The sequence below is a fragment of the Dromaius novaehollandiae genome, chromosome W (genome assembly GCF_036370855.1).
Source record: "Dromaius novaehollandiae isolate bDroNov1 chromosome W, bDroNov1.hap1, whole genome shotgun sequence".
NCBI classification, from domain to species: Eukaryota; Metazoa; Chordata; class Aves; order Casuariiformes; family Dromaiidae; genus Dromaius; species Dromaius novaehollandiae.
In genome coordinates, this window is record NC_088130.1 from 26,592,949 (window position 1) to 26,665,037 (window position 72,089).

Consider the following 72,089-nt stretch of genomic DNA (forward strand, 5'->3'; position numbering starts at 1 on the left):
AAGGTGTGTTGTGATAGTAGTAAAGAGCAGAACTTGCAAGGAATCCCTATACCTAAATCTGGATTAGGAGTGGATTTTGTCTCTTGGCCTGTTAACATTGCACTCTAATAGACCTGACACACTTCAGTTTCGTGAATGTGAATTCTGATATTTCCTAAATAATTGTGTCTCAATGTAACTAATAAATAGTTTCTCTTGCTGATTCTAATGTGTCTCAAACAACATTTGGGCTCTCCCCTTTTGTCGTTAAATGCTGGGACTGCAACTAGAATTATAAGTAAATGCTCTGGATTAAGGTATTGCATAGAAATCTACTTATTCTTTTGGGAAATAATTCTGAATTTTTTTTATTGTTGTGAATTCGTATTTAAAACTTTTCTGTTAGGACTGTAAAAGCGTTTTTGTACCTTAGCTTCAGAGAACACAAAGAAGTTTATATTCACTACCCCCTGAAATAGGTGCTCTTCAAAGGAAGAGGGTTTTGAAGAGTTCAGGGAAGATTGATGTTAACACCTATAGAAAGAGGGATGTTGCTAATTCTAGTTTTGATAAAGTCAGGGAAGTAAAGGGGTAGGTATTGACCAGAAAATTCAAGATTGTTGGGATATAATTAATGGAGTCGTTGTTAATGCAGTATGTTTCTAAGCTGAGGCTAGGATACACCATATGATGGAGACTTGGTGTGTATCTGAGAGGCATATCTGCTATTCTGTCAGCTAAATGGAGGCAACCCTGAGGACTCATAAATCCACATGGTATCCCTTTCCAATTCAGTACTGATTCCCCTCTTGTGAAATTCAATGTATGCCTATGAGCATTTAGAAAACTAGTTTCAGAAGGACTCCGAATTTGAAGTGGAACTCAAGGGGAATAGCGATCAGTTAAATAAGATGAGCTATATCCATGAAGGACCTTGTAGGTTAAAAGCAAATTTTTAACATCATTTATGACTTTATGGGAAATCAGTTTAATGATTCACAAGAAATACATGAAATATGATGGTGTTTTGTGTTGGTGTCTAGCCTTGCCACACTGTTCTGAACCTTTATTTCCCTTTGATCCAGCACAGCTTCAGGAACATTATCTGGTATAGGTGATAATCAGTGTATGGGGGCACAAAGATATGAACAAGCAATGTCAAGAGGAGAAAGTGAGGATAATGGTCGGGTAATATTTCTCAGATGATAAAAGATAGTTTCCCTTTCTGGTTTTAATGTGTTTCAAACAATGCTGGGCTATCATAGTGACCCCCCTTCTAGCCTCTGTTACTAAACACTGAAGCTGCAACTAGAAAGTAAGTTGAGGAAGCTCATTGTTTCAGGCTAGGAGTATATGCTGCTTAAAATCAGCTTTCACTTACGTATTAGATTTTTGGATTTTTTCCACCTTACACAGAGGATCTGGAAGAATATTTCAAAGTGTCTTTCAAACAGCCTTTCAGGCGAGTTACTGCTTTCCCAGAGTTATATATCTTTTATCTTAAATATAAACTCTTCCAAAAATCCATCAAAACCTGCTGCATTTCAAAAAGGAAGTGAAGGGGAATGGTATTTACATAACACACAACTGCAGGACAAGCTGTGGTGATGGGTACCTGATAAAGTCTGAGTATATGGCTGGTAATAAATAATCTCATTTACAGATTATAGGAAAACTGAACTATAACAAACATTGGAAACACTAATGAAGGCATTCATAATGTTTTATTTTATTTTTTAAACGAATGTCTCTTGGTGGTTCGTGTTTTTCTCAGAGCAATGAGGAAAAAAGAGTAGGAAATATTCTTTTGGTGCTATGATACTCAGTGATTCAATGGGAATAGTGTGTTCTCAATAACTCCCAGGACTGGGCTTTTATTCATCTGCAAATTGATAAAGGTCCTTTTTGCTTCCTTTGTATGGCCTGGATTGAATTAAATTCTCATTACAAATGAGATCTTTAGTGTCTCTTTCTAATTCTCTCCAGATCTTCAGAAGTCATTCCTAGTCAACTAGGGTTTTGCATTGGTTTGTATCACTGGGTGGGCCAGTTCAAAATGAGGGAATCCTGCTCTGAAAAGAGACCCTAAAATCAGTGTAGTGTGAGTTCTGTGCTTCCTTCTGTGGAATTTTCATATTAATATGTTCAGCTTACAGCTGAAAGTGTATTCCTTCTGACTGCTAGCCCTCAAACAGGGAGATGAACCTCAGATTTATGTAACTATTTGGAAGTGGTAAATCAGCTTTAATGCAATAAAGCAAAGAAAAGAACCTCTCCCATAGCATAGTCAGCTCTATATAGGACTAGGCAGATGGAAAAGCCAAACAAGCTCCTTTGTTTCAGTGGGGTAAGTATGTGCAACTCTTGGCATATTCGGGAAACATTCTAGCATGCAAAAGGTGTATTTTTGTGTGGGACTTCTTGAAATGACCCCTGTGATAGGTCTACCCTTTGCACTGTGTATCAATCACATTGGTAGTGCTCAATAGATCAATGAGGTCAGATATGACTTAAATTCTTTGCAGGGGAAGAGGTAGTTTAGCATCTGAGGGTATCTGATGTGTCCCCTTTCCTTTAAAAACCAATCATACCTAGAAGGATGAGAACTGGTGAAAGCAGACAAAACCATGAAGTACCACAAGAAGCTATCTTTTATTCTAATCACTCTCAGCAGAGAAGTCTCTCATATGATGTGCTCTGGTGTGAGGTGTGAGCCCCCTTTTACAGAGGAGACAGAGCTGCAGAGTTCCCAGAAGGTTTGATGTGAAACATGCATAGCTACATTGTGTCTTGATCATTACTCAGATTTGGGGCAAACTTAAAGGCATGAAGCACTTGGGCAAAAGCCAGGACAGTTGTTTAATGCTCTTATGTCTTATTTGCCATTGCTGTTTGGCTCTTTTTTTGTTATCTGCTGTTAAATGTCTCATACAGGTGACAAGAACTGACAGCAATATGTGGATGGTCACTATGCAGAATGTGTTAACAGTAAAGATAGGTGAAAGTAGTTATGTTTTATTTCTAACTTGTAAATCTTGAGTGACCCTTCTGAGTGGCACAGTGTAGATGATTTTCCTTGCTGCTTGAGTCAGGAAAGCCAGTGTGCCATGGAAGTTACTGCAGAAGAGCTCCACAGCAGATGTGAAGTCAGATACTATTGATCAGGTCTCCTTTAAGCAGAGAAGATGCAGTAACCAGAGGGAGGGATGATTGTGGCTGCAAAATGAAACGGTGTGACCTAAGATCCCACTGAATTCATATCATGAAGATGGTATTCATTCTGAAAGACTTAAATTTAGGTGTCTATGCATAGATAGTGGTGTATAAGTGAGGAGAGAAAACCAATGCGAGCACCAGACACTGGTAGGCATCTACTCTAGGATGAGTTGAAATTGCTCTCTAGGCTGCACTGATTGTGTGGACTAGATATCGCTATTGACTATAATAGGAGCTTAAGCATCTGCTGGTAGACACATAAGTAGAAGTGTCTTAGTTTGGAGTCGTCTTATGGTGCCATCCATGGAATAGTATTTCACATCATTCAGTTACCTGCTAGCTGACTCCAGAGAAAATGGTTGTGCTCATTGTCTAATTGCAGGAGGAAGTATTCTAGAAAAGATTTAGAAGTTGGGAATAGACCAGCACATCCTAAATAACAGGTTATGCAAATAGATAAGTGTGAATTGGGTCATGTGTGAGTACATTACACAGTGAATCGCACTATGTGCAAAGGGGATTTCTGCAGTGGCATTGCTAGGTATGCAAAGACAAGGACCATGAAGTGCTTTTCTGTGTGTCGTTGTGCACATTTCCAGGTTGAGTTATGGAAGCCCAAAACAGAGAAATAAATGGACAGTTCCAGATGTCCCAGTTTCAATACAGCTATCTGATATGCACTTAAAGAGCATGGATCTTGAGCAGTTCCTGCAAGATGAAAAAATAGGAAGGGCTGCCAATTGCAAACTTCATCTTCTGTGTAAGAGGCTGTGGTTTTGGACCAGACTTTTGAGCTATACAATTTAATCCACCAGCTGCAGAGATAATGACAACCAAAAGTAAACATTATAAAAAAATAAGTAGAACCTTACATAAAAGAATGCTGTAGATCACTGAATTTTTGTAGGAGAAAAAAAAATACTTTTAATCCAGATGTGGTTGTGGAGCTTGTCTGGTGAGGTGAAGTAAATGTTATTTTATAAATGAACAATGCATGCAGTGAATTACAAATGAATTATTCTGTGTTAAGTTATGAAGAACTTATATAGAATAGTGTTACCAAAAAGAGACACCTTTATTTTTGAGAGCTTTGCTGTTTTCCCTGGTGTAATAAAGTGTGTAGAGCATGCACAGCATATACCACATTACCATTTTAAGCCATTACTATTTTTAGTGGTTTTAGTATTTTTAGGAGCTGTGACTTCTTTACCTAACAGTCTGTCTAACTTATTATGACTTACTGAACAAGCTTTATCACTGTATCTGTTGGGAGTACGCTTCAGTTTGTGTAGGCTCATGCTAGTGAGTACAACTAAGATGTATTGTTTACCACCCTGCCATATACGTAGGAATCTGGCCAGATGTTCTGCTAAAACCTCACCACTCCACATACACAGTAATTTGGGCAAAATACCCAGCTGGGCTTTTTCTTAGAGGTGATTTACAGATTCAGTACTACCATGGCTGTTCCTGAATTGCAGCCACATCATTTTTATTTTTTCTATAAGAAACTACCAACCCAGTTCTTCGGTCATCTCCTTGACTACTGCAAAATTGTTTCTGCAGCCTTCCTACTCTGCTTTGTGACTGTAGTATTTCAGATGCATTGTGCAGAACTGTGGACAAAGGCTCCAGGACTATGTAAGTACATATATGCCCCTGAGCTCTGTGCTGTGGGCTTAGGAGCTGAAGCACACTATATTGCCTTTCAACTAAAGGAAAGGAAGCTGAGACTGAAAGGACTAAAGGACGAAAAGAGATGTGGTTTAACTTTTTTCAAGAGGACAGATTTTTCTTTGATTGCAGACAACTTCAGTTCAATTAAATGAAGAAGAGAAGTGAAGCTGGTTCCTGACATAATCCCTTTATTGTCTTACAGACTATTACGTTTTAAACATAATGGCATTAGCAAGTCAATATTGAAATATCAGATTAAAAATTTTAGCTCAAATAACCGTATTATCAGAAAAGTTTGAAAGTTTGCCATTGTTTAAGACTCAATTGAAGACCAATCTTATGACAAAAAATTTACAGGTTTTCCACCACATTAGTTAGCACAAGGTGAAACCTGTATTTAAGAAAAGTAACCTTGAGAAATTCATTTCCAAATATGATGTTTTCATAGTGAACTATTTACACCTTTGGGCCTGAATGTCATCTTAAGAGTAAAGTGTTACTCTCAAAAATGTGTTCTAGAAGATAAAAATGAGAATGAAGAGCAGTTGTGTTTTGAAATTTGGATGTGGATTATAGAAAAATTTGACTTTTTAAAAGAAATGTGTGGAATAAACAAACCACAGGCTCAGAGGAGCTTTTATGTTTTAAGAATTATCAGGGATCTAGAACAGTGTCAGAAAGAAGACACCCAGACCAGAGTATCTACAGAGAAAACTGGACAGTGATCAAAAACTCTGAAACTGAATCTCTCCCTCTAATGTAACAAATAGTGCTGACAAATGAAATGTCCATGGGTTGTGTCATAATAAATACTCATTTAATTTTGTATCACTATATGACACTGCCATATGGAAAGCTTCAATAACAGCTGTTTTCCAGGCATTATTCTATGTGAAAATTTTCTCTGAACATTTATGGTCTGTCTCTTGATTGCACCAGTATTTAGGGGGTAGTTTTTATCCATTTAGGTGTTTTTATCTGCAATTAAGAGTAAGCAGTTCATATGCAGCTACTGCCCTGCTTATGATAACAACAATGTGAATGGCAGAAGAATTAATTTTTACCTTGGGGTTTGGTTATGCGAGGTGAGCTGGTAAAGGGGCAAAGGCTGGGATTATGCAAATCTTACTCTTCACACCCCATTTTCAGCTGTTTGTAATTTAGTCAAAATGCAGATATTTGATAGAAAATTTTACATTGCAGGAATTTGTTTCAAGTTTGTTTTTAAATTTTGACTTGAAATTTCATTGGGGAAATAAAAAGATTTGAGTATCAAAAAGATTGAAATGTTCTGTTTCAACTTGATGGACCAGCAAGTTCACAATTTTTGTTTCAAAGTCTTTCCTATATATAGAGAGAGAAGTATCTGGAAAGATTTATATACTTTAACTCCTTCTACTAAGGTAAGCTCTAAACCAATCTTAGCAGATGCTTGTTTAACCTAATCTGAAGTATCTCTAGTGATAGGGATGCCTCATGCTAACTACGTAGGCTGTGCCAGAGATCTCCTAAGCTTGTTACTTGTGCTGTCCACAGCGGAACTGGAAAACTGCTATCGGCAGCCATTTCTTTTGCAGCTATGTAAACTATTGTTGTGTCCTCCTTCAGTCTCTCCTTCCTTTTTGGTGAATGGGACATAAAATACAATCTAAAAAGTCGAAGTCGGAATAAAAGATGATATTACATATATGCCTTTTCAAATACACGTCAGTGCAATTACTTTGTAAAGATATGACAAGGCAAAATTGGTTGTCCAGAAAGGTAATCCATGTGTCTTTTTCTCTTTCTGTCAAGAAAGATCCTATGTATTTTTAAATAGTTGTCAGCTTTTCTTGCCAAAGAGAAAGAATGAACTTAAATGCTATAAATTGCTCTGGGTCTGTTTTTCTCTTCTCACTGTATCACTCCATCATCTCTGCCTTGCGAGTTGTCTTCATCTTGTCTCTGGAAGAGAAAAACTTAGATAAATTATCCATTTCTTTACTTCTTCCAAAATAGTTCACAGTTAGGTCATCCAGGCAGGGAAAAGAAATGCTTCTGTATGATTTAAATGACCAATCCAGCGGAAAATGGGAATAATGAATATCAAGCATGCAAATGCATATTAGTGACTAGTTTACAACAAATGCTTAGGTTAATACTTTTTTTGGTAACAAAGTCTCTCTTCTCAAACAGTTTCAAAGCACTAACATAACAATGAATGTGATCGGTTCCAATGACAAGTCTGCAGGGATAAATTTGATAAGTGGATTGAGGTTAATGATATGATCAGCACTGATTTCAGTGTTGATTTGTGTGACATTTAGCAGATAAGCTCACCATACTCTCTAAACTTGCTCTGTGGTGCCTTATGGGAGATTTTACATTCACATATATAGTGACTTTATGCTGTGGCTAATTATCATTTACAAGACACTTTCAAGTAGAAAGAAGCCATGGTGTGTTTTCAAATGTTTTGGAAACTGGCAGTTTTCAAGGGAACAGCAATACTGTCAGTAGTTATGTAACATTTTCCTTGCTAAAATCGAGGGTCCATTTTGTCCTCCTTTGTTGCCAATTTTTCTTTGTTATCATATTACTGAGGTATTTAAAGGAATATTGTTACAAACTGCAAAGTCTTTTTTATAGTATTGGCAGTAAAAATAAGAGTGTTTGTGATTCATTGGTGATGGTATTTACATTGCGTACAGTCTGCCAATATGTATTGTATGAATAGATAATAGACTTTAAGATTGTATAAAGCTGCTGTGATATTTTAATCTGCTCTCCTTATAGCAAAGCCATCTGTGACCCTAATTCCTGCAGCTAGCCCAGAATTTGACGGTTGAGCCAAAACACCCTTTCAGAACAAATGGGGGAGTTGTAACGCTTTAACGTACCCATCACTCCTCTGAGTACTTACCTGTCTTTCCGAGGCTGACTTTGGCTGGTTGCAGCTTCTGAATGTTAGATGTATTTATGCTCTAATCTGCTAAATCTAAATACTTGTAATCCTTTATGCCTTTTCTTCATAGAGATCTCACTAGTCTGTGGTTAAATTACATAGATAAATTACGTAGATTAAGCTCTTTAAGTTGCAAGGCTGTTTTCATTTGTCTATTCCATATCTCTGGATATAGTTACCAGATCTGAATATAAAATTTCTGGAATGAAAAAAGACTTCTGAGACATGTAGTCAGGAGGCAGATAAGCTGCTTCTCTGTTTATTCGGGTGTATATTTTTGAGAATAAATATGGTGAAAGTGGTACATTAATAGTGAAGTTTCTTGGTTTTCATGATTACGAGCTGATGACAAAAAGGAGTTTGGGACAGATTTTCAATGGGAGAATGAATCTAACTTGCACCAACTCATCAGTAAGCATATTGGAGTTTGAATTCTTATTACATAAATACAAAGTTGGAGAATGAGGGTGTGTAATAACACTAAAGCATATAGCCCTGTGACAGAGGCATAAGAGGTATAGGGAAAGAAGTCTAAATTTCAGTATAGGTTTTCTGATTTTGCAAGGTACGTATTCTACTCAGGATATTGGGTCAGCTCTGCTGAGTGTTAGGAAAGAAGGGGTCAGACCATAGACCCTTCTTCCAAATAATACACTTTCAGGCATTGAAAAGGGAATATTAACTTATGACCTTATAGCAAGCCTGCTGAACTCTTTCCATTGATTTTGGATCAGGTCAGAAGCACAATTCTGTGCTTGACAACTAAGCAAAAACTTATATGAGAGGAAAAAAACAGTTTCTGGTAAATTCAGATCCTAGAATTCTATTCTCTGTTGATTCCTTCAAATCAGCAATGGGTCTAATGTTTGCTTTTGCTAGTTTTCCCCACTTAGTTGATGAGTTGACCCTTCTGAGTTGGTCTCAAGAGCAAAAACAAACAAAATCAAAAACTCAGGACTTGGAGAAATGCAACTAAGTTAACATGGTACCTATTAGAGCTAACTGAGAACATTAGGAGTACTAGCAGAACTAAAGTCTCATAGCTAATGTAATGAGGAGCTTGAGGTCATTGCTTTTTGAATGCAGCCGACAACGTAGTTTGCTGGGATTTCAGAGTTGTACTGCTCTTGATAAGAACATGATTTTAACTTCCAGGTTTATTCAAAATATTATGGAATTGTTTTTGCAGTAGAGAAGGAAGCTACATAAATATTCTGTTAAATGATGCTTGGCCCATCACACAGTACATATTGAGAAGAGTGTGTAATTACAGTAATTACAGAACATAATAGATTACAAATATTACATATATACCCACCCTGTTGTACTTCCTTTTGCTTCCAGCTATAATGCTATCACTTATGCAGTGGTGCAGTACTTATAGTTAGGTGTTAAGACTTCATCATCAGACCAGTCATTTGCATTCTTTATTTGCATTTTATTTAGAAAGCATTTAATACTCTGGATCTCCTAGTAGAAAGCCTAGTGGCTGCTTTAGCTTCAGTAGAACTAGACATGTTTCCACCACCTGTGGGGCTGGCCCTCCATGTTACAGTTTGTAGCAGTTTGATACAGTCCAGGCATTGGTTATATTTTCTAATATAACTTTAAGGAATCTACTGTGAGTTGTGAGGCCAGTGAAGTATTTACCAAGCAGAGAGCGCTGGGCCCCAGTCTCTGTTGAAGAAAAATGGGATGTAGCTCCATTTCCTCGAAAGGAAGTGCAGCGTTTATGCTGTCTGAGAGTCATTTTCTCTATAGCTAATTAAATAAAGTGAATGTTCTGTTTTAGAATAAATGCTACAAGCATACTCAAATGCAGGGTCCACTCTGTAACCAACGTTGATGCTGCTGTACAAGCAGCTGGGACAGTTGGTGCACTTAAATTTACCCGTGATGGAGCCACTGTGTGCTGTTTCCCAAGGAGTCAGACATCTGTATCAGCTGCCACATTATGGAAGGCACAGTAAGTATCTGCCATCCAGATGGTCACCTGGAGTCTTTCATGACACAGACCTCTTCCTATGTGAGGCCTCGGCCCGTCCCTGTGGCAGTGCCTGGTACCCCGGGGGCTGGGGTTGCCCCAGCTGCCCCCCGGTGCCCTGTTCCCTTGGGGTGGTGGGACAGGCCCTGGTGGCCAGGCCCAGCCCTGCCCTGCTGGGAGCCACCGCTGCCCCTCATGGTTCCTTTCCTCCTTTTTGGTGACTTAATATGGGGAAAAGATGAGCAGAAATTTCCTCTAAAATGTGGTACCCCCCCCCCCCCCAAAAAAAAAAGAGGAGGTGAAATGCAGTTAGTACAGATATATTTACAATTCAGAAGTGATGGAGTGTAGCCATGTTTGAGATTCAAAAACACACAAAATGAAATTGTTGTTATAATGAGAAGCAGTGTACAGAATAGCACCGATCTGTGGCATTTTCTGCTTACAGCAGAAAGAATAGGCCAGTTTACAAAAAAAAAAAAAAAAAAAAAAAAAAAAAAAAAAAAAGAACCCCAAACCACCACATAATTAATGCAAAACTCATTGTAAATAACCAGATGGCAGACAAGTATATCCTATATATATTGTCTTCCAAGTATGTTGCTTGGGCTGCCAGGGAATGCCAGTCGTAGCATAAATATGTCATTGATAATTTGTCAGTTTGCCCTACTAATGACAGAAACTGTGACTATCAAAAATTATTTTAAAAGATTTCTTAAATAATATCTGTCAATTAGAAGCTCATTGAAGAGTCCTCTTTAATAAGCAACAGATGCAGCATTGTTTGCAGATAAGCGATGTAATATTATATTGGAAAGATCAGGGAATGTAGTTGAAAGAAACATCAATGAATATAGTCCAGGCAGATTAAACACACTGCACAGAAATTCAGTTTTTTCCAGCTTTTTTATTGCTTTTTTCCTTGTTTGTTCCTAGTTACCTCTTTTATTATCAGAATGAAACTCAGGCTTTAAAAAAAGATGTGAGACATCACTGTTTTCTGGTGTGGGAAAACGATGTAGAAATCTCAAGTATTTTAATTAGATTAAAGACGCTTTGTGACCTTTAGAAAGAACTTCCTAGAATTCCTAGTTTTTGAGGTTTGCTTTCATGTATGAAATGAAATCTCATAGGATGAAGGAAGAGTGAAACCTGTGGGACCAGAGTCACCCCTTGCTGCAGCTTGATTAGTCTCAGTTTGGTGTACACTCTGTGTATATTCACTCATGCTTGGAGATCGTAGAATAAGTAGCATAGGAATAAAGGAAAATAATCAATGTTCACAGTCCTCAAAATAACCTTGCTGTAATGAAGAAACTGAAAGCAGGACTTTATTTAGTCCATGACCATTTTTTGTAAACCATCTGTGAACCATCCGGTCTAACTCTGCAGAATTTTGTGCAAGAGAACTACAGTATAACATCATCTAGAATTAGAATAGCAAACAAATTTTATTTCTTGTTTATTTATGAGTTTGATTATAGGTTTAAACACAGCAAACATCACAAAACAAAATGATATACTAGAGTGGGGAGAACACACCAACACTACAAATAAATGTTTCTTAAACTTTCCTAAAATTTTAAATGTTTACTATTCTATTCTGAAGAGAAATAAACCTGTTATTTTACATCAATCTCTCCCTGAAATTTGGGGTGAGAGTCTTGTCTTTCTTACCTAAAATTTAGATGCTTTGTCTAGGATAGCTAGACTTACTCTGCAGTCAATGAATAGAAATCAATATTTGAAGAGGGCTGGTTAGTCCATCTGTCTTAGTCATTTATCTTAGGATGGGTGAAATTTCCCTCTAGAAATACATCAATTAGGGATGTTAGACAAATACCTTAGAATAGAAGGCAGGTTTTCAAAGACGAAGTGGATTGATTCCCATCCTAACTTCAACTCTTGGCTTGGATTTTAAGGAAAATACATCTGGATTTTCTTTTCATATTGATTTATGGAGTGCTGAGAATAGAAAAGTAGCTGAAGACTTCTGCAATAGACCAGTCTCATCAATATGCATTAATCGGGCAGAAATGAATCATTTCTCTCTTGTCTATAAGAAAAGCAAAATGGAGATGCTGATGGCTAAGAAGGGTAGTGAGCTGCTCCTGTGCAGGGCTGGCCCTATGAATTTGTTATACAGGGTCTCTCAATATGGAATAAGAAGAAATGTTTTGTTTTGTAAATTGATCATATATTAAGGTCAGAAATAGATTGAGAATGAGAAGTCACCAGGGAAAAAAATGGTATCTAGCAGTAGTCTTGTTTGAAATGAATGAAGTGAGTGTTAAAAAGCCTGCTGCCTTACACAGAGGACAAGTTTTTCTCTTCAGTTTGTAAGTAATGTAAAACACGTAGCCTATCTTTCTAATTGCAGGATGAATGATCTTTCATTCTTCACAATGAAAGCAAAGCCCTGGTATTCGTAGGACTTCTGGTCATTATGCAGTTCTGAAAACACTTTGTTCAACACTGTCTTTGAAGCTGAGAAATACAGAATTTCCATCCTTCACCCGCCTTCAAGTAGGTATCGTGGGAAGAATAGTGATGTGGCATATGCATCTAGGAGAATGTGTTCAGAAGTAAATAAACCCAAAGGAATGAGAAAAGGAATGACCTGTACATGCCAAAGGCTGAATGAAAGGGTAATGACCCATATTTCCTGAGTCACTTTTATGTGTAATTTGCCAGAGAAAACAGAAAATGAGATTTTTATGCCAAATGCATAGAAAAAATGTGTACATATGCTGTTCTGTGCAGTGGATTTTTTCCTTCCCATAAATCCAATTCATTAAATCCTGCTGATCCCAATAAAATGGAACAATCAGGAAATAAACCTGAAATATATCACACAGCTTATTATAAATTCTCTGGGTATTTGTTCCAAGGAAAAAGAGTTGCTCAACTTCCAAGGGTCCCTTACAGAGAAGAAGGACTTTTGCTATGGAGACTTCCTGTGAACAAGGGGACTGATAAAGGCCAAGGGAATGGTAATACAAGCTAAGAGCAAAAAAGAAAACCCTGAAAGCAAATGCAGTACTTTAATGAAAGATCACTGTGGCTAGTCATCATCCTCTCTAGGAATAATTAGAATAGGCTATTTCAGTTTGATTTAAACAATCCTCTTTTGAGGGAAGAGCATTCAACAAAGGTGAATAGTTTTTTTTGAGAAGGAAAATTAGAAATGGGAATTTTTAAATGGAAAGTCACTTACTGGCTGTTTGTATTTTCAAAATTAAGTTTCTCCTTTACCTAGACTTTTATCTGTAGCTCTCAATGCTTAAGTATGTCAAGTGAGCTCTGTTAAGAATTATATCTAACTAGGTTTAAAGTTTCTTTTGAACTATAATGATAATGATATATATGAGATACGTATGCTCTGTAATGAAGAGGTCTTAAAGCAACTAGTTCTAAGGAATCTCATCTTGTATATCACAGGAAATATACTGTTACTGGTGTTTAAGTAAAGTCAGTAGAGCTCTTTCCATTTGTTTTTCAGATCGGGGTTCATGAAATTTTAGTACTATATTAATATTCCTTGTTATATGATCAGCTGTATATATAAAAATGTCTGGTCCAGACCAATGTAGTTGCCTATATGATTTTTTTTTTTTGGCATTTAACATTACAGAAATTTAAAAAGCAACACTTAATTATTTGTATGATTAATGAATAAAAAGTATAGTTTAAGGTATATAAAGCTTCAAATATTCGTAACTATCAGGTTTAAATCTGAGGTAGTCGTCTTTTGACTACATTTGACGACATTTGGTGACAGATCGAAACTCAAATCCATTAAGTTATTTTGTGGCTATCCAGTTACAGACCTCGTTTAAAATCTTAGTGGGGTGCTGCAACTTACCTTAGCCCTGTATCTGCTCACTATTTAATGGCAATTTTGGAGCTGTCCCTTAGGCAGTGCAATTGTTGACCGAAGTAAAGCATAAAATAAACTGAGAGGAAATTAAACTCTTTTATATGAAGCTCCAGAATGGAGTGCAGAACTTAGAATTACTGTGGGGGATTTCCTAACAGGCAAATGTCTTTCCCAGTTGATGAAACTAGTTTTGACTACTGAAAGATGAAGAAAAAAGGGTTTACAAAGAAAAAAAATATTAAGTAAATAGCTCAGTAAAGATATCTGGTATAACATATCCACAAATATTTTAATGCTGGATGGAGCATTGTACTATAGCATTAAAAAAGTGGAGCACTTTTCTATAGTTCTTCTAGAATAGTCTTTGAAATTATTGATATTAAAATGCATTAAAAAGAGAAAGCTATTTATAGCTTCTGGATTCTCCCAGAAAATAGTCTCTGGAGAACTGAGAGATATTCTGGAGTATGATAAGGGTAGGCTGTCTGCCTAAAAATCAATGATAAGTTAGATTTAATAACTTTAATAAAAATAGGAGAAAATGCTATGTGCTTTTTGCAGACAGAAGTAAAACATTTCTGCTACCCAAACTATTTCACTCTTTTTCCATACTGTAGAAATCAATAAAACCCTTATTGTTCCCAATCTATCTCATCTAAAAAGCCCATCACCATCTTGCAGCTACTTCCTGCCAATCCACCCGTTCATACGCTTTTCTGGGCTTCGGCTGCGATTGCTCGGGGGTGTGCTAACACCACATTTTCCTCTCTAGCAGCCAGCGGCCACCACCAGCACGTGGGATGTAGTGCTGTGGGGCCTGGCGGCAGCATGCTGGCCAGGCAGGCAGTCGGTCTTGCAGATATTGTGCCTGACTGGAGACATCTGTGCCCTCTAGTCCTTGAACCTGTCTTCTCTGAGGCTTTTCGTGGATCTGCAGGATTAAGGAGAAGTATGCAGAAAAGAATGGCAGACTTGCTCTAGACATCCTGCATAAGCGCAGTGTTAAGGCTGGGTGGAAATAAGAACATGCAGGGCAAGAGACAAAGTGAAGTATTACCACCCAGTGCTGCAGCCCCCAGCTTCTCTTGGACAGCTCGTGGGGTGAGCAGAGGAACTGAGTCAACTGAGTCCTCTGTATGCACTTAGATGCATGTAGATGATGTACTTTGCAGCATCTGTAGCAGCACAAAAATTTGGAAGGGATTCAAACTATTGTCAGTTAGTGTTTTCATCCTCTTTTTCATGGGCCAAGCTGCATTTTTTTCTGCTTCTATCACACCTCATAGTTCCAGTCCGCACTGGAACGTGCATAGTGCTAACTCTTTAAGATATGCTCCAACAGGAAGATGCACGTTCCTGTGGAACTTTCCCAGTCTTCATGTACAGAAGTGGATGTAAGGTATATATTTCTTACGGTCTTAACATTGTCATGCATTTTCCAGGATGTCTTCTCCAAGAAGCCAAGGAACAGTACTCTCTGGAAAGCTGCTAATGGGACTGCCACAAGTCTTCTCTCAGCCTTCCAACTGTTATTTGCTTTGGGCCACTTGATACATTTCTCTTAAGGTGAAAAACTAGGACTACCTTTAGTTGTGGCTATAGAAGTAGATTTTATGGTATTTTCCTTTAAAAATATAGTGGTTTATAGTGATGATGGTTCCCTAAAAGAGGAAGGAAATACTGTAGCTTGATTATAGCTGATTTGTTCTTTTATACCCAAATTACACATCACAAACTGCTGAGGAATTTTGCAATTCTTTCCTATTTTATGTGGTGTATATCCAGCTGCACCCATAGTAATGTGGGACTATTGATAAATAAAGAGAAGTTGAAACTGGTCTGGTTGGGAGTAAAACAGCTCTCAATTTCTCAAAGTTAGAGAAAACATCATTGAGACTATAACAAATTGTTTTCCTTCTCCATATGTATATGATTGTACTGATAGTTTCACATCCAAAATAATGTGACAATAGGTTCTTTTGGTGAAGTTGCAATTTGAGTTTTGAGTTGATTTGTTAAAATAGGAGAAAGGGTTTTCATTTAAGCAAATAGTGAAAAATATGAATGCAGTCTTAATCCATTATGGCTCTACTAACATCTCTGCTGAATAGTGAAGATTTTGATCTTTGCAAATTAAAATACATAAAGACTCATGATATGTAAATGAAACACCTTGTCGTGAATGTGTAAGCAAACACAGTGATAAGTTTTACCAGAGGCTGATTTTCCTGGTAATCTGATTATATTATTTTTGGATACCAAGATTTCGAGGTTACACTCTTTTACTTAAGAAAAAAACCAACCAACCAAACAAAAAAACCGCACCCCAAAACCCTAACGGGCCTTTCTGTGGGCAGGGTCTCCTAATTTGACACCCAGCTCTTTCCTCATTCTCCTGCTCTGCCTGTCACAGAATCCCAGTGGGTAAAATGCCAGATTAGGCTGGTACCCATTTCAGTCTGTGGTGGAGAAGGTGGTACTTGGAGCCAAATATCAGTGATATAGGAAAAAATGTTTCCCCTAGCATCTGAGAGAGTTAGAAATGTCTCATTAACTCTCTTTGTGTATAAAACAGTCCAGGAACTGGGCATTTTCAGTAGTTCAACAGCTACATTTTTGTGTAACTGAATTGCAGCTGAATTTTAGTCATAACTGCCATTTTAAAAAACACACTAGTAAAGATATTATATTGTATTATGTATATGTTTGGGCCATGAATGTGTTTTCACTTCACAGAATTTCTCATTTTCAAAATTGCATTTAGTTGTTCTTTTCACTGGAAGTGTATGTCCCTGAAAATCTGTGAAAAGAGAAGCACAGTAGAAAACTTCAGAGCATATTAATGGAGAAACAACTTTAATAAGGCCAGCAACCTCTATAAAGTATTACTAGAATGCTTATGGTGATATCAGTAGCCCATGGATTAAGGCAAGAGCTAGGAGCAGGTAAGGGTTATAAGGAGTTTATTAACCATAGTATCATCTAATCTAAGCTGCAAATGTGTTGACTAAAGCAATTCTGTTTTTTCAAACTTACTTATTATGGGTAAAGTTGTAGTGTGTTTATCAGGACTTCTTTCACTGTTCTCCTCTCTGATGAGAGGAATAAATCTGCAGTCAAGCTTTGATATACAGTACTGTACCTTGTATCTTTAGACTATCAGTGTTATAATATGAAAGAATCTTAGCTCTTAAAATGGAAAGCAAATATTAAAAGTGTAAGCATTATAAAAACCAAATTATGATGAAAACTTCCATCTGTCTGAGGAAAATACCTTGGTTTACCATTAGAAGACTTCCCTATAACTGTACGTTGGAATTTCCTTACCTTGGAAATTTACCTTGGAGTAAACAAGTGCTTGTGCCATTGGTGCTGAGTACTCACTTTAGTCAATGGAGATAATGTATCATTTTTTACCAAGGTAAAGAAAAAAATTGAATCATACTTTTGGGCATCTTTAAATATGTCTGATTATGGCTTTATGGAAATCTTTTGAAATTTCCTTTGTGGCTGTGCCTTACAGCACAGATTTTTTTTTCAAAGAACTCTCTAGTTAATATGAATAGCTTCTATTGTATACTGTTATTTTAAAGATAATATCTGAAATGCTTGCTCACAAACAGTACTTTAAAGGTGGCTTTTAAAGGTGAAAAAGTATGATAGCATGTATTTCTGAAGGAGTAATGGTGAACTTGGAAGAGAGTTTAATAAACAAAATGACTTCTAATAATTTTTGAAAAATGTAGTTAATACTCTGCTTACTCTTAAAGTACCTATGAGTCCCTAACTTACACTTTCTTAATAAATAACATGTAAAATGTTTACTGAGATGTGTCGGATTAGAACTCTTCTTCTAGATTTTAAAAGTGAAGTTGCTCTTCACCAAGGCAATTCTCTACTATACCCTCTGATTTAGGATTAGTAGGAGAAAATGGGCAGGATGTTCCAGTCCCAGTCTGGAAGTAGGGCTGGTTACTGCCCATCTATGGCAGAGAGGGTTTGCAGAGTGCGTAGGAGAAGTTTGAAAAACTGCATCGGTTTGGGCAGATAAGGACATGAAAAAAGCACTTGAAGGAAGAGCTGCTACTCTCTTCAGTAATAGGCCTTGGCGTTGCTTAAGCAGAAGTGTTTGGCTATACCAAGAGAAATGAAACATTTCAAACTAGTTTTGATTAGAAAATAGACACGGTCACATGAGATTCATGCATTTTTGTGTAAACAACGAATTACAGAAAGAATATAGCTGTGTAATAGATAAGTAAATGTTAGCCAAGACCTCAAAACTGGATTCTCATTGCCTGTCTTTGTCTTTATATTTCCCAGACATCTTATTTCAAAGGTAATGTATCTTCTGTGTAAATATGTTGTTTAAGAATACATAAACAATGTTTAAATTGTTTTGTTTTACCCAAGTGTAAATATTTTTTCATGCTAAGCAATTTTGTGATGAGCTCTCTTGCATCTGACTGGGAGAAAATAACAAAAGCTATTCTGGAGTGTGAAAAATAACATCTTGTGCAAAATTATATATAATTGTTGTTGACAAGAAAAAAACTCTGTCTTATGCCTCTGAAAATATATGGGACAACATGCGGAAAGGGCAGCATAACTATATTACATGTCATTTTACACAATATCCCAATTAGAGCAGCATTTATGCAGTGTGCTTTCTCTCCAAGGACACATTTTCTTCAGCAGGAATTTTCTTATAGTATCACCTAAAAAAAAAAAAAAAAAAGCAATCTACTAATGATTTTTTTCCCTCTATTTTTCTGTAACTACATTTTTACTGCTTCTGTGGCATCTTGCGGTGTAAAAGGCTGGTAATTACATCTAATTAGAAAAGATTAAAATGCTATGACTCAGAAAAATAATGAAACTCGATTACATTTTATATAAGGCATAAAATCCCCAAACTACATTTTACACTTCAAATTAGTTTATAACTTGATCAACAAGGAAATGGCAATGTTTTGAATATTTAACAGAGTATTTGTTTTCCTTGAAGAATTTTAATATCATTTCCTCAGACTCATTATTAAAAACAAAACTTTCTTTATCAAAGAGAAAGTTGAGTTTTATTTTTATTACTTTAATTTACTTTTTAATATGTTTTATGGCTCACCTTTTTGTGGTAATATATGTTAAATGGACTGTGTTAAGGTGAAGGATGAATATTAGAAAACAGCTTTGATAAAATATAATGGCTTTTTTTTTAATTTACCCACTAATAGCATTTTTTTTTAATTTAAAGACCTTTTCCACTTTTATTAACTCAACCATCAAGAACCTGTAATAAAGAACTTTTACTCTTTATTACAGCATTAGTTTTTTCCTATCATTGTTCTGGAATAAAAGTTCATTTCAGTTACAGTCCAGTTCACAAAGATACTTGCTTTCTGCCAGCAGTTCACTCAAACATATGCAGTTTTATAGGAGAGCAGAGGGAGACGTTAGACACAAATAGAACTGTGCAGTAAACACGATGTACGCATTAGGGATTTTCTAGATGGAGAGAGAAAGGATGGCATAATGGCATACATAAAAATATCAGATTAGTTAAAGGGTACATTTTGCACATAGAATATGTACACATTTTTCAGACTACGAAAAGATTGTATCCTGAAAGGTTCAGGTTTTAAATCGTCATATCACATGATGGTAATTCATACTAAAGGTGTTATGAAAACCCCCTGAGTCATCTGCCTAAAAGTCAGATACTGCTGCCAGACAAATGTCTGCTCTAGGTTAATGACTGATGCACCATGTATCAGCTGTAATCAGACCCAGTCACTGGCAGTGCAGTTTCCTAAATAGTGAAAACAAAAATGTTTAATTATATTAAAAAAAAAGCCCTCTAAGATTTTTATAGTTACATATTTAAAAGCTCCTCAGTGTATAATATTTCAACTTCAAGATTACACTTTTATAAAAATTTTCTGCTTACCTATTCCTCTGAATAATAAATATGCATAAATATGATTTTAGTAATATGAATCTATAGGAAGAGCACAGAACTATGTACACTGTTGACAGAGGCAGTGAATATTTTTACTTGTAGTAATTTATTTGCAGTGACATTTATATGCTTGCCTTTTCCCTAATTGATATTTGCCCAACTCCACTGACAATATATTTTATGTACTGAAAATGCAAGTACTGGGAGACATTAAAGACACAACCCATTATTGGTGACTTAAGGGAAAAATGTGTGGGTGCTACTTTTCCAATAGCATTCAAAACCACATTTCCAAGTGCTCTGCTGTTACGATTAGGTACAGACTTCCAAAAGGGGTAGAGACCATTTCTTAATGTAATACTGTGTTTAGCATTCACTGCACTGTGCTTGAGTGAAAAGTATGGCCACTCACTGTGACATGAGGCTTTTTCCAGTCTGTAATTTTCATTTTTTATTTATTTATCCAAATACCTTGCATTCTTTTGTGCAATAAATTTAACTTCATGTCTCATAAATTTGGTTCTAGGCTGCAAAACCACGTAAGTACATTGTTGCGTGGGTTCATGGTAAAGCTCTGTCCCCAGCACGTGCCCAGTTTTCTGCCTCTGTCCCCCTCCGGTCATCCTCAGTAAAGTTGTGTTTCCATTTGACACACCACCCCATGGTCGGGATCACCATGCTGCTCCCAGTAATAGCGTAACACCCATTAAGGAGCTGAGGACCCTGTTTTGCAGAGGTCCATGGCAAGGCTCCCTTTTGTTCAGTGAGCATCTTGCCCTTGTTGACCAGTTTAGGTTTCCCTCTGCCCTCCCTGTTGTTAGTGGAAAGGTGTCCTGACTTGCAATCAGTTCCCAACTCTAGGCCATGAGGAGGAGCACAATGTAAAATTATAAAGTTGTTTTTCAGGAGAAACAACTGAGAAGGCAGGGTTTTTTGTAGGCAAACTCACAAGTTTAATGGCCTGTGATCTATTCTTTTTAATTTATTTTTAATTTCCCTTCATGGTATCCTTTTGATACTCGCTAGCCACAGTCCTAGTGTGTATTGGGCAATTTCCAGAAACTTACTTCTAGCAGGTAATGTAGCATTTCATTCTTTCTTTGTTGAACGCTTACTAGAGAGAGAACTCTAATTGTGTGCCCTGACTTACAATATTAATATGTTAAATAATCTCAGAAGAAACTTACTCTTTGTCTCATGACACCCAGTTCTCTCTAGTGTGCAGCAAAGGTCTGTGTTATCTTAACGTTCTCTATTTACTCTTTGGCACTGGCAATAATAAATAGATATCTCTCCAATTTGACCAAAATTCTGATGAATGGAAAACAATTCAGAATAATGACTAACATCGTATTTATACCTGCATTTGAAACAAAGGCTTAAAGGGAATACTTCTTGCTCATACATGTTTTTGAAATGTTACTTCTCTGAAGTGCTCCCGAAGGGTAGGAGCTTTGTCTTGAATGTTCTAGCTGATCTACAGGTTTTGAAGGATTTTGGATTATATAAAGCCCCCTTACTGTCCCCGTTAATAAACATAGTAAGAATGGCATATTTTAAGAGCAAGGCTTGGTTAATGGCCATCCTGAAGGTGAGGCTATGCAGCCCCGTGTCCCTGAGGGCCAGGTGCCCGTGCATGTGGTGGACTGGACCTCAAGATCGGGGTGCACCACTTGATCTGTTGTGCCAAGAGGGTCGTCCTGTGAGGCCACTCCAAGTGAGGAGGAGTAACCAAAGAAAGCCTGAGAGAAATCTTCTCTTGAATAACCAGGCTGATAGTGGTGTGTGGGGAACAGATTCTGAAAGAAAGGCTTTCTCTGTAACTAACAGAAAATGAAGGAGAGAAGGTTAATTTAGCAGTTGTTTATACAAAATGCACCGGACACAAGGTGCTCAGCCGCAAGATTTAATCAGGTTTTTGGCGCAGCCCAACAAGGGGCTGAGCGCTGTCAGCACACATCATTGCCACTTGGAAAGGCCTTCAGCACTTTGCGAGTTCAGTCCTGTTTGGAATATTTACCCCAGTGAAAGTACTTGTATCCAATAATAAGATGAAAAACAGGTTTTTACACCTGCTGTTAAAATACTTGTTTGGTCATTACAGTTCCACAGAAAGATCTTCCTGGGTAGACCTATTATCCTTTAATGGATGTATTTTACCTAATATATGGTGTCTTTTGCAATTTGGAATGTATTAAATGAAAACCTTTTTAATTTACAATTTAATTCATATTCAGTGGCTTTTAACCACAAATTTTATTGAATAATTTCTAAATAATGTAGTGTTGTCACTTACAAACTTTAAATTAAAACATAGTTTTCTCCCCCTGGTTTTCTGGCAAGAAAGACTACATAGATATGAATGAACGGGTTTGTAACTAGAAAATATTTGCTGTTCCTGAAACCATGCCAGACTTCAGATTTTGTGAAGAGTTTTGTGAACACAAAGCCATATTTGTGTAAGACAGTCTGGAAAAATACAACAAAAATCTTTGTGACTTTTATCAAGTATTTAAAAAATGTGGTTTTTTGAATGTGTCATTTTCCTAACTATTGTAATGTTTTCTATACAAGATTACTGGCAAAAAAAATTGTGTAAATGACATACTAGGAGCATGTACATAAAGTAGATTTTAATATTCTAAGTTAATCAATCCTACTGGAAAACTTCATCAAAGGATTACAAATAGCCTAAAAATCTAATACATTGCTGATATTTAAATCATCACATTGATAGAAAATCTAGGTCACTTAAAATTTCAAACAATTTAGTGAGACAATGTACCTACAGCGTGATTATGGTCTGTGGCCCAGTTTTGCAGTTCAGGTCTCTTGACGTACGTGCTCAAAAAGAAAGTAGTTACCGGCTGAGAAAGGAAGACCTACAAAGTAGATAGCTGATGGTCACCAAAAGAGGAATAATAAAGAGGAACCCACAGATCTTCCATTTCTGCAGTAAAGCGGTTGTTGTGTTGACTTATTTGAGAACACTACAGATTTGAGAAGGAAAACTGAGAAGGAAATATCCTGCTAGGATTCATTTTTATTTTGAAGGAGGGGAAGGCAAGAGGAACAATTTTGTGTGATATATAATGAGTGTGGCTCATGACATGGCAACAGCATCATGTGGAAACTCTTTACCTGTGGCTGCCTCTTTGGCTGCCTTAGAAGCAGAGTATGTTCTATGCTCATTGCTGTTTGTAGTTGTTGACCATAGAAGACACGAGCAGGTAGAGTCAGAATTACCATCATCTTAGACCCCTCTGCATAGGGTCATCTCAACGTTTGTACCAACTGCAAGCTTTGTATTTAGATAGGGATGATGAGATTTGGCATTAGCTATTTCTTCCTCTGCGGCTGCAAGAGTGCAGCAAGAGTGCAGCAGGTGAGCAATATTCTCGTACCGCTCTTCAGCTTTCCCTCAGTATCTTCTAGGCTTTTCTGCAGGTCGCTATTCTCCCCACATAAGGCTTCGGTATATCCTGATTCAGGAATACCACTGTGTCTTTCAGGGAAGCCTGTGCCTTGATTTTTCTTGGGTTTTGCTGCTCTGTTATAGTGGACATGTGGACTCTGAGGACCACAAAAAGAAAGAGGTGATTGAAGAAGTGCTTGTGGCTGCTAAAAGTAACCTCCCACATCTATACCTGTTTACCTCTCACCATGACAAATTTTCTTCTTTCTAGACAAGGCTGCTGCTCCTGTCCTACATTAATATACACATATATGTATACACAGAGGATCGCCATGTTGCCGCAGTCAACCCCCTCCCTCTTCAGCTCCCTAAATTAATTGGGTAAGTTTTCATTCTGAGGGCGTTCTGCTCCAAGCCTCAAAGTATAAACTTCATGTGAGACTTTAATACAATGTCAAATAGATTACAATCTAGTCATTTTCTGAGCTGTGCAATTAAAAGGGATTTAACAGCGCTGTGGCCTACATTTGGTGTCCTTACTCGTTAGTCAGGCTCCAATCATGCTGTGTATTCACTGGAGGTTGTGGGGAGGGAGGAGCAGGCAGAGCAAGTCCTCAGATCTCTGAGACTGGTTGCCCTTAGGACATGCTATACTATAATGTGATGAAGAAGAAATATAAAATAATGTCAAGCAAAGGAAAATGCAACAGCTCCCTGGCTGTTTAAATGAAGAGATTAGACAAGGCAAAATAGCCTGTAGGAGTATGTGTGTCTTTGATCTTTCTCAGACCCTGGGCTGCTTGTACGTTTCTCTTGTTAAACTGTAAATAACCCAAATCAATGGACTTCTTAATATCAAATCAGTTCCAGGATACAGTAATAAATGCTAAACAATTCCCAACACGTATACTGTTATGTTGACTGCAGGGAAAACCATAGATACGTTATTTTCCTCATGAACTCGTAGATGCCAGCTGCTCAGCACATATAGAACTGCTTTTAGAAGCATATAGAATTGCAGATAGGCTCTTTTTTTTGCCTTAAAATGAATCAAAATGGTTTCTGCTATATGGCATTAGCTCAGCCCATTGAAGAAACAAGAAAAAGCACTATGTAACTCATTAGATATTGTTCCTAAGCAGTTCAGCTGAGAAGGAAAATGAAGCAAGACCTGGGGTATAATGAGATGAAGAGGGAGGGAGAAAGGCAAAATAGGTACTAAACCCCTTAAATCACAGAAGAATGCACCTGGCCTTGCAAATGCCACTCCAACATTTACATAACCATTAAGAGCAGATTTATTGTGCTTCTAGTTTTCCAATAGGAAGTTTGACATGGTTAGGTTAAAATAGAGCCTCCTGTACCTGTTCACTAACTTCCATCAAACTGTGGGAAGCGTGTTTCCCTCTGCCCGCTCACAGGAGTCAGGCACTTTCACAGAGAGCTAAGCATAATGTTTTACATTGCAGAAGCATGGACGTATACTTCAAATAGATGATATGCTGTTGATTTACTTAGTTTCAAGAGGACAGTGAGATACAATATATAGTAAAAGATAACTGTGAATGTGCAGTATATAGTACTGTATAGATGCATGCAATATTTATAAGTGAAGTTTTCTTTTCAAATGCGGCATAGTTGAGGAAGGAATCTAAATGCGGCTTCATTATACATGAGGGGTACAAAATATGACAATTTCCTTTTCCTCCTTCTGGCATTGAGCAACTCTTTGCCTGCAAAGGTGAGCTCCTGCCATGATTCTGTGCACTCCTGATTCTGCTCGCTTATGCGATACTCAGCTCCTCTTCTGTTCAGGTTTAAGTCCTTCAGAGTATTTCTTCCAGGACACAAACTGATTAACACAGTACAATGATAAAGCCAGTAATTCACAAATTAAGTTTTACCAGCTTGTTAGAAGCCCAGATTAGTAGGTATATGTTGTATATTACATTAACACCAATTAATGAGTAGTAATCCTAAAGATCATTATTAAACCTGAAGACTCTTTTTCTATTAATACTATTATAACTTAAATAAAAACAAAGTAATTCAGAGCCAATGCTTGACTTGCTTCTACACAGCTACTGTATTACTGTGATTGACTTCTATTTTTTGTTGTGCCCTTCACAAAAATAGAAAACATTGGCTAATGCAGAGTGACAGCAATTAGAAGTACTGCTTTCATCAGATGACTAAGATTTGTAGTTATGTCTTTTAGGGCCCCAATCCAACAAATCACTGAAGAGCACGGTTAAAGTTAAGCTGATGCTTAAGAGCTTTTCTGGATCAGGGCCTAAGATAGGAATACTCACATATCGTGATTCAGAAATATAAGTTAATTTTCTTAAGAGCTGTTAGGGAAATTTTTTCCTCTAGTATGAAAAAGAGTTGTGGTAGGTTGTTTGGCATGAAATAGTCCCTTTATCCTAAATGGCAGCTATCGGCTACTGTGGGAGACAGGATATTATACCTGGTTGGGTAGACAGTTTGACATCATGATGCAAATCCTAACCTGTTCATAAAATAAAATTGAATGTGCCCCTGTGCAGTGTGGCACTCAACTGTTTATTGAATAACTCAACTGAGAGTCATTTCAAACAAGCATCTTAACTTTCTGAGACTTTGGCGATACATAATCTTAACGAGGGTGAGTTAAATGTGTATATGAAAGGAAGAAAAACCTCAGAGGTTTTCTAATCAAGTGTTTGTCAAGCTGTTTTATGTAAATTGTTGATAGCCTGAAGAAATCCAGTCGGTTTCACTGGTAGTATAGGATTATGCCTTACTGTTTAACATTTCCATTTTCACACAAATATTAACAGAAGTTTCAGGGGAAAATTGTGGTTTTATTAAAGTACAAAAGCAAAGTCTCTCTGACTTTAATTGGGCACAATTTCACCTTGAGAATTTGTATCCTCAGTGCCCTTCTCATAATTTAAAAATAGAACAAAATGAGTAACTCAAAGCGAACTACAATGTGACAGTAAAATTCAGTGCGGCACCAATATATCAGACAACTTAAAAACACTTATTTCTCTCTCCCTCTGACAATCTCCACATTCTTCAAATTCTTCTCATTTTCTAAAGCCTGAAGAGAAAAGAAGAATTTAGCAGCATGAGATGGAAATCATCAGAAATGCAGGCTGAAAGGGGAGGAATTTCAGGGCTATGCAGCCACTACAGAGAAAGTTCTGATCTTCTGCTGTGTACAGCCCAGTTTTAAACATTTAATTTGGTCCTAAATAGCTCTAAGTCTGCTGCCCTAAATATTTGGTCCAATACTAAATCACTCGAATTTGCCCCACTTGCCACAGACAATTCCATGTAAATATCACTCTGATGAGATTTTCTCTGAAATGTACTGTATAATTTTCCCTTTATCACCTTCTTCATATTCATCATATTTGAATACTTCACCCTGGAGAAGTCTTAAAACCCTCATTAGGAGGTTTCATTCCTTCCTTTGTTTGGTATTTCTCTAAGCCATACATATAGAGATGTTTTAATAGCTCCTGATAAATCAGCGGCAGTAGTGTCTGAATTATTGTAGACTTTTTTTCCCCAAATTCCCACCAATCAGTAAACCTCTTTCTGTTACTGTGTTATACAGAGCTGAACACAATACTGCAGGATACATTGTCATTTCTTAATGGGAAGCTACTGCAAATGCTGCCAGAAATTGGCCTTAGACTGTCTGTTCAAAATAAAATGAAAAATTTTTAGGTCTAAAAAACCCTTCTTTTTTGTTATTAAACCAAAGTGAAATACTTACTAGAATATGCTATTCTTGGCTAACATTCAGGGTAATTTTTGCATAAATAAACCAAGAAGGAACACTATTTTTGTGCCATTTAAGTTGACATATAGCTAGAAAGAGTTATTGCTTGTTAGTACGCTGTGCCTCAAAAGTCAATTTGCCTTTTACAGGCAAATGGAAGGTAAATCACTTCATGCCACTTTGCTGAGAGCAAGGAATGTTTAAAATAATACTGTCAATACAGCACGATACTTTCCCTTCCATCAATTCTGATATCATGTTGGATATTATGTTATTGTGTTGTAGTTCCCCCCCAGATGATTGACATATGAATCATTTTTACTTTGACCCAGGAAAAATTGGAAAATGATAGGCTTGTTTAACAGATTTATCTTCAGAGTAGCAGAAAGTGTAAAACAATCTAAAAATATTCATTAGTGATGCTTCTCTATATTCAGTGCAACTCAGAAAAGCCGTGACAGTAGTGTACTATGAATTATGCTTAAATGTAACATTAATGAGGCACGCATATTTGCTATGAAACCTGACAGTAATGTAGGTGCCTAATGTCTATGAAACCATACTTTAATACATCAGACGTATTTGACATGGCAGTTACCACTGAAAAATAAATATTTACCAACAGTTGATAGCATAATGCCTTCTCCTGATAGTTGTAAATAATGGTGGTAAGACCCCAATGTTGTTACAGGGCTTAGGAAGCAGATCCTGTGCAGGGCGCTGAATGTCTTGTGATGTTTGGGTGCTCTCTTTACATCAGAGTATTACTGCTGGTGGCTGGCAGCCGTGCTGTTTCTAGCATGTTCCCATAGTAACACTACCTGCCCGAAAAATGGTAAGGTTCTGCTCTTCTGGGTGTTCCCTTTCAGATGTTTTTCTTTTGGGGGAGCATGAATAGTATCAACAGATCAAGTGGAATTAGACAACAGGGGACAGGTGGGAACTGGTATCCAGCTGTTTCTGACCCCTGCCTTTTGCACCCAGCTGCCTCAACTTCAGGCTATTTTCTGTATAAAGAGCCAAACTTGAACAACTCTTGATAAGTAACTAAATATATTTTCCAGGTACGCTGAAAAGAACATTTCCTGGATTCAGTGCAACCTGCTTCTAATTACACAGCATACAAGGGTTTAAAGGATCAAATCACCACAGATTTGCTTTTCCAAGTTACCTTCTTAAATCGGCTTTACAATAGATTTACATAGCCTGCAGATGTGCAGCAACAGAATAAAACTAAACCCTTCTGATTTCCAAATCACCATCATTTAAAGAGCTATAATTCATATTTAATGAAGAAGAAACAGCAGAAAAAGCATCCACAAGCATTTAACAAGCGACTCCAAGAACATGAAGTTTTTACCCTCTGCTAAAAGCCCTTCACCTTATTCCTTCATTTTATAGGCTGATGGAACATGTTTGGAAGAATTTGGATGTTTTAGAGCATTATTAAATTATAAAAGAGCTAATATTAGAAATAAATGATAGCTTAGATTAAAATGGGATGGTTGGAGATTTTCCTGAAATGTACAAAGAATGTTCATTTCAATGAAAGTAATTTATTGCAAACAGACTGAGGAACAATAACAAGGCTATATGTCACTAACCTTGATTATAAAGAATAGATCTTAGCAGACAACCCCTATTTTTATGTAATTACTAAATTAGAGGATGAAAGGAAAGCAGTGGATACAGACAAATTTCAGTAATGCATTGATCAAGGGTGACGAAACCTTACTCTCACAACTGATTTGGAACGGTTGACTCTGAACATCATAATGTGCTTTGCAGGCTGACTAAAAGACCATAAATGAAAGTTAATGAGAACTGGCAAAGTATTGTGGGTCTGATGGAGAATGACAGGATCTGAATTAGTTGAAGTCTAATTTTAAAATCCTCAATCGTAATCTGGACAAGAGTTCTGTCAATTGTAGGTGGTAATAAATAGGGAGGAGCTGAAAATTCCTGCAAAGGCAGAGCGATAATATAAAGGAGATTTACAAGAATAAAATATGTGCTCAGAAGAATCAGAGGGAAAAAAAAGGTAAGTTAATATATCTAGGGACCAGAACAGTCAATTGGAGAATGAGCCTGCTTAGCTGGGTATGCCTTGCAAGAGAAATCTAGACCATTGTAATGGTGGTAGAATGGCATTATTGTGCTAGATGTAGATGGATATTATTCCTGAGCCTGCTGTGCTGAATAACCATGAAAGGAAGCACATGGTGTTGCAGAGATTCTTCTTATTAGAGAGACATGAGGACCAGGTACAGGTCGCTCGGTAGCACCGAAGGTCAGTCTCTGACACTGCCCAGTAGCAGAAAGGAAAAGCATACAAGAACATAAAGCAAGTATCCCGAAGCTTAGCAACCATCAAGGCTAGGGAATTCCTGAGGTGAAATCATGCAGCTCCTAGACTACAATGTTGATTTGTATTTGTGGACCTATTCTACCATTTTAGAACCACTTCTTGGCTTTCACAATATCAAAAGGCTACAAGTAATTCAACATGTATGATGTGAAAAAATATTACTTTTATTTAATTTAGTCTTTCTGCTTGATAATCTCACTGATCACCTCCTAATTCTTGTATTATGACAACTGGTGAATAGTGTTCCTTTTTCAATTTCTCTCTATTGATCGTGATTTTATATACTTCTGCCATACCACTTCTCTGTTTTCTGAGCTGAAAAGTCCTTGTTTGTTTAATCTTTCATTTTCTGTAGGCCGTTTCCTATTGGTAATCATCCTTGTCACCTTATGTATAGCTTTTCTATTACTATTATTTGCTATCCGAGTTGGAGGGACTGGTAGTGTGCACAGAATTCAAGATGTGGATGCATAATTTTGTTTTCTTTATTGCTTTCTTGATAGTTACTAATATTCTATCTACGTTTTGACCAGAGAGTGGACATTTTTGGAATATTCCTCACAATGACTCAAAGAGCACTTTCCTGAGGAGTAAGAGCAAGTTTGAACCCTTCCCTGGCTGCGGTGACTGAAAGCTGCTGTTCCCAATGACTGGAAGTATATGTGAAGTGAAGGCATGGTCCCTACTGGACATGAACTACAGCTATTGGACATGAAAACAACCATTAAAATGGGGTATGTTTTTGCCCTTTATTACTTCTTTCATAAGAAAGGTTAGAAGCTGGATAATCTTGGAGACAGAAATATCTTTTTGTCACTTGAGCATTATTTCCGGTAAACAGATTTTTCAGGTATTTGGGGATGGGAAGGATGAAGAGGAGGTTTCTAATGCAAATAGTACTGCTGCTGGCCATGTATCGTATGTTATGCAGATAAGCTCTCAAGTGCCAAATTCATTGGCAGTCTAGAAAAGTGTCTATGTAGTTCAATATAGTGTCTGTGATTTGCAACTGTTTTCCAGGGTTTCACTGTACACAATCTGGAAATAGTGTGAAATTAAAATGCCTTGAGATGATATGAACACAAGGAAAAACATGATTCAGAACTTCCCCTTTCATGATGTTTATTTACTTCTAGAGCTCTAGCTATTGAAGGGTTTGACGTTCATATTAAGGGATAAAACAGACAATTTTACTGAAGTCTAACCCAGTTTCTTAACACTTGTGATTAAATGGTAGCTGTGTGGTCAATTATTATGAAGTAATAGATTATTATAGTGTCATATTAGATTTAATATAGGAGCTACCTGTTTTATATTAAATCTGAATGCTGCTTCTAACTTTTCCTTAAGTGTAATTATTAAAGGACTCTTTGTATTTGTTAACAATTCTAAGAAGGATAGATTTATTAAAATGTACAGTCCTCAGGTCTATGCAAAAAAAGCGTGCCTGCTTAGGATTGCTAAGCAGTGTTTTGTATATACATAAGCCAGTGGCTGCTTTGGCATGTAATAGATAGCCATACTGGTGCAGTAATCTTATTTGCAAATACAGTTTGGATAATTGCACAAGTTTGTACCTGTATATGTGTGTCTTTTAGTCTTCAGGGTGGTGTCCTTCAGTGTCAATAGTGCTCTGTGGCACAGCATGTGCTTTTGTGGGACAGGAAACACTTTTTGTTTATGAAAAATTCCGTAAGAAATTGTAGAACAGACACTATTATTTGTAGTAGCTTGAACGATGTCCCTTTAATAAAAGTTAATATATTAGAGTCCAAGATCATCTAAAATGCAATATTTTTATTTAATATGACACAAAACAGTAGCAATTTCTAAATATTAAGTGTGGATGGTTCATATTTTTAACTCAACATTTTGCACCACTGTTTTTTAAGAGGTAGACTTGAGGTTCGTGGAGAAAAAACTGCCCACCAGCGTAGAGCTAAATACGTATTCACAGTTGCAAAACTGTGCATTTCTCACGGCTATTGCAAATCCCATTGGTATATACAGAGATGATTGCTTAAATATATAACTAGCCATTATCATAGGAAATCACTCACTCTGGACATGAGATTATTTTGGGAATAGGGTATTATATGCAGGTTCCTACTTTTATTCAGACCTGAGGTTTTCTTTTCTATTTGTTGTTCTTCATGTGATTATTGCTGCGAGCAATAATAAGAAAATCAAATTTCTAGCAAACTGCCTAATTCAGGAACTGCTGGACTCATTATTTCCAATCAAATCTGCAGGCTCTAGAATTCAATATGTCATCTAAGGTTATTCAAATAAAACACAGTCAGCATCAAGCATGATGGGAGTTTTATGACTTTTGTGCACATTAAATGGCTTTTGCAGCAATTCTTGTCAATGACCTCTGGCAGAACTATTGGTAAGAGGTTGATTACTCGCTGTAGAATTTCTGCTCTTATGCCTACTAAAAGGCAAAACAGACCTGCTGAGAATAAGTTGTTCCTTTTCTTTGCTGTTTCTTGCAAGGACTGGAAATCTACATATACATGGTATTGAAGGATGCTGTTTCATAACTGAAGGGGAGCTGGAGTCATATTCAATTACTTGTCTATTTCCCCCTTCATTTTCCTGATAAACGACTCCGTAAATGTACTGCAATGTATGTCAAATTCTGATGATGTTTAAATTTTATTATTGCAAGACTTTTACAATACTGTCATAAAGGTACAAGTCTCTTTCCTATTGCTTTTTTACGGGCACTTTTACTACCTACCAACTTTTGACAAAAGTCTATCTGCTCTGTAAGCATTTAAACAAAAACATACTACTTTTTGTAGTATTTTCTCTGTCAAGCTCATAAATAATAGTAAGTCCTAGTTCTGCAAAGTGCATTTCTTATTTTTTAGGTAAACATATACTAATTAGAGTAATGTCTTGCTGAAAACAATGTTCCCATCTGCAGGAACATATAGTGTACTCTTGTCTTTCAAGAAAAATGCTGATCTTGCCATGATTCAAATCCTTTGATATGAGGCAAGAGAAATAGCGTAAACCCCTCTGTGAAGATATTTTCCTGAATTACAGCATTTTGAATTTGCCCTCCAACAGCGGAGCAGATATTGGGATTTTTCAGTTTGTTCCCCCCCGCCCCGACAATGAGGAATAAATCAAGAAGAAATGACAGCAAGTTGCACAATGCTTCCTTAACTTTTGAAATGAAAGAGCTACTTTACATGAAATTTGCTAAAAGAAATTTTATATATATACATATACATATATATAGCCTGTAGATTCCTGGGATGAAAATAGTTGACATTTGACAGTCGTCATAATTTATACAACATCCCAGTCCAGCCCCTTTTGTGTCTTTGGTGATACTACAGCTCTAGGCAGCTCTCTTGTGTGAGATACATGCAGCAAGGGTGTCTCGGCTAGGGCAGAGCTAGCCACATGGTCCTCAAGGGACATTATTGCCCATGCGTGTGCCATTCTCCAGCTAGACCAGTTGTGAAGCTGTGATTCTGACAATTTCCTGTCACTTTTTCGGGTGACTTTCAAGTAGCTTGTTATGTACTTAGGTCTGTGTACCCCCTCAACCTTGTGCATTTATGTACTTGCTCTTGATGTTCAAGGATTTAGAGCTCTTTGTGCTTGTGTGTGAAGGAATATTTGTTTTCGAGGTATTAAAAGATGAGAGGGGACCATTTATGACAGGATTGCAACTTTGTCTGCTGTTTAGTTGACATAAAAGCTAAGACCTTGCAAGACACAAGGGTGAAATGTCTGAATCATTGGGAACAAGCTCTCATAACTCATGAAAAACAGTCAGATACTAATTTTAGGGAGTCTGTCACATGCTGTACCAGAGAAATGTGATGAATCATAACAGTGAATAATACCTTGTACTGATACAGCACCTTTCATCTGAGGTTCTCAAAGTACCTTACAAACATTTAATTATTTAAATCTCACAACATCCTAGGGAGGCAGATAAGCATTAATTTACCTTGTGACAGATAGTTAGTTCACTATGGAAGAGGATTTGTAAGACGATGTTACAGCTCTGTAAATCTACTTATGACAGTTCGAATATGTTCAGTGAGGCAGGTCTTGACTTTCACTCTGCGGGGTGGAGAAGCCCCTGTCGGTACACAAAATGAATGAAGACCTCTTGGAGCAGGATTTTGGAACTATGTCAACTGATGGAGAGTCCCGCTCTATAGGAGACCGTGGAGGCAAATAAAGGATCCAACCTTCCCTTTCCTCAGGGAATTTGAACTGTGTGCTTGAGAATGGTATCTTTTCCCAATATCAATAAGCAGTAATATTTCTGAAATCCACTAACAGATACACAGCTAAAGTTCAGCTGGGTTTTGGGCTAGTTTTGTGAATTGTCATTTGGGTCCATCTGGGCTTAAAGGATATTTCCAGTCTTCAGTTGTTCATTAGCTAAAAACCTGCTCTCAAAAATGACCATTTTATATGTTGTTAAATAGAGGCAGTGGCATATATTTCACTCAAGGGTAAACGCGATTTATCGGCAATCCCCTCTTCCTTTTTCCTTGTGCTGCTTCACTCTGCAATTCTCCTTTGCGAGCATCTCTTGGTGGAAAGAAATTTAATGAGTTTTTGCAATTCCTGGCCCTGGCTCTTGGCAGGCTGATCTTAGACCGGATTTCTGTGTAAAAAACACCTTGTTCTGGGCTACTCAACAATCTTCGCAGCTGCACTTTTGCCTCCGGAACATGCCCAGTTACTCTCCTAGAATTTTCTTCTATGACCTTTGCAGTCTCAGCTAATCTGTCAGATGCAGCTCAGCAGTAACCTCTGGCTTAAAGGCATAATGTGTCCTGGAATTACCAGCTATTTTCCATCAGGCAAAATGAAACGTTACTTAAACACAAGAATGTTTCCCAACACTCTGTCTTACGCTGTAGTACAAATAAATGCAAATCAAATTTGAATTATTCATGAACAGTGTTTTTAGCTTTTTCTAAAACTTCTGTGTGGGTATTTTCGTAACCAAACTATTCCAGTCTGTTCTGATAGGAGAAAGAAATTTGTGCGCTAAATGGAAGGCACCATGTCGTAGCTATAAAAATACACATTTTATTACCTAGTTTGTCTACCTAACAGCAGATGGATGATGAGACAATATCCCTGTTCCACTCCCTCTGTAATCTGCTATGGAAACCATTGGAATACATTAAGTGTTTTGACTTGAGAGTTTTTTGTTTATTTGAAATTAGACTGACCAAAAGCATGAATAATATATTTTAGGAGCAGCCTTGGGCTAGTTGGTGAGGGAATTGATAGATGGAGAGTGGCTTGATTCCAGGTGTCTCCCACATTTATCTCCTTCCAGTGTAGTCAGGAATGATGGAAACAAACATGATGCAGCTTTGCTTGATGGATAAATAAGTGCTGTGCAGATTAATCACATTAACTTGTATGCCGTTATGGAGTCAGTGCCTTCAGACTGTCTGACAGCACTTGAGTTATCCTGGGTGAACTCAGGGGGTCTTCATTTAAGACCATAAGCTCAACAAATTTAGCTAATTTTAATAATATTAGACTAGCTCTGAGCCAACAATGTTGAAATTTAGTCTCCAATATCTGTTCCTGTGTCACTAATATGCAGAAAATGGGGAATGAAAAGAAAAAGATTTGTGAAAAATTCAGGGGTTTCAAAATTTGTGTTCCTGCATGGAATTAAAATGAAAGTTTCCACACTGAATTTTAAAGAGGAGTTCAGTCAAGACAGATACAATTCAGAATATCCAGGGTTATCCAAAAAGCTTCGATCTTCCATTTTCAAGTCTCTCTCCTGCTGGATTTGAAATCCCTAATTACTATTCAAGGGTTTCTTTCTGAGACCTTTCTGTTGAAACTTCAAAGAAGCAGACATATTTTAATGAAACCTTTCTTGTCTTAGACAGAAAAAACAAAACTTTGATAAATTTTTTGATGACAGAAAAGTACAAATATTTTTCCATAAGTAAATAAGTTTACTAAATTAATGTTATATACTAATTTCCCTTTACCTCTCCAAGATCTAACAGGAGACCAGATATCTATTTCTTTTTTAAAATTTAGCCCTTGTAAAAAGACTTGTGGAACACAAAAGACACTTGAGAAGATGAAACTGGCTAGAGCTGTGATGGGAAACTCTTCTTTTAACAGCTGTGACTTTCCTGATCAGATCCAAAGGATGAGAGAGATTCTGCTGATGGCCTGAACTTGAAAGAGTCTGTCATTTCTCTGCTTTTCCAGGGCGCTCTGCTCTAATTATATTGTACTATATTGTATTATATTATATTAATTATATTCTACCATATTAAAGGCCTGAGGAAATCCAGTTACTACCATAAGCTGCAGTGTCATGTGCTATATCGGCCTATCCACGGAGATGAACATCAAATACCCTGAAAATATATTAGGACAAAATTAGAGAAGAGTTAACAAAAAAAAGAGTACATAAATATCTATTTTTTAAAATGTTTTCATATGTTATTTCACTTCTAAGGCTCTTATACTAACTTAGATATGGAGTAGGAAATACATTCATAATTTCATAAATATATTGCAGGTAATACACTGGAAGCCAGCCTGAAAAGCTGAGAAAGCTGTTGATTAGGTCTGTGAGCTTACGCTGTTTTGGTCAGTAGGTAAATGGTACTGGGACATGTAATACGAATTGAAGAATGTGGGAAGACTTGCAGGGGGAGTAACTGAAAGGTTGACATGTTGGTGCCCTCTTCCAGACTGATTTCAGAAGTTTAGGCATTAAACTGCTGGGCCATGTTTTCTTCACTAAGCCCCAAGCCAGAGTGAAAACATTTTGGGTTAAGTTGTAAGGTTACGTGGTTTGCAGCTCTTTCAGGTGTTGGGATGATTTTATGAGTTTGGTATTATTGGATGACTTATTCAGCTTGGAAAATAAATACCCTGCAGTCTTTGTTTGTTTTACAGATGGAGTGAGAAATATATGGCCTGGGGAGCTGGATCACATCCCCGACTTCATTTAACGCAGCCCTTAGCCATGAAGTCTTCCTGCGTAAGTACTGGATAACAACAAGGTGGGTTTTAATGTGTGTCTTGCCAAATGTGACTGAAAGACGTGTTCAGCTGCCAGAGAAGGGGAGGTTCCACATCGGTGCCTCAAAGCCTGAAACTCTAGAAAAATGCACGTTAAGTGTGGAAAAGTAGACAAGGAAGGATGATTCAAATTGTATTACACAATGGAGGGCTTAGATGCATTGAGTAATTGAGGCTTAGGCTCAAAACCTACTGAAGTCACCCACAAAAACAAATTTGTTATAATCTCAATCGTAGAATCCCTTTGGGCTCATTATGCTGTAACCATAAATTTGAGAATTTTTATTGCAAGGAGGAGGAAGAATTTTCCCACTAAGATTAGTACTGAAGTACATTGCCAGAGCAATGTGAAGTAGCCCTTGTGTGTTAACTTCCCCTAAACTTTTTCTTTGCACGGAAGCCTTAGACTGTCTGATGTATACCTTCAAAATACAATTTTAATGGTTTATGTATGTAATAAGGATCTACAGCACAAGATTGAACTTCATCCAGAATGTGCAATTCCTGACTAGGACAGAAGGGAATTTTAGTGGCTCAGTTTTAGCAGAATTTATTGATTTTATTTTGTTTTATTGGAAAATGCCAGCTTACAAGTCAAACTTTTCATGAGGAAAAGAACAACTTTGGCTGATCTACTTTGGGCAAAATTTCCTAAGATCTAGGTGGAGATACACCTCATAGAAATTCCTTTATATATTTAAAGAAAATGAAACTGAAGTTGTTTGGTAAGATTAATTCCATTAGGACTCTTATGAAAGACGGACAAAACAGGCTGAATCCCTTGTCCAAGCAGAAACAGCAAGAGTTTGACCTGGGCCTTGCACATCTGGGAAGTGACACAACCTGCTGATAAAAACTAGTGTTTCCTGTCTAAGAAGGATTTTATTATTAATAGCATTGAATTGCTCCCCAGAAGAGATTTTGACCCCCAGAGAAAATGCCCCCCAAAAGACAGTACTTCACTTTAACAGTCCACTTTTGATGTGAGATGGCTTTGGTAAAATCTCTTATCAGGTCGCAGAAAAGGGAAACTTTCAAAGCATCAGCCTTTTTTGCTGACTGGGAATATTATCTACATATGTATAGATATATATATTTTAACCTTTTCTTGAGAATGTCTTTTTCTTAAAATGAGTCTGAAGTTCTCTTGTGCTAAAAATAATTATAATCATTTTGGTTTGTAGCTGCTACAGTTTTGACTCATTGTTTGAAAAACTATATAAATTTTAGAGGAAAAAGAAAGAAAGATATATATACACATGCATTTACCATTGCCGTTTATGCAGAATATTATTATTGCCTCAGTAGTTAGAACTGATCATCACACCTGACTATTCAGACAGTATTAAATAATTTCAAGGAAAACATTTATTATGTGATTGACTTTCTGGGCAATTAAGATTTAAATGAACTGTGATCCTGCAGAAAAACGATGCATTTATTTCCCCTGTCATTTAGAAACACACACACACTCTGCACTGGATTAGCTAGTGTTTTTCTCTCTTCAAAATACCACTCCTTTGCTCTTCTGAGCCAACAGCAATTACTTACTGCTCTGGCTGATGGCATGTTGTGTATAGAGAAGAGTCTCCAATGTCATAAAATTAAGATTGTGAGAAATTAAAACACAAACAGGCGGCTTGAACGGAATTGCACTGATATGACACCCCACGGAACGGAGTACGAACCGTGTGGTGATGCTCGCTGACTTTGCTCTCCCCGTAAGGCACTGGCAGGGTGGGTAGCACATGCCACCCTCTCACGAGAGGACCCAAATTAACGTCCAACCTTGCAGTTGTGCCTGAGCAGATGGACACCGGCTCCTTCATATCCCCTTGGTGAGGCCAGGAGGGCTTTGCAAGAGTATGGCTGTGAGTCCACGTGAAGCCTGCTACTGAGCTGGGGCTTCGATTTGTTTTTGGGTAGGAAGCTACCGGGTAGCACCTGGTGACCGCTTCATCCCTGTGGTGTATTTGCTGTTTTTCGTTCAGTTTTTTGAAAGACAGTGACAGCTGTTCTGCACTTTTGTGATAACTGTCTCAAATTGGACTTTCTTGGCTGGTGCTTTCTTACATTATTTCAGCCATTATCGTCTCCTTGTAATTATTTTAAATAGGTTTTTATTCTCTACCTCCTAGATCTCTGCCTGTGAAACAGGAGGTGGTGTCAGATACATACTAACTTAGCTAAAGCTGTCAAAGCATTACCCATTTGGGGCAGTTTCTATTACACTACATTGTTTTCAACAAGCTATTAAATTATCTGTTACTGTCTTTTTGTTGGAAATTGCAAAGAAATGAATATAGTTCTCAGTGACTTTTAATAAAAATTGAAGAATGATGATAATGGTTTTTAAGTACTTGTACTATAGCTCAGCACACCACTTATGTAATTGCACTGTACGTGTTTTGTTCATGTTTTGATTAAGAGGTGACTAGGCAATGCTCATACTGTAGAACTCAGTGCAGTAAATTGGATTGGTCTTGGAAAATGGCATCAGGTTGCTTTTTATTGAGCTTTGGCTATGCAGTATTTTCCTTTACCGTTTTTAAAAGAGTGTCCACAGGGATTCTCGTATTGTGGGAAATAGGAATGTGAACAATATGATGCAGGGATGACGAATGTTTCCCATCAGACTGGGTTCCCCTGGACTTGCGTGCAACTCTCCTGAAATCACGTGTTGTTTCAAATTCAAACACACAGTAGGATCCTTGGAAATTCATTCATTTTTGAATGATTTAGCTCCTGGCTATGAGTAAACAGGCAGTAAGATATGAGTAAGTTTTGAAATAATGGGCAATTCATAGAATTGCATATTTTTGACACAAAACCTAGTGGCTATGATTTCAGTTCCCTGTAAGTCTCTGAATATGACCTGGCCTGACCTTTAAAATAAATGTTGGGGCCATGTATCCATGAGAAGTACCAATTAAAACATTTCCTTATGTCTCTGTGGCGTAAAACTTCTGTGACTCGTGGTAAAATTCAAATCAGTTAGTATACTTTGTCGATGACTAATACATATAATGTTTCAGGGGTTGTGTATATCTCTCCTTTCTAGTCTGCCTTGCTGCAACCCGAGAAGAGTGAGAAGCCTCTGGTCTCTGGCGGGAGCCTCGGAGACCTTGGCCTGGGCCAGCCTGGCCTCCACCCTGCCTGGTGTCCCATCCCAAACACGGGCCCGCAGGCGGCACCTGCAACAGCCTGCAATAACAGCACAGGTATCTAGTATTATTACTTTTTCAGCCCCAGGGATTAGCAGCTCAGAGACTTCCTGTGCCAGACACAACTTTTGTGAGCTGATTTAAGAGGTTAGGAAGAAACTCTTCCAGTAATTACCCCCACTAGATTTCTTAGACTTTCCTCTGAAACATATGGTAACCATCATAGTCCGAGCCAGGATATGGGTCAAGATGAACCAGTGGTCTGACTCAGACTGACAATTTTGTAGCGTGGCTCTGTCTTTCTTCAGCCATGTCCTCGTTTCTTCTGTCTGGTACCAGATCTCTTCTGATGTGACACATTAAACATTAATAATATATTTTAATGTATTTGTACATTTGGTAGTTTGCAAGTTCTGCTCTTTATCAAACAAAGTTGTTATGCTAAAATATAATATATATCTAAAAGAACTAAGCATCCAAAATTAAGGGAACTTGTGATGGATGGAGGGAATAAATAAGCTAATGTAAGTAAGCAAGGGAAGGAAGTAAAGGACATTTCTATGTGTTCAGTTGAATCAGCATGTTATCTTTTTAACTATACAACAAATACCTGATATTTAGCTAGCAGAATTAGTAGTAGTTATTACAGGAGTGATTTGGACATACTTTGCACTGCTGTTGTGCTTCTATTCACATCCATAAACTTGCCTTTAGTTTACACCAGAGTATAATTAGGATGTATTTCTCTAAAGGGCAAGCGGGTTTTTTACTGTATAAACAAATTGCTTTCTGAGCTCTATGCTGTTTTTATCCTTTCCTATATATACCTCTGATGAGTTTGCAGATTGGCTGAATCTATAACTTTCAAGTTATTATTATTCAATAAGTGAGATTTCTACTAAATCTTTTCACTGAATTAGTGAGGATAATTAATTGATGAACCACTTTGTTTCCAGCAAAGAATTGCTAAGCATATACACTAAGTGCAGAGGGAATCAAATATGAAGACACTAATTTCATATGGAAGTGCATCACTTTGTGATATACTGAACCTGGTACAGTCCCTGGCATTTAATTAATATTACGGATATCATAACGGCTAGCATCGCACTAAGATTATAAAGATATATTGATGCAATACAAACTTAATAGAATGAAAGCTGAAATGAAGGCAGTGCAATTTGTTCATTGTATTCATATTGAACTGTAAAATAAAATATATTTCATACCTTGTTTTTATTTTGAAAAAGAAACTTTTGCCTCTGGTTTCTTCCAAACTTCTTGGAAATACTGAAAGATATAATTTCATTGCGTAGAACATTGTGCAGGGATCTGTCAGGTGATATGTCTACTCGAGGCTGTATTGATCTGACTGCTGTGGGCAATTCTCCTGTGGGTATAGATAATGCTGTTTTTTACTCCCTTGTGTCCTTTGTCCTTAAGTGTCAGGTGGTTTTCAGAGTATCCCTGGAAGAAGGTCCTCCTTTATTTTTACATTGTCTTACAATGAGTAGTTTGTATTTCAGACTTATTGTCCACAGCACATTTGAGCTGGTCAGGTAATGAAAATATCGAAAGAGGACAAGCCCAAAGACACGTGCAAATTGCCTCTCATCTTGCCTACATTTGTGTTTTCACAGTAATCTGAGTTTGTGTGTGCCTTTGCCTTCTTTTCTTTCCTGGAGGCTGTGTTATGCTAGTGATGCATGTAAAACACATATTTGGAGGTTTGCAGGATCCGTTACTTAGAGAATGAAGATGTCAGGGGAAGGGACCTGTCATGAGGCAGAAATTCACAGATGCCTCTTTCCGACCGAAGGGAGATTTTTATGCGAAGGGCCAACAGGTTCAAATTAAATAGATTTATCTGCATTCTTTCCTTTCTGTGGAAAGCCACATCTCTGGAGATGTGAGCTCTGCGGATGACACCATGTACTTCCCATGCTTCCTCCCTGCAGCGTGGGAGGCCAAATTCCTGTTACGTGCTACTGCAGGGAACCATCCTGCACCAATTTATTCCTCACACAGATTTTCCCCTTAGTGAGTCGGCATCAAAGACCCCGGTCATTCTGAATGCAAAACACGCTGTATTTCAGCGCCTAGGAAACGGGGCTACTATCGGACAACACGGTCACTTTGCAGGATCAGGATCTAAACATGTATAGTTGGTTAGAGGGTTTTTTAGGATCTTATTTAACTTCACCTTTAAACTAAACACAAAGGTTTAAATAAATATCAGTGCCGTCAGTTTACAGCCTTCCCCCAGCATGGCTTTAAACATTTATTATTCTGCCCCTTTTAAAATAAGCTGGCAGCTTTTTATGACTATATTAAGGAAACCTTCAGGGCAGCAGACAAGACAGGATATTATTCTGAGATTAAGGGAGGAAAATGAGAAAAAGGGATGCTAACAAAAGGCAAACTGGAGAGGAAGAGGATCATACTCACTTTCCACTGCTGGAGGAAACCACGGCCCCTATTGTGTGTGTTCTGAAAGTGATTATCTCCAGTCACTGGTTCTTTCAGGGTCTAATCCGCTGATTCACTTGCTTTTTCTCATCAGGTTGGGAAAGGAGACATCAAAAAGCATTAATATCCATTATAGCTAAGAAACCACACCAAAGGGGCCATTAGCTAATCTACGTTAAAATATTTGTTGGATAAATTTTGTTTCCCAAAGACATTCTTGAGGTGATTATTTACTCCTTCGTAATACTTTCATTTTTTCAGGGGGCTTGACAGCTATTGTGGAAATGAAATGTTGCTGGCACTGCGACTCCATGTGCTATCACTTTGATTCAATGCATCCAAGGATTATGATTTTTGAAACCACGGATGTCTGAAGTTTGGCTAATAACAGACAGGCTTGTCAGCTACCCTGTGTCAAGGATAACTACATCTCCCTGGGAAGCAGAGACTGAAGAGCCAGAGTTACGTCCTCACACTATGAGATCTCTAATTAACTGCAGCACCCAAAGCAGACCAGCCTGAAATCAATATATTAAGCTCCTATCAATGGGAAAAATCCTCAAATCCATTAGCAATTTAGAAACAGAAACAATGTAGGAGTATTGGAAAACTATATTTTATCATCTTTCAGAGGCTGTTCAATATTTTTGCAGGGTTTTGAATGGAATAAGATTTGTTTCTCTGCAGTTTTATAGAACTCAGCTGTTGGGCCTCTCCTACCACACAGTTATATTGAATTACTTAAGGAATTGTGCTGTGCTATAGATAACAATGCCTGATGTGCATAACATATGGTAAAGAATCCAATACAATATTATGATGCCATATTAGATTTTTGTCAGCTTTTCATTAGTGTTCAGTAGACTGTCCAAGGTCTCACACCAGGGCCCAGGGCTCTGCTGTGCTAATGTGAGTTCATTCCTGCCCACTGCCTTGCACTAATGCCCAGGTGTGCCTCATTCAGTAACAAGCCTCCACCTCCCCAATGCCCTTATATCATGGAGAAGCTCTTTAGCAATCCCAGGCTCCTGTTTGCCATGAGGGCAGGTATATGTGGGCCTGGCAATGCAAGAGACTGTCAGGAATTTAAGCTACCACCTGCAAGTCTGACTTTTTGGTTAAAGGGCCCCAAATATCTACTCAAATGCTGATATGGAGTGAAAAAAGTCACAAGTATGAAAGCTGCTAGTGCTCTGGATCATTCTATCTTGAACCTCGGTCTGTGGCTGAGAACACAACACCTGAACTTCTGGTTATATGTCGTTCTTATCTTCAGACCTGCGTAACAGTTGCTGAACTGCAGCTCTCAGGTACTGTTAATTGTAAAAAATATGGGTTCTTCCTTCAAGGGAAGTGAAAGTGTTTGGTACATCTAAATGCAGAATGATTGGAGAAGGTAGCCATGGAAAAGGCTCTGTCCTCTCTGCTGTTATATTAATTATTTGATTATTTGAGAATGCAGTTAAGATACTTCCAGTGAATACAAGTGTAGGCTCTTGGGTACCTTCTGTGCTAGGCTTGAATGACACTATCTTTCTTGCTGCCCGGCTACAATCAACTCTAGATAAAAAGGATGTATTTAACAGATGGACAGAGGCAATCCAGGCAGGCATAAGAAATACTTTGAATTTCTTTACTCTCTTGCCATTCTCCCAGTGCCTGACTTAGGGCTTCTAGTTCATTTGAATTCATCAGTGCTATGATTGCTATGTAACTGAAGATTGCCTGCATATGAGTACAGGTCTTCTCAAGATAACTTAAGGATATGAGGCGTTTCTTACTTGTTGCTTTTTGTATGTCTGGGATTGAAGACTCACACCTGAAAAAAAGCTGTAGTTGTGTCCTGAAAGCAGTTGTCTGTTTGCTTAGCCACATAAGTTGCTACTAGGAACCTGTGACTCTGCTCTGTGCGTCAGATTTCTATTTACCTTGTATTTGAGATAGATTTTATAGTAGTTTTGAAAGTTGTCCGTAGGATCGGTCCTAGCTCAATAATAGATTGCTTGTCTCTCCCGGGCATTGGCCTCCCAGCGGCAACATGCTCTGAGATCAGCAGTGTCACTGAGCAGCCTGGGAGGCTTGCGAATGCTGAAGACAAAACCTTTCACAGGATCTGGTCCTGAAAGGTCTTACTCCTGCGTTTGGTGGTTTGGTTTTACTTCTCTGAAAAGTAAGAGTGACCTGACCATTTTTACAACTAAATGCATAATTTACTTCTTTCATTTTAGCTTTCCTTAGGCAAGGTTTTTCATTCCCTTCCCACCTATATATGGGGAAACACAAATGGGTCATATACCATGTACACTCCCATATATTTACAGACAAAACATAAACATACCTATATATCAATCAACCTATATACTAAGATGGCTGAAAATGGAGTGTTATACTGGTCAAATACCAGTTTGACATACTTGGGAAATTATAAGATAAAGTAATGGTGACAGATTATATGAGTAGATGGTAACATAGTAGCACGTGCATATATCAAATGTGTAATATTCAGATTTTATTTGGACTTTGGGCTACTTCTACACTTATGAAAAACTGAAAACATGTAAAATTTGTATGCATAATTGGATAATATTTTAATATGAATGTCATAATGGTTATTTCTACTAGTGAAAATGTGATCATATGGAAGTCCATTTCTAGGAGAAACTGTATTTCTTATTAATAGGTTATATAAAACTCCTAGGACACTACACTGATTGCTCTTTAGTCAGTTAAAAAAAAAGTTAGGTCGGGGAAAAAAACAAAAATTTCAATTACATTTACAGCAGCAGCTGAAGGGGAACAAAATCAATGAAAGGAGCATACTTATTAGAGACCTGCAGTTGCCATAAAACTGAAACTAAATCACACTGACAGTGTCTGAACTTCAGATAAATTGCTTTGAATTCAGAATGGCAGCCTGGAGAAATAATGGAAATGATATTGCAGTTGTTGAAGAAAGAGATAGAACTTTTTATATCTGTTGCCTCTCTGGATCTTGTAGATATTTCAAGGATCAAACACTGATTTGTTATCTGTTTTATTATTATTTTTTGTATACAGACACCTGTTGTTTCTCCAACAGATGAAACACTGCTGTCAATCACCTTGGCACTGACTGGTTAGAGTATTATGTGGTTTTAAGGGATGAGATATTTCTTCTTGGTAGCCATCCAAGGTGACCTGTAGCTAAGCCTCAGTTATTGTTTAAAAAAGGCAAGAGAAGGAAACAGGCACAATAAGATGACCAGTTCAAAGTTATTCTTTCTTTCAATAACTCATCTAGCAATACACTTCATTTTCTGTGACATCCTTATAGAATGAAATCCTCTGCCGTTTCTCCTGGGTTTCTTTACCGAGTGCAACTGCTCTTTCTAAATTCCCTGTAATTGTCTGATGGCTTGATTCAGAAAGACTCTGAATTTAGCTGTCGTATTAATTCCCTCAGTTCTGTGGTTTGTTTCTTGGAACACCCTTGAAAAAAGCTGCTGTGTATCAGATTTCGTACTGTTTTTGTATTCTTTGGTCCCCTGTTGGATGGAAATTGTTTGCCTGAATGTTGTTTGAGAGTGTCCCCAGGGACCCCTGGGGAATAGGGCTAACTAGTATTCTCAAGACACTTTAAATTACAGGTATAGAGGTTTGGTAAGGAAGAACAGGGAATTCCCAGACTGGGAGAGATGCTGAACCAAGGCCATCATAGACCTCTTTGCAGTAGCGATATGTAAGGGTTACGATGATATATAACTCTCCACAGCAGCATTGGCACCTCAGTGCTGTGCTTTTGACATTATATATAATGCTGTTGCCTTACTTTAAACTGATTTGTTAATTATGTTTTCAACATTATTGTAGTTCTGTGCAGTGTATTGTAGATGTTTGTAATTGCTAAGTTATAAATATTTATAGATGTGTGTATTCTTGGTAAAACCAATGTGTTGCCCTATTTTACTGATGTAGAAATGGTTCATCTAGGGTACCATATAGTCTTCATGGAATATCTGTGTGGAAAGAAAGAACATAAACACGGAAATAAAATCCAAGCCACTATGCACTGAAATGTAAGGTGCTACACTGTATACCTAAGGAAATACAAAATAGTTTAAATGCAGCCTGTGATATGAATGCAATGGGACTGAAAAGTACATTTATCAACTGTGTCTGCAGCATATCCACACATCTCTCGTTAAACACAATATAGTGTAAAACAAAACAAAAACACTCTAGAAACTGCAGCAGACCCATTGTAAGGCAAACTGCCTGTATGAGAGCATGTGTGTGTGTATGCTAGGGATTCAGAAAAGGGGAAAATGAAGCCTGTCCTTCTGTTTGATTTCCTCTTATTGTTCAGAAGGTTTGGATGGTAGATGGTTTCTCATCCATCACTTCCAGAAAAAGAATTTTCAGACCTTCTTCCCCGTCTTTATTTCAGCCTGAAATTCAGTATGACAGACCACCCACCGTAGTCTAATATTAATTCATGTTCCTATCTTAATATAATCCCACTGCTTAAAAGTGTTCTACATTAAAAGGTCTCTCATATTTTCCTCCATTTGTCCCAGAAAATTATTAATACCATGACAATCTGCTGTATTGTGAAATTTTCACACATTTAGCAATTTTTTTGGGAGCCAAAAGGAGAGTTGGTCATTTCACGAGCAAGAATGGACTATTTTATCATCTGGTTCTAATAAAATTAATAGTTTATGCATGTTAAAATGTTGACATAAAAATTGGACTGGGAGGTATTATAGAGACAGTGAACTGATTCATGGGATTAATTTATGAATCTGCATTGTGGTTTATTTTCAGGAATTCTTTTTTTCATAAGGGTTGCTTACATTTCTGAATATATATTGGATTGTTTGTGCTAGTCAAGTCATACAAAGTAAAGCTGAATTGCTATAAATTTTGGTTAAGATTTGTGTATCTATGGTAAGTGGTATCCTCCTACAAATGATGCAATCCCGTTGTTGCAGAGGGGAGGATTTACAAGCGTTGCATAAGTTCGCTGGCTAACGCGAGACGGTGAGTTAACTGTGTGTGAGGGAGTGTGTGCAATTTACTAAGTGTGGGTGTTTGGGTGCCCATATGCTGAACAGTTTGCCTAGGAGTGTGTGCGTGCACATACGGTGGTTATCAGTTTACTGGAATAAATACACAATTTGGTTACTCTGAAAAATGTGCTGCTCTTTTTATTTAATGGAAAACGATATGCAGGCTTTCAACGCTTTTTCACTTGGAATTAGATTCAAAACTCTGTTTGCCTTACATAACACTGATCCTTTGAATTGTGCCAGATCATGATCCATGTTTTGATGTATGTTTCAGATCCTTTAAATTCCAAATGAGTTCAGTTCTAAATTCTGGAATAAAGTCTCCTTTGTAACTATATACAGACATGATTAGGCTTTTATTCGTGTCTTTTTTTTTTTTTGAATATGGTTTACAATTCTTCTGTATACTTGTAAATGGATTTGAATGGTAACATATTTCATCAACAGTCTTTTAAACAGATATTCTATCCCCTTTAAATGCAGATTGCTGAAGTACTTAAAGGTTTTTTTTTTTTTTTTTATTTACCCCTGGAATGCACGTCTTAAAAACAAAAAGTTTGAACTTACAAATTGTTACAATAAGAGGATATTTATTTGCTTTGAAAGACTTCAGATCTATTCACATTTATAGTGTTCATTGGAACTGAACAATGGTATCTACACTGTCCCACACAGTATCTTTTGTATTTTTCTCAACTCTTCTTCTGTTTTTCTCCCCACACCCACCAGTACTGTTTCCATTTTTCATCTAATGGTAGTGAAACATAATTCTAAATTATTGGCATCCACACTTATGCTCCAAAGAACACAGCCATCAAGTTATTTAAGAGCAGATTTTACTTGGCTGTCCTAGACTAAAACCTAGCCGTTCTTGTTAACCCATATAGGCTGGAGGAAAGGTTCAAGTTCATTTTCCATCTGGAAGCCATTGCTGAGTTGTAGTTAGAAACAATCAGTCCTCAACATGCCCATTAAAGCTCCCTAGAAAAAAAAAGATTGAAGTCTCTATCCATATAAAGTATATTTGGCCTTCTAAGGCTGACACATGGAATCTACTATGGCTTTATTTTCCATTGTCATTCTTGAGGGCTTGGTGCATTTAGATGGCAGCTGGGCAGAAAAGACATTTCTGATTCTATTGCTGGAAAAGAAACAGATATGCAGTGGCTCATTAAATTGGCATTAGGAGGTTTATTTTAAAATGAAAAGTACCCCTTTGGTATAAAGATCAACCCCATAATGCCACCATAATAAAAAATGAAGGGAGCCTAGTGAAATCTCTGTAGACCACCATCCGAGGAAGCAGTCTGAGGCTAAAATTAATGCTACTTGGCCTGCCATACGAAGTGGTTCTGGGCACTTAAAAAATAAATCTAGATATTCACATTGCTTCAGACACTGGAGGATGCCCCATGCCATGCTTCATTCTTCCTACTTATGTATTGTTCATTGCATCTTGCTGTTTAATGTTAAATAATGCATTCAATGGATCACAGTAAAATTCTTCAACAATATTGCTAATGTGTGTTACAAGTCTTTTAAAAAGTATTCAGATACTTCTACTTTTCCACCGTAAAGTTCTTGCATACCTAGGGTGCCACTATCTGTGTTCAAAAACTATTGAACATTGATACTATGCCCTGAAGTAAAGCCCTGAAGGGGCATGGATGGAATTACGTGAGTTGCTAAAAGCCCCTTTCTTACTAAAATTCTGCCACCAAATGCAAAGGAGATTCAAATGATTTCTGAGTCTCTGACAGAATTCAGCCCTTTTTAGACACTGTTGTGTTACTTCAAACAGAAAATACTTATCTCTGAGCTTAAAAGTACTTCTAAAGAGGTTTTTTGTTTTGTTTTGTTTCGTTTTGTTTTTGCCTTTGGTTTGGAACGTACTGACCCAAATGGCTTTTTTTTCCTAAAAATGTTCTAAAAATCAGCTCCTCTTGCGGTTTTATAGAGTCTTCAACACTAGTCTGAACTGTGTAGTTTGAATTGTGGACATTGATATACAAATGTTTTATATATTGCTATTAGTTTATTAGCTAAGTATAAAGATATTCTGACAAGGTAAAACTCATAATTTTATTTCTTCTCTCAATATCATCAGAAAGCATGCTAGTTTGAAGAAACACAACAAAAAGCTCCTTTGATTTCAACTTCAGTTAATTCCAAAAATGGATCACTGGGTAAGTAGAAACTTTTGGTTGGAGACTTTTATTAAAATTGTTGGAAATAACCACTCATGCCAATAAACGTTCCACTGAAGTTTCAGTTGGATTCCAAGAAACGAGAGTAATGAACCATTGTAAGGAAAGTATCAGACTTCTACAAGAGGATTTTACAAGGAAAATGTGTGAATGAGACCTAAATGTTTAATGTCTTAATCAGAAATCATCTAAACGTAAAGTTGCAGCATAATATTGTGTAAGAAGAGCCAAGGGCTGGATGTCTTTTTGTGTCACTTACTGAATTTGTATGGCATACGTGCAAAACCGATTGGCAATCAGATGAGATGTACGCTGTCCTCACTACATATTTTTCTACCCCTTCCCTGAGGGGGAATGCAGCTATCTGAAGGAATTATCTAAGCATTTAATGCCTAGCTTTGAGTACAATAAGTTGAGACAAATCAATATTATATTTCTATTCTCATTTATGGTCAAATGGAACGCGTTTTCCAGTCATCCCAGAGCCCCTTTCTTTGAGTTTCACGAGTCAAACTGAGAATGGCTGAAAGAATAAGGGTTTTCTATTTTCCTGCAGCTAGTTTCTAAGAAAATCCTGCTTTCTGCTCTATACAAAAAGAACTTGAAAATAGGCTTAAAGAACTGATTAGGAATGATCCCCCCACTGTGAAGCCAGCCTTCACTAGTAGTATAATAGTGGAAGAGGAACTTCATTTCTCTAAAATTGAAGAAATTCAGTTCAGCAGAGTCCTGCCAAGTCATTTGGCATTTACAGGTAAGATTATGCTGCTCAAAGACACGTGTTACCAAAGTGCATGAACAACCCCTTTATGGAACGCAGATGGTCAGTAAAAACGTGGAAGAAAAAGAGATTGGCATAGGTGAAAATGCTGAAAAACATGTATGCAAGCAGTTCTGATTAACACCTGCCTTACAACACAGCTGAATCCTATGTCAATTGGTTGGCACTGTGCCAAAATAGAAAGATATGGAAAACAGAGAGGTATCTATTCCTGAGGGTGTATAGATTACAGGTAGTATTTTGTGATAAATTGTGGAATTGCAGGATGAGCAACCTGATTAATTTATCCTGGAATTCTAACTGCTTTCTTGCTCCAGCTCATTTATCTGCCTTGTCTGGATTTCTTCACGTGCTTGCAAGGCAGAGCTGGAGCAGAGCGTCAGAAGCTATTCTCTGCCTGGTGAAGTATAGCAGCTCGCCCCATGACAAAACAAAATGGGTTAGCTTAAGCTGCGCATGAGTTGAATCTCCCAAATTAATTTCATTGTATTTCTGTGCATAAAGCAGCTCTGAAAGAATGTCTACTTGTGTCTTGGGGTCTGCTTTTCAATATTGTCTACACGCCTAATGATACAGAGAGATGCTGGGATTTTCTTTGGCTCTGAGGCATCAGAATGAAAGAGGTTAGGTGTCTGAACACTCCCGCAAATTTGGTAGTCCTTACCTGTCCTTATCTGCATCTTTAAGAACTAAAATATTTTTCAAAAGTGTTTATAAAATGAATTTGTTTCAAAGACAGGAAAATAGTGCCAGTGCAATTCAACAATCAGTTCTGCTGTCTTGCAGAAACTCATTGGTAATGTCTTAAAATTGCTTTGCTGAAGTTCTCCTTTTATAAAATAGGATATATAATATTTCTGTCTTGGGGCTGGAGTATGCTTGCAAGGTGTACTAAGTTGTACTGAGGCCTCAAACTTACAGAGAAAATGAAAATTAAAGGTGGAAATAGGACTAGTGTATAACATACAGCACTACTGTGTAATATGTATAATGTGCAGCCTGATCTTAAGTTAATGAAAGCTTGTCATTAGTGTCTGCTGATTTAAACCAGTTGAGTATCTGGCTCCTAAACATACCTATTTATGTGATTTTAATGATTTCACTCTAGGCACTATGTGCTAAATTTTGGAAGGCTTTATTCAGCTGAAGTTGTTGAGTGGAAAAAGTCTTGAAACTCGTGGCTGAAGGAATTGTTCTCACTCCCCCAAAAAATCATGAATAAGAGAGACTATTTAGACAAAGCTTCAGTTTCAGAAATGCCCCCCTCCCTGTGGTAGTGGTATCTGAAAAGTCTCAGGGGATTTTTACTACTGAAGTTGCCACTACGCAACTATTTAATGAGAAAAAAATCATCATGAAGAGTGTATTTTCTCATAGCCTGAAAAGCAAAGGCTATAGTCAACATCCTTCTTTTTTACGATTTAACATTTTTCTTTTATTTATTTCAAAAGCCAATTTTACATTTCATTAGGTACAACAATATACCATCAGTCTTGTATGCAATTACAAGCCCCAGCGATAGCATATAGCACATAAAGGTTAAACGTACAACGCAGAAAGTAACAAAAGAGTAAAGCAACTGCCTGCTGAGTAATTTATGTATCCATGCATGGATACATGGATGATATTATAATATGAAGCAATATAAAGCAAAAACCAGTATCTTAACAAATATACTTTGTTCAGGAAATGTAAACTCTCCCATATTTGGATGCATTGATTGGCAGCACTTGCTCAGCATCTCTTCTGAGTCATGACTCTGGGTGAGATCCAAGGTGAAAAAACTTAGGATCTGGGTGCTACATGAGGTCTCAGGCTCCCTGCCTGCCTCCCCATTTTCCTACTCTTTGAAAGATAACTATCTTTAAGTAACAGAAATCCAGTGGCTTTTTTTTTTTTTTTTTTTTTTTAAGAATCTTGAGTTGATCTTTAACTCCTTGAACCCCAAACCTGAATCTGAGTATGTATTGCACATAGATGCAAACCCAAATACTTGCTGTTTGTTCCCTGTTGTAAAAATGATCTTCAAGTGTATCACCCCAATTAATCTACCATTACTGGAAAAGTGTACTGGTGTCACTCCGTTGTTAACGTCGCACTGCCGTCACTTGTTGAGGGCACTAAAACACAGCGCAGTCAGAGGTGCTGCTAAAATACTAAGAATCCCTACTTAAGAACATAAAAGTATGGGAATGTCCATATTGTTTCAGACTAAAGGCCCATAAAGCCCAGTATTCTGTCTCTGAAGATGGTTGCAAGAGGATGCCCAGGGAGGCAAAAAAACCAGGGTAAAAACAGGACAATCACATCTGATACCTCACTGTAATAATTTTGTAGTCTCCAGCTCCCTTCAGCTGAAGGCATTTCCTCATCCTGCTGTGGTTTGCCTACTTAATAAACCTCAGCTGATCTATCTTCTGAATAATTAACCAGCCCCTCCCCCTGAACCCATGCAAACTTCTTGCATCTACAATTCTCTGTCAAGAAGTTTTAGGAAGGACTCTGTCGAAAGCCTTCAGAACATCCAAGTAGAATATAACAACTGGACCACTTTTTGAATATGGCTGTTGACTTCTTCAAAAAACTTTAAGACATCTGTAAGGCTGTATCTTCCTTTAGAAAAGTAATGTTGACTCTTCAGTCGTAAGCCATATTTATCCGGACATCCATGAACTCTGTCCTTCAGTGTGATGGCTACTAATTTTGTTTCCTCCTCTTTTGATTTGATAGTTTGAAGGGGGAGTAACTATAATACCACTTTTTGCTGCATTTCTTGAGCTTATTATTTATTTTGCTTCTGTTAAATAGCTGGCTATGTATAAGAAGAGAGTAAGGGCTTACAGTAGTTAATCTCGCTATGCTGTGAGGTTTAAAGCTCTTAAAATGTTTTTATTATCAACTTGTTAACACAATATGAGTATTTTTTTATTCTAAATATTAAAAATGGATCATCTCTAAAATTCTGTATTCTTTTAGAGAATCCCATAAAAAAGCATATTGGGCAGAGGTTGTTTGTCTAATTGTAATAGCTTAAATTCTGTCACTTGACACTTAAGTTCAATTGCTTTGCTAGTGGAAGTAAGCTCTAAAAACTCCTTCTGAAAAGCTGTTTGATCTTATTTGTGTTACATATATTCTTTCTAGTTTCCTGGCTCTCATCTGGCACTCATTTATCAGATCACACTGACCTGAATGGGGATCATTTCAATATAAAGATATGTTTGCCTGTTTTGGGCAGGTATATTGCTTGTTTGAGAATGTAATGAAGTTAATAAAAATGTATACATAATCTCACTATTTTGTTTATATTGTAGAATGTAATTCAATAGGAGTTCCAACCCAGATGGTGCAATTGTGTGTTAGGCAGGAAAAAAAGCACATTTTGTATATTCTTTTCTTTTTGCTAAAATGTCCTGAACATCTTATACAAAATGCAATCTATTTAAATGGCAACTAATACTTAGTATTAATAGTTTTTTTTTAAATTACTATTAAAAGGACATTTTTGACCAAAAAGATTACAGACTGAAAATGCTTTTGAAGCTTGTGTAATCAGGACAAATTCCTGAGAACTTACTAATTTAGAAACTGTGTTGGTCCAGAGTCCATATGAAAACTGTGCAAGTCAGTGCCCCTTGTCTCTGCACTAATTTTGATAAGCTCAGCTGAAAGAGCTACTCGTAATTCTTAAAGGTTAGTAAAAAGAGTAGGACACTTCCTTTGTCATTGCAAATAGGAGGATGTTTTTTCACTTGAATTTAAAAAGGTAGTGTGGACTCCTGCCATTGGGGGATAGTTCAGTATTTCTTCCTCACCTTCTGTAAACTAGAAATTCTCAGCTCTTCTTTTCTTTGCAGCTTGTTGGCCTGCATGGAATTACAGTAAAATAAGTGAAGTTGAATTTTGGGGGATGCCCTCATAGTCTCAAATTAATAATCCAACAATTGCAATATTAACCAGATTAACCACTTTTCGGGAAGTACTGGCATACTTTAGCAATTCTTTCTGTTGCAATTCTCTGCTCAGAGCTTACCCTTGATTTCTTACTTTTCCATCCCCAGTCTCCAAGTAGATAGCCACTTGAAGTGGATCCATACTCTCCAAGTATTCATATACTTCAGAACCTTACAGTTTCCATAAAAAAATTATTATTGATAGACCAAGTGTATATTACTCTTTTCTGATCATGAAGAAGTCAGTATAATGGTAAGGCTGCAAGGCAGGGTGGATCTGCGTGTTTAGTGATAGCACCCCATATGTTCTTATTCCTGTAAAATATACTGGCCTGAAGCAATACCAAAAAACAAACAAACAAACAAAAAACCCCAAAAACTTTCCAATAAGAAAAAAGAAAACAGCAAATTTATTTAGTTAGGTATGTCATTTAGTTAATCTCATAGTTAAATGGAGGGAATAATAGCAACAAGGATGAAAATCACAGTAAAGGAAAGTATTTCAGGCCTGTTCCTTAGCATCATCATGTCCTTGCCTGTCCTATCTGGTTGGTCTGCTGAAGCAGCAAAAGGTGCTCTTTTCAGAAGGAATCTTTGTTCTCTGGCCAGTGTTAAATTTGCCACATTTGCAGTAGAAAGGTAATGGGAAGCATCAACAACAAGCTGTAGGAGGACAGGCTGGGAATCCTGATGCTCTGCTTCACCTGCTGGTGAGGACTCCCTGCAGCTGGCAGAGGTTGGACCCACTCCTGACTAATGATGCTCAGAGCCATGTTAGAGGCCATTCCAGCTGGTCCAGTGAAAGAGAGAAGAAAAATGGCTTAGAGCAATTCTGTCATCTTTTCCTCCCATCACTGAGTTTTCCTGAGCACTTGGCTCTGCTGAGGCTTAAGCATTATATTAACTGAAATTAAGCAAATCATTTTCCAAAGTCATAGGCAGCAGAGCATATCTATAGCTCAGTAACAGCCAGCCTTTGAATCCTTCCTGCAGTTCTGTTTAAATATGTTAGGAATGGGCAGGGAGAATTGGCTCTGGCACCTTCCCTGCCTGTTATAAAAGGGCGGAAACCCATAACGAACCAAAGCACACACAACTGCTTTTGCCATCTGCAGGGCTTCCAAACTTTCTGTAATTTTATAAAGTTGGGCTGCCAAAGCCTTGAGAAGCCAGAATCCTGATTAAAAACATGCAAGTATGCAGAAACTACAAAGAAAGCGTGTTATAAGTAAGTGTTATAAGTAATGATGATTAGAAAGCAGTCAGTGGAAAAAAAAATAGAGTAGCCAAGAAAATTCAACAAATACAAATGGATACCTAACAATTCTGGGGACAAAAAGAGAGGCAAAGGAAGATGAGGGTGGTCTTGCAGAAAAGAGGCAAGACTGTCTATAATACAAATTTGTGTTAGGCAGAAGAGCTTCTGAACCAGAGTGATGCTAGCCTGCTATAAAACTTTTAAACTTCCTGCTATGAGCTGCTGCTTCTTCTCTCCTAGTACTTTGTCAAGACAAATGAATCACGGTGCACTTACTCCAGCTAAAATAAACCTTGAATTTTAGAGCTTCAGTAATCTCACTTCTTTCCCCTCCTGGATTGTCAAATGGGAAGATATATTCCTACTGAGATTAATGTGCAACCAAACTCAAGTATTTATAGCTGAATATTTGTCATTTTGAAAAAACTGTAAATAACCAGCAAAGCAAATGTATCTTTTTAGCCTCTCAGGCTAATGGTTTTGGTTCTGCTTTTTATTTTAAATGAGCAGCAAATGGCTGCATGGTAGCAAAATTACATGGGTATCTAAATGGCCTTATGGTATTAAACTATGAATTTTCTCTCTGATACAAGTACAAGTGAATAGGAGGTGAAAGGTGGCTGTTGTTACTGCCTGAATAAATGAGAACAACTTATTTGAAAGAAAAGGGAAGAAAAATATATGACAACCTAAGAACTGGAAATAAAGCAAAACTATTTTCTCTTTTGACTGAAAAGGAAAATTATCACTCTTGCTTTCATTATGAGGACGCTATGGAAGAAATCAACCATACAAAAGAGAAGATATTTGACTCTCATATACACTAAAGTCAATTGATGCTGTTCCTGAAAAAGGAGTCCTAATGCAAGTGCAAGAACTTAGTAAGCAAGCATTTAGTATGAGCATAGCATAAGTATAAGCAAGCATTTAGTATAGTCAGTTCAAAAATCCCTTTATATGCAATGTGTAGGAACATCAGAGCTGATCACAAAATTGTTTTGGTGGTGGGGTCCAAGTCTTCAAACAGGCTTGTACCCTGTCTCCCACCAGACTCTGTCTTCTGATTGCTCTTAGGATATTACCACCTGTGGTCACCTTATCTCCAGAAAATTAAAAAAATGATGTTGGTGGGCTGCCAGACCCACGAGGTCTGAGATTCCACAGCCCCTGCATTAAAGAAGAGTGCAGCACTGTGCCGAAGGTATCCTGGGGAACGGAGAAACAGGCTTGCACTGCATCTTCTGTCAGGTATTTGACTCTGCAGTCAGCACTGGTGCTGCAAGGAGACAGGCCACCTGGGATCTTACTGTCAGAATGTGAAAAAATGTCTTGGTGATGCCTTCTTTAGCACTGGTACAGAAGCATTAGTGTTTGCCCTGGCCATAGATTATGCTGAGCTAAATTTAAGGACAGCATATCATCGAGTCACAGTATCCCTGCTCTTCTAAGGAGGAAAGAAACTGTGAAACAAGATACTTGTTGCATCATTGCAGTTAGTCAGTTGTGTCAGTGGATGCAGAATAACCTGCTTTTCTCTATTCTTCTTTGTGGTGGCAGGTCTTTTGCTCACTCTCATTGCTTCTGCTGGAAAACCTGTAATATGGGCCTGTGAAATCCACCCAAAGTACGACTACCAATGATTCATGCAAAAAAAAGATTATGCTGCCTTTAACAGTCTACACAAAGACGCAGTCACTCTGGGATATGGAGTACTAGAAATCAAGGGGGTTTATACCCATGTGAATAGAGAAGATATAGTTCTAAACTCAGTAGTTTTTCAAGAATAAAATGAGACTGACAGATAAAGGACCTGGTTCGTAGGGTGCCAGGGCTCCAGCACATTCTTTTGTACACATTCACAAGTTAAATCTGCCTAAGTTGTGCTATAGTACAGAACATGACATGTTCAGGTATTAATTCTACTCTGAACATTATCAGAGTAGATAGTCTTCCTTGTGATATTTCAGTATACTGAAATATATCATGCAGGCAGTGTGAGCTATTTCTGAACTGAGAAGGAATACAAGGTAACTGTGTTATTACCACAGACTCACTTTTACCAGCTGCATGTGTTATTTCAAGCTAGATCGTGTGTAAAGAACTGGACGTGAAAGGGTATGACAAACAAAATTTGATTATATGTGAGACCTTTAAATAAAATAAATTCTGCTCAGTTGAAATATGCACATGCAAATTAGTCATTTGATATTTAAGTTTAACTAACATAGTAATCAATTTAAAGGCTTTAGACATTTGAGATTTTATTTATCCATTTATTTCCTACTGCCCATCTGGTGTGCATGCCAGAAATGGTAATATTCTATAAGCCAAATGAGAAAAGGAAAAAGAAAAAGCCAGGCTTACTCTGCTCACTCCATAAGATCTCCCCACTGGAACCCCTCAGATGGAATTCAAGCCCATTGCTTAATTTTTAAATAGGATGGGGATAAATATTTAGAATTTTAGATTTTTTAGAAGATAGTAAAATATTCTGGGGAATATTCTAGCAAAAGGCATATAGTAATCTTGTCTGATTATCCTAACATATCAGTTTGTTTTAGTGTTATTTATAAAAATAACTGTAATTAATTTTGAGATTAATCTTTTCATATTAAGTGTCCATGGTCTAGACAATAGAATTGCAAGACTCTGCCCTGTTCTTCTGAAATCAATTATAGAAACCTCAAAACCAGCAAAGAGGATGTGAATTCAGTGACCCGTATTTGAAAAACACAACCAGAGGAGTAAATAGTGCTTCACTTTTTATAATAGCTCCATAGCTGCAGCACTCTATCCAGTTCCTGTGGCTGACTATATTTTATATTAAGCAATGACTGGATAAAAATCCTGGAATAGTCTTCTGAGCATGTTTTGGAAGGTATGTCATCCCACAGCTAACCAAATGCTGCGGGAACCAAATGCCTCTTGTATCCCGTCTCTCGTTCAGACAATGAATGTCTAACCAGTCTATGCTAAATGGAAGTTATACCTTCAGCAGAAAGAATGGATACCTTTTATCAGTTGATTAGCCTGTATATTAGGGCTGAAAGTTTGAGAGAGAGAAAGGACTGAAATATTTTAGGTTGAGAAAGGAAATGAGCATAGTTTTTCATTTTGTGTCTGCATGACTCAAAGTAAGCAAGTACTGAGCACTAAAGTACTGAGCTGTAGGATGGAGGTTAGGAGGATGGTGACTCTGCTTTCATAGAAGGACTGTTGCTACTCTCTTGGCAAGGAAACAGAGCTGTGAATCCTGAGTGAGAGTCGTGCTTTTTAGTAACAGTGAATGAGGTACCTGAGTTTCAGAAAAGAGTGAGGTTTGACTTGCATAGCTGTCCTATATATTTCTTACAGCCTAACACAGGAAGCTCTGAATTCAGTGAGATGCATTTAAATTGGTCTGGGCCAAGCATACTTCCTTTGTGAATACCATTTTGTTACGCTCAGATCCCCTTGGGTGCTGTCTATGTTAAGTAGCATTTAACTTGAGGTCATGGATTCTGCTCTGGCAGTCAAGTACCTAACTCCATTTGTGGTTCAGTGCCAAGTTTTCGAAGGAATGTGTTCGAAAGCTGTTTCAAATCAAAAGCAACTGTGGGGCAGAGGTTTTTTTACAATGTTTGTTTATCTTTGGAAAAACAGATGAATATAACCAAAAATCAGCTAATGAGTAATCTCCGTTAATAAGACTTTGATTGTAATCCCTAGAGTTTTAGAACTGCCTAGAAAATGTTACTGAGAATTACAGTAAATACCAGAACTACAGAGGTGGAGTAACAATTTTTCACAACTATTTGGCACCTCTGCTCCTCAGAATCTTTGCTTATCTGAAGCACTTGAAAAATTTAAAATTGTTAGATAAATAATGAATGTAAGAGCAAATTATCTCCTATCAGGTTAGCCATATTTGCTCTCTCTCATTCCATCCGTTTTCTTCTTACATCAAAACACTAACACAGTCTCTTTTGTATGTACATAAATTGAATAAACATACTCTGGCCTCTTTGGAATAGACTTTAAAGATTGTCACAGATCTTAATGGTTACCCCATGGAAATTTTCTAATTGCCCTAGGTAACAAAGCTCTCTTGCATATTCCCTTTGTTTTGTGTCATACAGGATGGTGTTTAGAGAAGTTTGGAAGCATTGACTGTGTCATCAATGTATGTAATACACTGCATCTTGTTAAAATTGGTATTTACAGCTTTACAGTTAGAGAATAGAAGAGACTTAATTGTACAGAAGATGAAGGTTATAAGGCAGTTTATGAAATATGAGGAGTCTTGGACTACCCACATGCCTTTTTACAAGCCTTGTGACTGCAAGTAAGTAATGACAAGTGGACGAGATCCTGCTTCATAGCTCTGCCAACCAGCAGAGAAAGAAATTGCACCTTCTCAAATGGAGCTATGCATAGTGCCGTCCTACTGTTCCTGCTCAACACCAAAGGGCATAGTTTAAAGTCATAATACAGACCAAAGTGCTTTGAAATCATCTCATTAGATGCTTGTTCAAGTTCTGTTCTTTACACAGGACTTTACATCACAACCTCAGCAGCAAAAATGTGTTCAGATAAGCCTGAAGAAGGAAGTCAAGAATATCTCTGTCTTCATTCACTCCTACAAAAATTTAGACATTTATGTATAGAAAAATCTGAGAATTGGATTTTTTTTTAAAAGAGTGAAACAGTAATTAAATTCAATAGGCCAAAGTCCTGTTTTGAGGGTACCTTTTAGGAATAATGTCATTTTCATCTATAACAGCTCTGGTACTTTGTTTCTTCAACTATCTCGCACTGTCTGGAATTTAACATCCTATCGTCTGTGTAGTAGTTATACATTTTTATGGGGGAAACACCTACTTAGTACAGTTAAATCATGAGACCAGCAGGCTTTTATAATAAGCTCCTTTGAAAATCTTTTGTACAAAGGATACTGTATAAAATGCATCAATAAAACATTAATGACCTATGCTTCCGATTTCAAACAGCAGGGACACACACGTTCAAGCAGCTCAGTTTCCATCTCTGGTAGGGTCTGTAGCAGCATGAGCACTTCTGCACATAATGATTGTGTAAGTTATTTTATTTACAGAACCACAGTTGCAACAAAAACTTCAGCAGGAATCCTGGAATATTAAAAATAGCTCTTCTCCTTGATTGAAGCTGAGTAGCATTTCTTGCATAGCAGCATCACAAAATAATCATACTATAAATGTCACCTCTTTGCAGAGGGGTAGGAAGGAAATTTACAGTTCTTTGGCTTTCAGGATTCCTGCTTAGTTAGATTGTTTTTCATTATAAATCATGTTATGGGTAAAACTTGACATATTGCATGATAATTGTTGTTCTGACAGTTTGCTAAGCACTGCATTTCTAGTTATGAGCAGCAGACTATTGGGTTGAAGGAAGGTCAATTCCTATATGTTTAGGACCAAATGTTTTCCACCCAGGTAGTCAGGGTGCAGCTTGAAATAGTCAATCATTTGTTGACTGTTTTTCTGGACCACTGTTGTGATGTAGAAAAGCCTGCCCCCCACCTTGATTTTATTAATCCCTGCTGACAATAGATATAGGGAAATCCCTGTGTGGTTGAATTGTTGAGTAGCTATCAGTTTTAGTTGGCATGTAAAACTGATGTAGGTAGTGGAGCTCAGGCTATCCCTGATCTAGGCAATAAAAATGCATGCAACTTCTGCTTTAACAAGTCTTTAAGGATTTTTTTTTAAATTTTATTTTTATGCTAATCATGTATACGCAGCATTTATGATGTTCATGGATTATCAGTGATGGTTGTGGCTACAGCTACAACAAAAACCTTTGTGTGGATATAATGGAAAAGTGTCCCTGGTTGAAACAAATGACAAAGCAAGTAAGAGTGGTGCTGGATCACATGGAGGTTCATTTTAACCCTGCTCAGCCTGGGCTGCTTGTGTTATCTTCAGGCTGCTGTAGGGGAGCTGACTTGCATTTATGTAAGTTAAAGTGGCCAGAAAATCTAGAAAGGGATCAGTGCTTTGTTTTTCCAAGCAGGCATGTGGGCTGACCCTGTATTTTTCCTATCCATTCCACTTACACTGTCTGCTAGTCACTGGGAAGCTCAACAATGCAACATCCCTATTTTTGGATGATTCTCCCTGAAACTGTTGCACTGATTTGACTATGCTGGATTTAAGGCACAGAATGACCATTTTAAAGGTTCTCACTTAAAAGGCTTCTGTTAAGTTGTAATTATGATATGGGAAATATCAATTGAACTGAGAGTAAAATTTCAGCAAAAATTGTAGGTAATACATGTAATACACATTTTGTACCAAATTAGAAGTAAAGAAAAGCACCCATTATTTGCCTAACTATTATGACTAGGAAGAGGCGATGTTAATTCTTCCATTAGGCAAGTTTAAGTGCTATGTAGTTGTGTGAGTTTGCAAATTAGTTTGTCATCATTCTTTTTGTCTCTTCCTATTGCACTTGTGCCCTCCTGCCATTTATCAGGAAGAAGGAGCCTACTACTGCCATTTGCCATTCCCAGGGAACTCTTCACCTATCTTATTGGGCGTTGCTATTGTGCAGTGGGTATGCACTGCTTGTCCACTTTCTTGACTTTCATGTAGACCAAGTTTTTCACAAGTTGTTAGCTGCCTATAGTATTAAGTGGTAATTAACACCCCTAAAAGGTAGTTTGCATAATTCTATAAATTATAACAGAAACTGCATTGAAATATTTGCACACTTGTCTTGCTATATCAAGCATGTGAAAAGTGGTCAATTTATGGTGAAACCTTCAGTATCTTATGGATCCTTTTTCCTAGCCTGACATCTTAAAGAAATCTTAACATGACTGTTTCCTAATAATCAGGGATTCTCTTGTAGTTTTGGTTACATATTAAGTAAGAATAGATTAGCTATTTCTACTTGAGAGTCTCTTTACCTTGCTTACTTGTGAGAAATTTACTCTGTGGATAGGTCATGGCTTTATTTTCTTTTTGTAAAATCTCAGCCAGCTACAGCTGTCTGATAAATGCAGGGCAGAAGAAATGAACTCCACTGGTTTTTATAACACTAAACAATGGATCTTTCTGTATCTAAGCATCTTAACCATGCAGAAACAAAAATTGCTGCATATGATAAAATTCACCGTAACCGAACTATTTAAAGAGCAATGCACGTGGGACTGACAATTTGTCTTCTGCTGCAACAACAACCCAGATGCCTTTGGCATCTACAGTAGGATGTAGCATTGTAGCATCGCATTTGCTTGTGTTTTGATTATCTGGCAACATATAGTTGTTCTGTGCAGAAACCACTGTGCTCTCCTACTTAATGGGGTCTAGAAGGTAACTCAAAAATAAGAGATCTGGAGAGTTGCCATCATTCACCTTGGCCTGCAAACTGTTTACATATAGTCAAACAAGGGACTGAGTGCTTTAATGGCTCTCTTTAAATGACATGAATGAGCATAATTATTGCTTTTGAACTTACATGCATCCATACAGTACCTTGCTTATGTATGTAATACACAGATACCTATGATATCTGGCGGAAGGGGAGAGACCCTGTCTACCTTGCTATAATGTCTAATGGTGAACACTAAAAGAAGGAATGTAAGGAAGAGAGGACATATGGAAAAGTCCTTCCCCCATTATATTTTGGAGCAGTCCGAGGTTTAAGGACTTTGTGAGCTGGATGTTACACTCAGACAATTGTTTTGGAAAAGCTACTGATGGACCTATCCCTCATGTATTTCACTTATATTTTTCTGAAGCTGTTTTATGCTCTTGGGATCTATGGAGTGAGTACCTCAGTTTATTCTGGTGTTGTATGAAAAAGTTCAGCTCTGAAGCACTGGTAGTTAATTGTCCCCTTCTCACAGCAAGGAAATAATTAGATTGTGAACCCGAGTAAAAGTCTAATTCTTTGCCTGTACATCAGCTCTTGGGCCTTGCTCCAAACTTACAGCAAAACTGTGTTTAGCCACATACTCTCAATACTTTCGTATACTAAGTATCAGGAACACTTAAAATGCTTCAAAGCCTGTAAATATCACAAGCGAAGGTAATAGAAGCTTTATAAAGTAAATTGCTAGTACCAGATTAATCCCTAGTGTGATTCTGCTGAAGGCAGTGGAGTAACAGCAGAGAGGGATTTGGCCCACGATTTTTAAAAGACTAGCTAGCACAAATTAATTGTACACCAAAGGGTTTTAAACCACGTTAGATAAGTTCCACAGTCAAGGCTAATCTTATTACAGTGACATGGTATCATGAGAACTATATTACAGACAATTTAATTCTGCTCCTATGTACCTGATTTAGCTGTCCATTATCTTCAATTTTTGCCTTACAGAAATGCAGTGGAAGCTAAAAACCCACCCAGTTCCAGCTGTCTCTTCAGCTCATTCTTGATTTTGTAATTTTTATCATTGTCAGAAAAGAAATATAATCAATAAGAAACAAGCAGGCTGTATCTTCAATGCTTGCTTGCCTTCTCAGCACCCGCTCACCCCCTAAAAAATCATGCACTGGAACAGATCTGAAATGAGTGAACAGTTAAAAAAATAAATTAATTAATTAAAGCCCATGTTTGAAGAAAAAAGAAGAACTCAGCTAATAAAAAATTACAGTCCAATATTCTCATAAATTTGAATATAAAAGGAAAATGGTAAGGGCATAGAATAGAATTGATCTTTTTTGAGATAAAATGAAGAAGGAATCACTAATGAAGGAGGAAATTGTAACTCAGTAATAGAGGTGCCCATGGCAACACTATCAATTCCAGATTCTTAGGGCAGCTATTAGAGTAGAAAGGTATATATTCAATGTAAAGAACCTCTTTTGTAGTTGCTTTGATATTAAATTCATTCACTGTTTTGTTGCTCATCTCTAACATATAACAACGTGCTGAATTGGTTCTTTAAAGGTCATCCTTTGCTCACTAAATGCAAGGAAAAAATACAAATAAAGGAGGCAGAACAGAAGAACTAAGATGTGGTAAACAGGAAGATTATCAAAGGATAAAGAGAAGGGTTTAAAAATTTGATTTTTTTTGTGAGACATTTGCAGTGAGTATATCAAAATAGTGATTGTTAGATGAGTTGCCAGATGCTTTTAATGATGCGGAAATCCTACCCACTTTGCAGTTAATAGGAGTTCTGCTATTTGCTTTGGTGTGCTGGATGTGGAGGAACATAGTGTCAGGATCTCATCCCAACTTACTATTGAAATACATTATATGTTATGTATTGTCTGGTGTTTTGGTACTTACTTTGCCAATATCTTTTTTTAATGTGACATTATTAGAAGGGATAGGTAGCTCCAGGGTTAGATAGGTGGAAAAGGTTTCTGAGAATGAGTATTTAAATAAAGGCAGGGAGCAACAACTTTGGAGTCAGGTGTCCGTTTTTCTTCTGGAAAGCCGCAGCGGAAGGCAAATGTGAAGCTAGCCATCTAGCCCTGACAACTGATATATGAAATCCTTATTGCAAAAAGTATGTAACAAAAGGCAAGGAATGCATACAGGAAAAAAACAAGTGTGGACATGAGTTAGCAGGATTCAGTTGTACACTGTAAAGATTATTTCCCACTGTACTCTGCCTTAGGCAGAAAACAGTTGAGAGGGGAGAAATTTCTTCTATGCAGATCTATATCTATACAGATACTGCAGCATGTAGCACTATGGTATTGCAGGTTTTGACTCTGGCCTCCTGGTATTACTATTCACTTTTTTTGATAAGTAGTATATGAAATAATGCAAATATAGAGTCATAAAAAATATTCCTTTTATGCATATTGGCCAATAGCTAGACTTGTGGGGACAACTTAAAAATAACTTCAACAAGTTAGGAAAGAGAGTTGCAGCAACATACATCTTTTGTTCCTTGGATCCCAAATTGGAATTTAGATATGAGCCTACGGATTCTTCCATGGCATCTTGTGTTGTTTGGAAAAATACAGGTGAAGTGCTGCTTGTTTGTAAAGGAAAATGTGCTGGGACAGGAGGAAAGGCAAAGAAAAGCTGAATGTTAAAGGAGAAATAAAGTATGATTTAAAAAATGAAAAGGGATGTATAGTTACTAGCTGTATAATCTATCAAAAAAAAAAAAACCTGCAAAAGAAAGTTCATTTGTGAAAATACAGGCAGTGGAGTCTTACTGACACCTCAAGCTTTGCAGTAATAAACCAGTATGACAGTGACTGCAAGCCTTTTTTCTCTGAGAGAAGACTTATTTGAGCTTATAATCAGCTTATTCAGAAATGCTGTTTGGAATATAGTTCTCTTTTATTTGAATCTTCCTCTTTCTTTCTGTTCACATGCTAAAGCAATTGGACCAACCTGTGACGAAATAAATTCTGAAAACATCCGATCTCATCACCCACTGCCTTTGGAGAAGTTCATATCTGAGTGTAGAGCGAGGAATAAAGATACTCCTGCCACTTCTTGATGACATTGTTTTGTTACCTCTGACATAATATTTAGGATTGGAACATACTCATTAAAAGAGTATAAAACTGGAATTAAGTGGGCAATGAAAAAAAAGAGAAAATAGTAGGTGAGGAAGTCCTAAAACAAAACTTGAGAGAATTTGCTTAGTGAAAAGTAGGAAAAGGGAAAGAAGTTGAGGAGCAGGAATTATAGGTACGTTTTAAAACACATGAGAGATACCAACATTTCCACAGGCTTTACACACTTCCATAACACAGAGCCTTAACAGGTTCCCACTATAAAACAGATGGTACATCTCAGCTGGACCTCCTTGACTCAATATAAATAAATAAATAGAAATGCTAAAGGCAAACTTCTGCTACTTATTATTCTTCTTATGTTTTGCTTGTAAAAATTTTTATTTAAGCAACATGATCCTTTTAAAGAATTAGTGGATTATTTTAAGAAAAGGCTATACAATCTGCTTTCATAAAGTTCATGTTACAAGCTATGCATTACCTGAGAGGAAAAGCCTTTTTGTAATGTGAAGTCATAACGTAGCATTAGAACATTGTAAGTAGTAATGAGTAAATCTGAAAAAAAATCTTTCTTGTTTGGATCATCTCTCAAGGTTGTACTTTTCTGAACTAATTAGGGAGGATAGCTCACAAAAACAAGCTTTCCAGTGTAACTGCTGATGCTTCCTGGTTATGAATGTGTACAAAAAGAACACCATAGGAATACATTTTTTGGTCACGTTATTTAAACAATTTAATTTCTAGCCTTAAACAGAGAGTTCACAGCTCTAATTTTGGATGCAGACATACATATAAATATATCTATCTATATCTATCTATATATATGTTTTAATCTTCAAAATTCTGTTTTCTCCTATATGGAAATTTGTGTTGCTATTAATTCGCCTCATATATTTAAATGATTTATGGCTATGGGAGGCCCTTGGTTTCAAGAAGATGTGCAACACACAGTAAATACGATGATGGTTCACAGGATGTAAGACGTATGGTATTTCCACATTGAGGAACCCAGAACATTATTAAAGTGAGAGTCTGGTACTTTATTGATGTGTGTTTTTGTGGTTGTCTCATGGTTACATACAGAAATGTGGATCAACAGCCCATTTGGGATAGGCTAGTTTTTGACCATAGCAGACTAGTTTTTGACCATTATCAGTTGGTCTGAACTGGTACCAACAAACACATTTTTTCCATACTCTATTTTTTTCTTTAGACTTGCCCTATATGTGTATTAAAATACTAACAACATACTTGTATTTAAATTATATTCATTCTTCTTCTTGCCAAAAAGAGGCATCTCAACTTCTGGTAGTGTAAAAAAATAATAAGGTTTCATGAGATAATCAGTATTTAAATCAGTAATAATCTGCAGTTGTTTCATATCAGGTGCAGTGGCAGCCAGAATTTAATCTGATGCATAGTCTAGTATAGTATGCTAATTATAAGAAGGAAGCTTTGGACAATGTAAAATCTTAAGTGAGGTGATGATATAGAGCCTGAAGTTGTTAGAGACATTTTTTTATTTTTTTATCTCAAGCAGCTTTGAATCATTATAATGTTGCCTACTCAAATCCCTGAATTGAATTTCATTATGCAATGATGTCAAAACATTTCAGCTAACAGCACGAATATAGTGAGCAAGCCAATCATGAGGTAACTTGAAGGGGGGAAAAAAAAACAACAAATACAGCAATGGAATTAGGGAAATAGGTTCAGCACAAAGCGAAATGTTGAAATGTATTCTTCAGAAGAATATACACCACAGTTAAGCTTTCTTCTATATTATTTGGTAGTCATAAGCCAAAATCAGATTATGGGAATCAACTTTAGTAATGTACATTAGAAATTTGGAATGAACACAAGAGTCTGCTTCTCTTAAGAGCCTCTGCTTTATGTTCTAAAGTGCAAGATTGCAGTTTAGGCAATTTACAATCAGCAGAAAAGCCTCCAGGGACAGTCCAAATAGATTTACTTCCAGGGTTATCTGCTAATATTTATTCTTCTACCAGACAAAAAAGAAACTCAGTGTTATGTTTTGAGATAGATTTACAAAAGTTAAAAATCTGTTTTAAAATCTCAGCTGAATTTCCGCCCTTATATTTATTCAGATACTTACTGGATCAGCTTAAAATGTTACAGGTTACGTGAAACGTGAAGTGGGACGTACTTGTTTTCCCAAATTTTCATCCCAGTTTGTACCATGGTAATTTTTTGGAATATGAAATGCTGAGATGAAATTAATACCTCCATAGCTTATAGATATGATTAAAAGAAAAATGCAAAGTGATCCATATTTTCATAGATGGCATTATTTGAGTGTGTGTTGCTTTGAAATTTCGGTCCACAGGGAAGGTATAGCACATAGGAATTTATGGATTGCTGTACTGTATCAGATCAGCCTAATCTAGTCTATTATCTTGTCATCTAGAGTGGGTAGTACCAGCTAAAAGGGAGGAAGAGATAAGAAGCAAATGCACAACTTCTTTCAAACTTTACATTTTTTCAGAAGAAGCCAATTTAATGAACTACTTTTAATGGCTATGGCAGTTCTCTGTTGAACTGAAATATAGTACCCTATATTCCTGTAATGGAAGAACCAAGTCACTTTCTTATTTTCAGATGTGTGTATTGATTATCAGCAGCACATAGGTTGTTTTTCCTATTTTTATAACATGGCTTAAGTGCATAATTAACAGATGTATTTCTTATTTCATTTATCTTATATTTTTGAGGTCTAATTTTATATTCCTTAGTAGTACATAAAATCTGAAAAAAAATTGTCACATCCTTTTGTGCAGAGCTAGCTGGTACAAATTTGCCATTGCACTAGGGAACAGAAGTCTGTGAAGCCTGTGAGAACTGGATAGAGTATAACAAGAATTGCTCTAAGTGAACTGAACATGGTTAATTGTGGTTGGGAAACTACCAAAGCTTTTAATCTAGCCCAGATTGAAGTGAATCACTCTGAGATTTTGCCCATTGTAAAACTCAGATTCTGCCAATTTACTTCAAGCTGAAACTTAAATGTCTGGTACAGAATCCAGCATATAAAGGAATGTCTTGGCATGGACTTAGGGGTGACAGGATTGGAGCCTATAGGCAAGCTCTGCTTTTAAGGACATATTTCCAGAACAAATGTAAAGTGAAGTTGAACAAATAGAATTGTCTTACCTCAGTTCATGTTGGAACATCCCTTGTGTGTCGAACTGGGATCCAATCTCCTATTACAGAGACCTGTATGTTTTAAAGTGCCTTAAGCAGTAAAATAAGCAATCTCTAGTGCATCAACACTACATAAACACCCAAAGTACGCCTTTACATTTCCATGACACACACAGGTAAATTAGTAAAGTCTGAAATATTCAACTTTATAGCAATGATAGGAACCCAAGATTATTTGTTTTGTGAGGAACTTTAGTACAGTAGGAGACAGCATTTTAAATTACTTTCCTCTGGACTGATATTAAGAAGTGCAAAATGATGTTGCGGAGGTTAGTACATGCTATGTTCAGCTCCAGAAGAATAGCTGCAGGTCCGTTGTGCATATAGCATGTTGTTCACACAGCACCTTTACAAGTGAACTGTAAAAATTTGCATTCTTGACTTTATTAAAAAAAATAAAATAAACTGCGTGATGCTGCAGAGTTGACCCAAAACATATGGCCAAATAATAGAACAGAACAGTCGACTGGTTTAAAATGTTTAATATACTGTGCTGTACGGTGTAGAATACCTTATAAAGTTTTAAGTGAACTGTGAAAATTTATACTTATTTTCCAACTGCTCTCCAACAGAAATCCTGACCCAAGGTTAACTGTAACTGTGTAATGACAGGCACCACTGTAATGTATTTGGATACAACAGACTTTTCTCAGTTCAGTTTAAAATTACAATTTAGCTTGTGTTTATGTTTAACAAAAGAGTCTTATCCAAAATAAACACCAGTCCAAAATTAAAACACAGAAATGTATTATGTGAATGTTATATTCCAAGGATGAATTAAACAACTGCAAAATGTAGGGGTAGCTCTCTATGTATTTATATAGATGTATATCTCCAAACTGGCAATTGGTTTGAGATTTTAAGTCAGATGCTTGTACTGAGTGCTATAATGGAAAAAATCTTTGATCCACTGAAACATAGTCTGGTTTGGTGTATATTGGCAAACCAAGGCTGCAGTCAGGATTTGTGGACTTCAGCTAAGATTCACTTTTGCAGTACTGACAATGCTCAGTGAAAAAGGAAAGTTTTGTAGAAGTATGACATGTAAAAATTCTTGGACCTAGCTCTACAGGACATTATGGCAAGCTACCAGCAACTTGCAGGCAGAGATATCTGGAGGTTAATGCAAATGGGAGGTTTAGACTCAGTTGTGCCCTGAGTTGAAGTCAACTTACATGCTTTATCTGCTTCCAACTGTGCAAACCCCACAAGATGATCAAGAAAAGATCCATTGCAAAATACCACATGCATCAAAATTCTTACCTAAGTGACCACTGTTGATTAGGATATTCTAAGAGAAGTTAGAGGTACATTTTCCATTTCTTTCTGTTTCTTCAGACTACTGCTGGACTTTTTGCAGACATGATGTCTTCATTGTGGTTACACGCACACTCTTCCTCTCCCCTTTTATTTCCACTTTTGCTGCTTAGACTCTTTTCCTATTCTTCTTAGTCCTGCTCTACCTGAGCATATAGGTGAGAACAATGTACACCTTAGAAAGCTTATATAATATTTTTGCTTATATGGCAAGCTCACAGAATTTATGCTAGACCTACCAAACTTTTATTTCTCCCTGTATTAGTTCCAGTCTCTACTCAGCACTACCCTGTAACTGTCAACACCATTTGTCTTGAGCTGAGGGTTTTTGAATCACATATCCAGCCTGCAATTCTGATGACTTTCTGTGGCACCAGAAAAATTAGTGTCATGAAGAAAGTGCCACTAAGAGTGTTGAAAAAATTTCGGGTTTGAAATGGAGAGCTTTTCACTAGGGTATATTTGTGAGCAGGTTTTGAACTAGGGAGTTCCTTATAGTAAGCTTGAAATTCTGCCAGCTACATTCTCCATGTTACTGGAAAGAACTGAAGAATGTAAACCTGCCACTGAATAAGATTTACTGACATAATCCAGAAAATAGTCTGAATTTCAGAATAGACTTCTACTGTGCTTTCAGGAAGAGGAGCAGATAAGACTGATACAGCTCTGTTAAGAGTAACTGATGATATATTGATTGAACTGGATTTGGTATACCATTACCGCTCCATTCATCGCTCGCCTACCAGGCGATGCTAGCACCCTTGCCCATGCAGCCCTGAGTTGCTGGGCCACAGCTGAATTCCACTATATGACAGGGGCCTAAAATATGTAAGTTAACACTGCTCACTTACCTATTCACTAAAACAGACTCTTTTCCATTGCCCTCTACTGACAATCCTGTCATAGAGACTCTGAGGCTTACAGGAAAGCTTAAAGCTTGCATTTTAATTCCAAAATGGATAAATAAAAATAGGTTATTTTTGCAGTCTGCATGACAGGCCTCCACATTTCCATGTTGATCTTAGTATTACTGAATTAATACCTGCTACAGTCATTTCTTTCCACCTCAGCATCAACAGTTTCAGGAAACTATGGTTACAGAATAAATAGGGACTACAAAGCTGTTAGGGCAATCAGTTCACTTTCCAGATCCTCCCCAGAGACTTCCTAATAAGGGACCTACTTTTTTTTTCCCCATGGGAAACCACTTGGTTGATCCACCTCACAGGAGCAGGGGTTGAGGAGTGTTAAGGCAGTTCTCTGGAAATGAGCTTCAGACTCAGTACTCACTTGGAATGTAGTTCTGGTTAAAAGCTTTTCCTGAGTTTCACTCTGCTAATATCAGCGATCTGACATAGGAAGCTGTAGCCTGAAAATAGATGATCTATTTCTAAAGACTTTCTTTACTTTTGGAAATTTCCTGGATACACACAAGAATATTAACTGCAGAAAGATTATCATCCAGCTTAGGGCTGTGATCTGTGTGTATATACATACATGTTAGCTAATTGCCCACCTCATAGCCAATATTGAAAAAAAGCTCTTTCAGATACGGCATGACAACTTTTAAGGAAAAATATGCTTGCGTGATTTATTTGGATGTAAAAATCTGCATCTATTTCTGGAAATAAATTTGAGAGAGGCTAAAATGCAAGTTTGGTTTTATGAAGAATTTTAAAACTATCAAAGCTGATGTGTTAGACCCAGGTAAGGTCACTTCCAGGGACAGAAAGGAACATTCTGGCAGGAGTGAAAAAGAAGATCCATGAAGATACAGAGGCTCAGCCATCAATAGCATTGGTCTCCTGAGAGTATGAAGCCCTTCAGATGTCAAGTCAAAAGCAAATGAGAGCGAATGGAGGCCAAACATATTGGAAAGATGAATTTCAAGGAAGAAAAGTGAATATCGGCTCAGCAGCAAGAAAGATCAGTCAGGTAG

At 37.2% G+C, this 72,089-nt stretch overlaps 1 long non-coding RNA gene across 1 annotated transcript; it reads left to right on the forward strand.

Moving 5' to 3' along the window:
• Positions 1-27,985: 27,985 nt before the first annotated feature.
• Positions 27,986-43,927, forward strand: LOC135324357 (uncharacterized). The gene is made up of 4 exons (XR_010385711.1): positions 27,986-29,934; positions 36,146-36,252; positions 39,333-39,492; positions 42,166-43,927. It is a non-coding gene; the product is annotated as an uncharacterized LOC135324357 (long non-coding RNA).
• The last annotated feature ends 28,162 nt before the right edge of the window (positions 43,928-72,089 follow it).